The sequence below is a fragment of the Narcine bancroftii genome, chromosome 1, assembly GCF_036971445.1.
Source record: "Narcine bancroftii isolate sNarBan1 chromosome 1, sNarBan1.hap1, whole genome shotgun sequence".
NCBI lineage: Eukaryota > Metazoa > Chordata > Chondrichthyes > Torpediniformes > Narcinidae > Narcine > Narcine bancroftii.
The window spans coordinates 311278413-311350501 of NC_091469.1; positions in this window are offsets into that span (position 1 = coordinate 311278413).

Sequence of the window (72089 nt, forward strand, 5' to 3'; positions counted from 1 at the left end):
CTGATTCCCCTCCTCTGTTTCCCCATATCTAATTCCCGGCCTCTGATTCCCCAACTCTGATTCCCCGCCTCTGATTCCCCGCCTCTGTTTCCCCACCTCTGATTTCCCGCCTCTGATTCCCCATATCTGATTCCCCGCCTCTGATTCCCGACCTCTGATTCCCTGCCTCTGATTCCCCGCCTCTGATTCCCCGCCTCTGTTTCCCCATATCTGATTCCACGCCTCTGATTCCCCAACTCTGATTCCCCGCCTCTGATTCCCCAGCTCTGATTCCCCGCCTCTGATTCCCCGTGTTTGTTTCCCTGCCTCTGATTCCCCGCCTCTGATTCCCCATCTCTGATTCACAACCTTTGATTCGCCACCTCTGATTCCCCATATCTGATTCCCCACCTCTGTTTCCCCGCCTCTGATTCCCCACCTCTGTTTCCCCATATCTGATTCCCCGCCTCTGATTCCCCTACTCTGATTCCCAGCCTCTGATTCCCCGCCTCTGATTCCCCATCTCTGATTCAATGCCTTTGATTCGCCATCTCTGAATCCCCATATCTGATTCTCCGCCTCTGTTTCCCTGCCTCTGATTCCCCGCCTCTGATTCCCAATATCTCATTCCCCGCCTCTGATTCCCCATCTCTGATTCCCGGACTCTGTTTCCCCACCTCTGATTCCCGTCCTCTTATTCCCCGCTTCTGATTCTGATTCTCTGCCTCTGATTCCCCATCTCTGATTCTGCACATCTGATTCCCTGCCTCTGATTCCCCACCTCTGATTCCCCATATCTGATTCCCCGCCTCTGATTCCCGGCCTCTGATTCCCTGCATCTGATTCCCCGCCTCTGATTCCCTGCCTCTGATTCCCCACCTCTGATTCCGCATATCTGATTCCCTGCCACTCATTCCCCGCCTCTGATTCCCCGCCTCTGATTCCCTGCCTCTGATTCGCAACCTCTGATTCCCCACCTCTGATTCCCCATATCTGATTCCCCGCCTCTGTTTCCCCGCCTCTGATTCCCCGCCTCTGTTTCCCCAATATCTGAGTCCCCGCCTCTGATTCCCCAACTCTGATTCCCCGCCTCTGATTCCCCGTGTTTGATTCCCTGCCTCTGATTCCCCGCCTCTGATTCCCCATCTCTGATTCAGCGCCTTTGATTCGCCACCTCTGATTCCCAATATCTGATTCCCAGCATCTGTTTCCCCGCCTCTGATTCCCCACCTCTGATTCCCCATATCTCATTCCCCGCCTCCGATTCCCAATCTCTGATTCCCGGACTCTGATTCCCCATCTCTGATTCCGCACATCTGATTCCCTGCCTCTTATTCCCCGCCTCTGATTCCCCATATCTCATTCCCCGCCTCTGATTCCCCATCTCTGATTCCCGGACACTGATTCCCCATATCTGATTCCGCACATCTGATTCCCAACCTCTGATTCCCCATATCTGATTCCCTGCCTCTGATTCCCAACCACTGATTCCCCACCTCTGATTCCCCATATCTGATTCCCCGCCTCTGTTTCCCCGCCTCTGATTCCCCGCCTCTGTTTCCCCATATCTGATTCCCCACCTCTGATTCCCCATATCTGATTCCCCGCCTCTGTTTCCCCGCCTCTGATTTCCCGCCTCTGTTTCCCCATATCTGATTCACCGCCTCTGATTCCCCAACTCTGATTCCCCGCCTCTGATTCCCCAGCTATGATTCCCCGTCTCTCATTCCCCGTGTTTGATTCCCTGCCTCTGATTCCCCGCCTCTGATTCCCCATCTCTGATTCACCGCCTTTGATTCGCCACCTCTGATTCCCCATATCTGATTCCCCGCCTCTGTTTCCCCGCCTCTGATTCCCCGCCTCTAATTCCCCATATCTCATTCCCCGCCTCTGATTCCCGGACTCTGATTACCCACCTCTGATTCCCGGCCTCTTATTCCCGGCCTCTGATTCCCCGCCTCTAATTCCCCGCCTCTGTTTCCCCATATCTAATTCCCTGCCTCTGATTCCCCAACTCTGATTCCCTGCCTCTGATTCCTCGCCTCTGAATCCCCACCTCTTATTCCCCGCATCTGATTCCCTGCATCTGAATCCCAACCTCTGAGTCCCTGCCTCTGATTCCCAACCTCTGATTCCCCTCCTCTGATTCCCCATATCTGATTCCCCGCCTCTGTTTCCCTGCCTCTGATTCCCCGCCTCTGTTTCCCCATATCTGATTCCCCGCCTCTGATTCCCCAAGTCTGATTCCCCACCTCTGATTCCCCAGCTCTGATTCCCCACCTCTGATTCCCCGTGTCTGATTCCCAGCCTCTCATTCCCCATGTCTGATTTCCTGCCTCTGATTCCCCGCCTCTGATTCACCATCTCTGATTCAGCACCTCTGATTCCCCGCCTCTGATTCCCCATATCTGATTCCCCACCTATGTTTCCCCGCCTCTGATTCCCCGCCTCTAATTCCCCATCTCTGATTCCCGGACTCTGATTCCCCACCTCTGATTCCCCATCTCTGATTCCGCACATCCGATTCCCTGCCTCTGATTCCACGCCTCTGATTCCCCGCCTCTGATTCCCTGCCTGTGATTCCCCATCTCTGATACCGCACATCTGATTCCGTGCCTCTTATTCCCCACCTCTGATTCCCGGCCTCTGATTTCCAGCCTCTGATTCCCGGCCTCTCATTCCCGGCCTCTGATTCCCGGCCTCTGATTCCCGGCCTCTGATTCCCCGCCTCTGATTCCCCGCCTCTGATTCCCTGCCTCTGATTCCCCTTCTCTGATTCTGCACATCTGATTCCATGCCTCTGATTCCCCGCCTCTGATTCCCCGCCTCTGATTCCCTGCCTCTGACTCCCAACCTCTGATTCACCACCTCTGATTCCCCATATCTGATTCCCCGCCTCCGTTTCCCCGCCTCTGATTCCCCGCCTCTGTTTCCCCATATCTGATTCCACGCCTCTGATTCCCCAACTCTGATTCATCGCCTCTGATTCCCCAGCTCTGATTCCCCGCCTCTGATTCCCCGTGTTTGTTTCCCTGCCTCTGATTCCCCGCCTCTGATTCCCCATCTCTGATTCACAACCTTTGATTCGCCACCTCTGATTCCCCATATCTGATTCCCCGCCTCCGTTTCCCCGCCTCTGATTCCCCGCCTCTGATTCCCCATATCTCATTCCCCGCCTCTGATTCCCCATTTCTGATTCCCGGACTCAGATTCCCCACCTCTGATTCCCGGTCTCTTATTCCCGGCATCTGATTCCCGGCCTCTGATTCCCGGCCTCTGATTCTCCGCTTCTGATTCTGATTCCATGCCTCTGATACCCCATCTCTGATTCCGCACATCTGATTCCCTGCCTCTGATTCCCCACCTCTGATTCCCCATATCTGATTCCCCACCTCTGTTTCCCCGCCTCTGATGCCCCGCATGTTTCCCCATATCTGATTCCCCTCCTCTGATAACCCAACTCAGATTCCCCGCCTCTGATTCCCCAGCTCTGATACCCCGCCTCTGCTTCCCTGCCACTTATTCCCCACCTCTGATTCCCCATATCCGATTCCACGCCTCTGTTTCCCCGCCTCTGATTCCCCTCCTCTGTTTCCCCATATCTAATTCCCTGCCTCTGATTCCCCAAATCTGATTCCCCGCCTCTGATTCCCCAGCTCTGATTCCCCGCCTCTGATTCCCCGCATCTGATTCCCCATCTCTGATTCAGCGCCTTTGATTCCCCACCTCTGATTCCACATATCTCATTCCCCGCCTCTGATTCCCCATCTCTGATTCCCGGACTCTGATTCCCCATCTCTGATTCCGCACATCTGATTCCCTGCCTCTGATTCAGCGCCTCTGATTCCCCACCTCTGATTCCCCATATCTGATTCCCCACCTATGTTTCCCCGCCTCTGATTCCCCGCCTCTAATTCCCCATCTCTGATTCCCGGACTCTGATTCCCCACCTCTGATTCCCCATCTCTGATTCCGCACATCCGATTCCCTGCCTCTGATTCCGCGTCTCTGATTCCCCGCCTCTGATTCCCTGCCTGTGATTCCCCATCTCTGATTCCGCACATCTGATTCCCAACCACTGATTCCCCACCTCTGATTCCCCATATCTGATTCCCTGCCTCTGATTCCCAACCACTGATTCCCCACCTCTGATTCCCCATATCTGATTCCCCGCCTCTGTTTCCCCGCCTCTGATTCCCCGCCTCTGTTTCACCATATCTGATTCCCCACCTCTGATTCCCCATATCTGATTCCCCGCCTCTGTTTCCCCGCCTCTGATTTCCCGCCTCTGTTTCCCCATATCTGATTCACCGCCTCTGATTCCCCAACTCTGATTCCCCGCCTCTGATTCCCCAGCTATGATTCCCCGTCTCTCATTCCCCGTGTTTGATGCCCTGCCTCTGATTCCCCGCCTCTGATTCCCCATCTCTGATTCACCGCCATTGATTCGCCACCTCTGATTCCCCATATCTGATTCCCCGCCTCTGTTTCCCCGCCTCTGATTCCCCGCCTCTAATTCCCCATATCTCATTCCCCGCCTCTGATTCCCGGACTCTGATTACCCACCTCTGATTCCCGGCCTCTTATTCCCGGCCTCTGATTCCCCGCCTCTAATTCCCCGCCTCTGTTTCCCCATATTTAATTCCCTGCCTCTGATTCCCCAACTCTGATTCCCTGCCTCTGATTTCTCGCCTCTGAATCCCCACCTCTTATTCCCCGCATCTGATTCCCTGCATCTGAATCCCAACCTCTGAGTCCCTTCCTCTGATTCCCAACCTCTGATTCCCCTCCTCTGATTACCCATATCTGATTCCCCGCCTCTGTTTCCCTTCCTCTGATTCCCCGCCTCTGTTTCCCCATATCTGATTCCCCGCCTCTGATTCCCCAACTCTGATTCTCCACCTCTGATTCCCCACCTCTGATTCCCCAGCTCTGATTCCCCACCTCTGATTCCCCGTGTCTGATTCCCAGCCTCTCATTCCCCATGTCTGATTTCCTGCCTCTGATTCCCCGCCTCTGATTCACCATCTCTGATTCAGCGCCTCTGATTCCCCACCTCTGATTCCCCATATCTGATTCCCCACCTATGTTTCCCCGCCTCTGATTCCCCGCCTCTAATTCCCCATCTCTGATTCCCGGACTCTGATTCCCCACCTCTGATTCCCCATCTCTGATTCCGCACATCCGATTCCCTGCCTCTGATTCCGCGCCTCTGATTCCCTGCCTCTGATTCCCTGCCTGTGATTCCCCATCTCTGATACCGCACATCTGATTCCGTGCCTCTTATTCCCCACCTCTGATTCCCGGCCTCTGATTTCCAGCCTCTGATTCCCGGCCTCTCATTCCCGGCCTCTGATTCCCGGCCTCTGATTCCCGGCCTCTGATTCCCAGCCTCTGATTCCCCGCCTCTGATTCCCTGCCTCTGATTCCCCTTCTCTGATCCTGCACATCTGATTCCCTGCCTCTGATTCCCCGCCTCTGATTCCCCGCCTCTGATTCCCTGCCTCTGACTCCCAACCTCTGATTCCCCACCTCTGATTCCCCATATCTGATTCCCCGCCTCTGTTTCCCCGCCTCTGATTCCCCGCCTCTGTTTCCCCATATCTGATTCCACGCCTCTGATTCCCCAACTCTGATTCCCCGACTCTGATTCCCCAGCTCTGATTCCCCGCCTCTGATTCCCCGTGTTTTTTTCCCTGCCTCTGATTCCCCGCCTCTGATTCCCCATCTCTGATTCACAACCTTTGATTCGCCACCTCTGATTCCCCATTTCTGATTCCCCGCCTCTGTTTCCCCGCCTCTGATTCCCCGCCTCTGATTCCCCATATCTCATTCCCCGCCTCTGATTCCCCATTTCTGATTCCCGGACTCAGATTCCCCACCTCTGATTCCCGGCCTCTTATTCCCGGCATCTGATTCCCGGCCTCTGATTCCCGGCCTCTGATTCTCCGCTTCTGATTCTGATTCCATGCCTCTGATACCCCATCTCTGATTCCGCACATCTGATTCCCTGCCTCTGATTCCCCACCTCTGATTCCCCATATCTGATTCCACGCCTCTGTTTCCCCGCCTCTGATTCCCCTCCTCTGTTTCCCCATATCTAATACCCTGCCTCTGATTCCCCAAATCTGATTCCCCGCCTCTGATTCCCCAGCTCTGATTCCCCGCCTCTGATTCCCCGCATCTGATTCCCAGCCTCTGATTCCCCACTTCTGATTCCCTGCCTCTGATTCCCAACCTCTGATTCCCCATATCTGATTCCCCACCTCTGTTTCCCTGCCTCTGATTCCCCGCCTCTGATTCCCAATATCTCATTCCCCGCCTCTGATTCCCCATCTCTGATTCCCAGACTCTGATTCCCCACCTCTGATTCCCGGCCTCTTATTCCCCGCTTCTGATTCTGATTCTCTGCCTCTGACTCCCCATCTCTGATTCCGCACATCTTATACCCTGCCTCTGATTCCCCACCTCTGATTCCCCATATCTGATTCCCCGCCTCTGATTCCCGGCCTCTGATTCCCTGCCTCTGATTCCCCGCCTCTGATTCCCTGCCTCTGATTCCCCATCTCTGATTCCGCACATCTGATTCCCTGCCTCTCATTCCCCGCCTCTGATTCCCCGCCTCTGATTCACTGCCTCTAATTCGTAACATCTGATTCCCCACCTCTGATTCCCCATATCTGATTCCCCGCCTCTGTTTCCCCGCCTCTGATTCCCCGCCTCTGATTCCCCAACTCTGATTCCCCGCCTCTGATTCCCCGTGTTTGATTCCCTGCCTCTGATTCCCCGCCTCTGATTCCCCATCTCTGATTCAGCGCCTTTGATTCGCCACCTCTGATTCCCCATATCTGATTCAGCGCATCTGTTTCCCCGCCTCTGATTCCCCGCCTCTGATTCCCCATATCTCATTCCCCGCCTCTGATTCCCCATCTCTGATTCCCGGACTCTGATTCCCCATCTCTGATTCCGCACATCTGATTCCCTGCCTCTGATTCCCCGCCTCTGATTCCCCGCCTCTGATTACCTGCCTCTGATTCCCAACCACTGATTCCCCACCTCTGATTCCCCATATCTGATTCCCTGCCTCTGATTCCCAACCACTGATTCCCCGCCTCTGTTTTCGGCCTCTGATTCCCCGCCTCTGTTTCCCCATATCTGATTCCCCACCTCTGATTCCCCATATCTGATTCCCCGCCTCTGTTTCCCCGCCTCTGATTCCCTGCCTCTGTTTCCCAATATCTGATTCCACGCCTCTGATTCCCCAACTCTGATTCCCCGCCTCTGGTTCCCCAGCTCTGATTCCCCGCCTCTGATTCCCCGTGTTTGATTCCCTGCCTCTGATTCCCCGCCTCTGATTCACCATCTCTGATTCACAACCTTTGATTCGCCACCTCTGATTCCCCATATCTGATTCCCCGCCTCTGTTTCCCCGCCTCTGATTCCCCACCTCTGATTCCCCATATCTCATTCCCCGCCTCTGATTCCCCATCTCTGATTCCCGGACTCTGATTCCCCACCTCTGATTCCTGGCCTCTTATTCCCGGCATCTGATTCCCGGCCTCTGATTCCCGGCCTCTGATTCCCCGCTTCTGATTCTGATTCCAAGCCTCTGATTCCCCATCTCTGATTCCGCACATCTGATTCCCTGCCTCTGATTCCCCACATCTGATTCCCCATATCTGATTCCCCGCCTCTGTTTCCCCACCTCTGATCCCCCGCCTCTGTTTCCCCATATCTGATTCCCCGCCTCTGATACCCCAACTCAGATTCCCCGCCTCTTATTCCCCAGCTCTGATACCTGGCCTCTGCTTCCCTGCAACTTATTCCCCACCTCTGATTCCCCATATCTGATTCCCCGCCTCTGTTTCCCCGCTCTGATTCCCCTCCTCTGTTTCCCCATATCTAATTCCCGGCCTCTGATTCCCCAACTCTGATTCCCCGCCTCTGATTCCCCAGCTCTGATTCCCCGCCTCTGATTCCCCGCATCTGATTCCCTGCCTCTGATTCCCCACCTCTGATTCCCTGCCTCTGATTCCCAACCTCTGATTCCCCATATCTGATTCCCGGAATCTGATTCCCCACCTCTGATTCACGGCCTCTTATTCCCCGCTTCTGATTCTGATTCCCTGCCTCTGATTCCCCATCTCTGATTCCCCATATCTGATTCCCCGCCTCTGATTCCCGGCCTCTGATTCCCTGCCTCTGATTCCCCGCCTCTGATTCCCCGCCTCTGATTCACCATCTCTGATTCCGCACATCTGATTCCCTGCCTCTGATTCCCCGCCTCTGATTCCCCACCTCTGATTCCCTTCCTCTGATTCGCAACCTCTGATTCCCCACCTCTGATTCCCCATATCTGATTCCCCGCCTCTGTTTCCCCGCCTCTGATTCCCCGCCTCTGTTTCCCCATATCTGATTCCCCGCCTCTCATTCCCCAACTCTGATTCCCCGCCTCTTATTCCCCGTGTTTGATTCCCTGCCTCTGATTCCCCGCCTCTGATTCCCCATCTCTGATTCAGCGCCTTTGATTCGCCACCTCTGATTCCCCATTTCCGATTCCCCGCAACTGCTTCCCCGCCTCTGATTCCCCGCCTCTGATTCCCCATATCTCATTACCCGCCTCTGATTCCCCATCTCTGATTCCCGGACTCTGATTCCCCATCTCTGATTCCGCACATCTGATTCCCTGCCTCTGATTCCCCGCCTCTGATTCCCCGCCTCTGATTACCTGCCTCTGATTCCCAACCACTGATTCCCCACCTCTGATTCCCCATATCCGATTCCCTGCCTCTGATTCCCAACCACTGATTCCCCACCTCTGATTCCCCATATCTGATTCCCCGCCTGTGTATCCCGCCTCGTATTCCCCGCCTCTGTTTCCCCATATCTGATTCCCCACCTCTGATTCCCCATATCTGATTCCCCGCCTCTGTTTCCCCGCCTCTGATTCCCCGCCTCTGTTTCCCCATATCTGATTCCCCGCGTCTGTTCCCCGCCTCTGTTTCCCCATATCTGATTCCCCGCCTCTGATTCCCCAACTCTGATTCCCCGCCTCTGATTCCCCAGCTCTGATTCCCCGTCTCTCATTCCCCGTGTTTGATTCCCAACCTCTGATTCCCCACCTCTGATTCCCCATATCTGATTCCCCACCTCTGTTTCCCCGCCTCTGATTTCCCACCTCTGTTTCCCCATATCTGATTCCCCGCCTCTGATTCCCCAACTCTGATTCCCCGCCTCTGATTCCCAATATCTCATTCCCCGCCTCTGATTCCCCATCTCTGATTCCCGGACTCTGATTCCCCACCTCTGATTCCGCACATCTGATTCCCTGCCTCTGATTCCCCACCTCTGATTCCCCATATCTGATTCCCCGCCTCTGATTCCCGACCTCTGATTCCCTGCCTCTGATTCCCCGCCTCTGATTCCCCGCCTCTGTTTCCCCATATCTGATTCCACGCCTCTGATTCCCCAACTCTGATTCCCCGCCTCTGATTCCCCAGCTCTGATTCCCCGCCTCTGATTCCCCGTGTTTGTTTCCCTGCCTCTGATTCCCCGCCTCTGATTCCCCATCTCTGATTCACAACCTTTGATTCGCCACCTCTGATTCCCCATATCTGATTCCCCACCTCTGTTTCCCCGCCTCTGATTCCCCACCTCTGTTTCCCCATATCTGATTCCCCGCCTCTGATTCCCCATCTCTGATTCAATGCCTTTGATTCGCCATCTCTGAATCCCCATATCTGATTCTCCGCCTCTGTCTCCCTGCCTCTGATTCCCCGCCTCTGATTCCCAATATCTCATTCCCCGCCTCTGATTCCCCATCTCTGATTCCCGGACTCTGTTTCCCCACCTCTGATTCCCGTCCTCTTATTCCCCGCTTCTGATTCTCTGCCTCTGATTCCCCATCTCTGATTCCGCACATCTGATTCCCTGCCTCTGATTCCCCACCTCTGATTCCCCATATCTGATTCCCCGCCTCTGATTCCCGGCCTCTGATTCCCTGCATCTGATTCCCCGCCTCTGATTCCCTGCCTCTGATTCCCCACCTCTGATTCCGCATATCTGATTCCCTGCCACTCATTCCCCGCCTCTGATTCCCCGCCTCTGATTCCCTGCCTCTGATTCGCAACCTCTGATTCCCCACCTCTGATTCCCCATATCTGATTCCCCGCCTCTGTTTCCCCGCCTCTGATTCCCCGCCTCTGTTTCCCCAATATCTGAGTCCCCGCCTCTGATTCCCCAACTCTGATTCCCCGCCTCTGATTCCCCGTGTTTGATTCCCTGCCTCTGATTCCCCGCCTCTGATTCCCCATCTCTGATTCAGCGCCTTTGATTCGCCACCTCTGATTCCCCATATCTGATTCCCAGCATCTGTTTCCCCGCCTCTGATTCCCCACCTCTGATTCCCCATATCTCATTCCCCGCCTCTGATTCCCAATCTCTGATTCCCGGACTCTGATTCCCCATCTCTGATTCCGCACATCTGATTCCCTGCCTCTTATTCCCCGCCTCTGATTCCCCATATCTCATTCCCCGCCTCTGATTCCCCATCTCTGATTCCCGGACTCTGATTCCCCATATCTGATTCCGCACATCTGATTCCCAACCTCTGATTCCCCATATCTGATTCCCTGCCTCTGATTCCCAACCACTGATTCCCCGCCTCTGATTCCCCATATCTGATTCCCCGCCTCTGTTTCCCCGCCTCTGATTCCCCGCCTCTGTTTCCCCATATCTGATTCCCCACCTCTGATTCCCCATATCTGATTCCCCGCCTCTGTTTCCCCGCCTCTGATTTCCCGCCTCTGTTTCCCCATATCTGATTCACCGCCTCTGATTCCCCAACTCTGATTCCCCGCCTCTGATTCCCCAGCTATGATTCCCCGTCTCTCATTCCCCGTGTTTGATTCCCTGCCTCTGATTCCCCGCCTCTGATTCCCCATCTCTGATTCACCGCCTTTGATTCGCTACCTCTGATTCCCCATATCTGATTCCCCGCCTCTGTTTCCCCGCCTCTGATTCCCCGCCTCTAATTCCCCATATCTCATTCCCCGCCTCTGATTCCCGGACTCTGATTACCCACCTCTGATTCCCGGCCTCTTATTCCCGGCCTCTGATTCCCCGCCTCTAATTCCCCGCCTCTGTTTCCCCATATCTAATTCCCTGCCTCTGATTCCCCAACTCTGATTCCCTGCCTCTGATTCCTCGCCTCTGAATCCCCACCTCTTATTCCCCGCATCTGATTCCCTGCATCTGAATCCCAACCTCTGAGTCCCTGCCTCTGATTCCCAACCTCTGATTCCCCTCCTCTGATTCCCCATATCTGATTCCCCGCCTCTGTTTCCCTGCCTCTGATTCCCCGCCTCTGTTTCCCCATATCTGATTCCCCGCCTCTGATTCCCCAACTCTGATTCCCCACCTCTGATTCCCCAGCTCTGATTCCCCACCTCTGATTCCCCGTGTCTGATTCCCGGCCTCTGATTCCCGGCCTCTGATTCCCCGCTTCTGATTCTGATTCCAAGCCTCTGATTCCCCATCTCTGATTCCGCACATCTGATTCCCTGCCTCTGATTCCCCACATCTGATTCCCCATATCTGATTCCCCGCCTCTGTTTCCCCACCTCTGATCCCCCGCCTCTGTTTCCCCATATCTGATTCCCCGCCTCTGATACCCCAACTCAGATTCCCCGCCTCTTATTCCCCAGCTCTGATACCTGGCCTCTGCTTCCCTGCAACTTATTCCCCACCTCTGATTCCCCATATCTGATTCCCCGCCTCTGTTTCCCCGCTCTGATTCCCCTCCTCTGTTTCCCCATATCTAATTCCCGGCCTCTGATTCCCCAACTCTGATTCCCCGCCTCTGATTCCCCAGCTCTGATTCCCCGCCTCTGATTCCCCGCATCTGATTCCCTGCCTCTGATTCCCCACCTCTGATTCCCTGCCTCTGATTCCCAACCTCTGATTCCCCATATCTGATTCCCGGAATCTGATTCCCCACCTCTGATTCACGGCCTCTTATTCCCCGCTTCTGATTCTGATTCTCTGCCTCTGATTCCCCATCTCTGATTCCGTACATCTGATTCCCTGCCTCTGATTCCCCACCTCTGATTCCCCATATCTGATTCCCCGCCTCTGATTCCCGGCCTCTGATTCCCTGCCTCTGATTCCCCGCCTCTGATTCCCCGCCTCTGATTCACCATCTCTGATTCCGCACATCTTATTCCCTGCCTCTGATTCCCCGCCTCTGATTCCCCACCTCTGATTCCCTTCCTCTGATTCGCAACCTCTGATTCCCGACCTCTGATTCCCCATATCTGATTCCCCGCCTCTGTTTCCCCGCCTCTGATTCCCCGCCTCTGTTTCCCCATATCTGATTCCCCGCCTCTCATTCCCCAACTCTGATTCCCCGCCTCTGATTCCCCGTGTTTGATTCCCTGCCTCTGATTCCCCGCCTCTGATTCCCCATCTCTGATTCAGCGCCTTTGATTCGCCACCTCTGATTCCCCATTTCTGATTCCCCGCAACTGCTTCCCCGCCTCTGATTCCCCGCCTCTGATTCCCCATATCTCATTACCCGCCTCTGATTCCCCATCTCTGATTCCCGGACTCTGATTCCCCATCTCTGATTCCGCACATCTGATTCCCTGCCTCTGATTCCCCGCCTCTGATTCCCCGCCTCTGATTACCTGCCTCTGATTCCCAACCACTGATTCCCCACCTCTGATTCCCCATATCCGATTCCCTGCCTCTGATTCCCAACCACTGATTCCCCACCTCTGATTCCCCATATCTGATTCCCCGCCTGTGTATCCCGCCTCGTATTCCCCGCCTCTGTTTCCCCATATCTGATTCCCCACCTCTGATTCCCCATATCTGATTCCCCGCCTCTGTTTCCCCGCCTCTGATTCCCCGCCTCTGTTTCCCCATATCTGATTCCCCGCCTCTGTTCCCCGCCTCTGTTTCCCCATATCTGATTCCCCGCCTCTGATTCCCCAACTCTGATTCCCCGCCTCTGATTCCCCAGCTATGATTCCCCGTCTCTCATTCCCCGTGTTTGATTCCCAACCTCTGATTCCCCACCTCTGATTCCCCATATCTGATTCCCCACCTCTGTTTCCCCGCCTCTGATTTCCCACCTCTGTTTCCCCATATCTGATTCCCCGCCTCTGATTCCCCAACTCTGATTCCCCGCCTCTGATTCCCAATATCTCATTCCCCGCCTCTGATTCCCCATCTCTGATTCCCGGACTCTGATTCCCCACCTCTGATTCCGCACATCTGATTCCCTGCCTCTGATTCCCCACCTCTGATTCCCCATATCTGATTCCCCGCCTCTGATTCCCGACCTCTGATTCCCTGCCTCTGATTCCCCGCCTCTGATTCCCCGCCTCTGTTTCCCCATATCTGATTCCACGCCTCTGATTCCCCAACTCTGATTCCCCGCCTCTGATTCCCCAGCTCTGATTCCCCGCCTCTGATTCCCCGTGTTTGTTTCCCTGCCTCTGATTCCCCGCCTCTGATTCCCCATCTCTGATTCACAACCTTTGATTCGCCACCTCTGATTCCCCATATCTGATTCCCCACCTCTGTTTCCCCGCCTCTGATTCCCCACCTCTGTTTCCCCATATCTGATTCCCCGCCTCTGATTCCCCTACTCTGATTCCCAGCCTCTGATTCCCCGCCTCTGATTCCCCATCTCTGATTCAATGCCTTTGATTCGCCATCTCTGAATCCCCATATCTGATTCTCCGCCTCTGTTTCCCTGCCTCTGATTCCCCGCCTCTGATTCCCAATATCTCATTCCCCGCCTCTGATTCCCCATCTCTGATTCCCGGACTCTGTTTCCCCACCTCTGATTCCCGTCCTCTTATTCCCCGCTTCTGATTCTGATTCTCTGCCTCTGATTCCCCATCTCTGATTCTGCACATCTGATTCCCTGCCTCTGATTCCCCACCTCTGATTCCCCATATCTGATTCCCCGCCTCTGATTCCCGGCCTCTGATTCCCTGCATCTGATTCCCCGCCTCTGATTCCCTGCCTCTGATTCCCCACCTCTGATTCCGCATATCTGATTCCCTGCCACTCATTCCCCGCCTCTGATTCCCCGCCTCTGATTCCCTGCCTCTGATTCGCAACCTCTGATTCCCCACCTCTGATTCCCCATATCTGATTCCCCGCCTCTGTTTCCCCGCCTCTGATTCCCCGCCTCTGTTTCCCCAATATCTGAGTCCCCGCCTCTGATTCCCCAACTCTGATTCCCCGCCTCTGATTCCCCGTGTTTGATTCCCTGCCTCTGATTCCCCGCCTCTGATTCCCCATCTCTGATTCAGCGCCTTTGATTCGCCACCTCTGATTCCCAATATCTGATTCCCAGCATCTGTTTCCCCGCCTCTGATTCCCCACCTCTGATTCCCCATATCTCATTCCCCGCCTCCGATTCCCAATCTCTGATTCCCGGACTCTGATTCCCCATCTCTGATTCCGCACATCTGATTCCCTGCCTCTTATTCCCCGCCTCTGATTCCCCATATCTCATTCCCCGCCTCTGATTCCCCATCTCTGATTCCCGGACACTGATTCCCCATATCTGATTCCGCACATCTGATTCCCAACCTCTGATTCCCCATATCTGATTCCCTGCCTCTGATTCCCAACCACTGATTCCCCACCTCTGATTCCCCATATCTGATTCCCCGCCTCTGTTTCCCCGCCTCTGATTCCCCGCCTCTGTTTCCCCATATCTGATTCCCCACCTCTGATTCCCCATATCTGATTCCCCGCCTCTGTTTCCCCGCCTCTGATTTCCCGCCTCTGTTTCCCCATATCTGATTCACCGCCTCTGATTCCCCAACTCTGATTCCCCGCCTCTGATTCCCCAGCTATGATTCCCCGTCTCTCATTCCCCGTGTTTGATTCCCTGCCTCTGATTCCCCGCCTCTGATTCCCCATCTCTGATTCACCGCCTTTGATTCGCCACCTCTGATTCCCCATATCTGATTCCCCGCCTCTGTTTCCCCGCCTCTGATTCCCCGCCTCTAATTCCCCATATCTCATTCCCCGCCTCTGATTCCCGGACTCTGATTACCCACCTCTGATTCCCGGCCTCTTATTGCCGGCCTCTGATTCCCCGCCTCTAATTCCCCGCCTCTGTTTCCCCATATCTAATTCCCTGCCTCTGATTCCCCAACTCTGATTCCCTGCCTCTGATTCCTCGCCTCTGAATCCCCACCTCTTATTCCCCGCATCTGATTCCCTGCATCTGAATCCCAACCTCTGAGTCCCTGCCTCTGATTCCCAACCTCTGATTCCCCTCCTCTGATTCCCCATATCTGATTCCCCGCCTCTGTTTCCCTGCCTCTGATTCCCCGCCTCTGTTTCCCCATATCTGATTCCCCGCCTCTGATTCCCCAAGTCTGATTCCCCACCTCTGATTCCCCAGCTCTGATTCCCCACCTCTGATTCCCCGTGTCTGATTCCCAGCCTCTCATTCCCCATGTCTGATTTCCTGCCTCTGATTCCCCGCCTCTGATTCACCATCTCTGATTCAGCACCTCTGATTCCCCGCCTCTGATTCCCCATATCTGATTCCCCACCTATGTTTCCCCGCCTCTGATTCCCCGCCTCTAATTCCCCATCTCTGATTCCCGGACTCTGATTCCCCACCTCTGATTCCCCATCTCTGATTCCGCACATCCGATTCCCTGCCTCTGATTCCACGCCTCTGATTCCCCGCCTCTGATTCCCTGCCTGTGATTCCCCATCTCTGATACCGCACATCTGATTCCGTGCCTCTTATTCCCCACCTCTGATTCCCGGCCTCTGATTTCCAGCCTCTGATTCCCGGCCTCTCATTCCCGGCCTCTGATTCCCGGCCTCTGATTCCCGGCCTCTGATTCCCCGCCTCTGATTCCCCGCCTCTGATTCCCTGCCTCTGATTCCCCTTCTCTGATTCTGCACATCTGATTCCATGCCTCTGATTCCCCGCCTCTGATTCCCCGCCTCTGATTCCCTGCCTCTGACTCCCAACCTCTGATTCACCACCTCTGATTCCCCATATCTGATTCCCCGCCTCCGTTTCCCCGCCTCTGATTCCCCGCCTCTGTTTCCCCATATCTGATTCCACGCCTCTGATTCCCCAACTCTGATTCATCGCCTCTGATTCCCCAGCTCTGATTCCCCGCCTCTGATTCCCCGTGTTTGTTTCCCTGCCTCTGATTCCCCGCCTCTGATTCCCCATCTCTGATTCACAACCTTTGATTCGCCACCTCTGATTCCCCATATCTGATTCCCCGCCTCCGTTTCCCCGCCTCTGATTCCCCGCCTCTGATTCCCCATATCTCATTCCCCGCCTCTGATTCCCCATTTCTGATTCCCGGACTCAGATTCCCCACCTCTGATTCCCGGTCTCTTATTCCCGGCATCTGATTCCCGGCCTCTGATTCCCGGCCTCTGATTCTCCGCTTCTGATTCTGATTCCATGCCTCTGATACCCCATCTCTGATTCCGCACATCTGATTCCCTGCCTCTGATTCCCCACCTCTGATTCCCCATATCTGATTCCCCACCTCTGTTTCCCCGCCTCTGATGCCCCGCATGTTTCCCCATATCTGATTCCCCTCCTCTGATAACCCAACTCAGATTCCCCGCCTCTGATTCCCCAGCTCTGATACCCCGCCTCTGCTTCCCTGCCACTTATTCCCCACCTCTGATTCCCCATATCCGATTCCACGCCTCTGTTTCCCCGCCTCTGATTCCCCTCCTCTGTTTCCCCATATCTAATTCCCTGCCTCTGATTCCCCAAATCTGATTCCCCGCCTCTGATTCCCCAGCTCTGATTCCCCGCCTCTGATTCCCCGCATCTGATTCCCCATCTCTGATTCAGCGCCTTTGATTCCCCACCTCTGATTCCACATATCTCATTCCCCGCCTCTGATTCCCCATCTCTGATTCCCGGACTCTGATTCCCCATCTCTGATTCCGCACATCTGATTCCCTGCCTCTGATTCAGCGCCTCTGATTCCCCACCTCTGATTCCCCATATCTGATTCCCCACCTATGTTTCCCCGCCTCTGATTCCCCGCCTCTAATTCCCCATCTCTGATTCCCGGACTCTGATTCCCCACCTCTGATTCCCCATCTCTGATTCCGCACATCCGATTCCCTGCCTCTGATTCCGCGTCTCTGATTCCCCGCCTCTGATTCCCTGCCTGTGATTCCCCATCTCTGATACCGCACATCTGATTCCGTGCCTCTTATTCCCCACCTCTGGTTCCCGGCCTCTGATTTCCAGCCTCTGATTCCCGGCCTCTCATTCCCGGCCTCTGATTCCCGGCCTCTGATTCCCGGCCTCTGATTCCCCGCCTCTGATTCCCCGCCTCTGATTCCCTGCCTCTGATTCCCCTTCTCTGATTCTGCACATCTGATTCCCTGCCTCTGATTCCCCGCCTCTGATTCCCCGCCTCTGATTCCCTGCCTCTGACTCCCAACCTCTGATTCCCCACATCTGATTCCCCATATCTGATTCCCCGCCTCTGTTTCCCGGCCTCTGATTCCCCGCCTCTGTTTCCCCATATCTGATTCCACGCCTCTGATTCCCCAACTCTGATTCCCCGACTCTGATTCCCCAGCTCTGATTCCCCGCCTCTGATTCCCCGTGTTTGTTTCCCTGCCTCTGATTCCCCGCCTCTGATTCCCCATCTCTGATTCACAACCTTTGATTCGCCACCTCTGATTCCCCATATCTGATTCCCCGCCTCTGTTTCCCCGCCTCTGATTCCCCGCCTCTGATTCCCCATATCTCATTCCCCGCCTCTGATTCCCCATTTCTGATTCCCGGACTCAGATTCCCCACCTCTGATTCCCGGCCTCTTATTCCCGGCATCTGATTCCCGGCCTCTGATTCCCGGCCTCTGATTCTCCGCTTCTGATTCTGATTCCATGCCTCTGATACCCCATCTCTGATTCCGCACATCTGATTCCCTGCCTCTGATTCCCCACCTCTGATTCTCCATATCTGATTCCCCGCCTCTGTTTCCCCGCCTCTGATGCCCCGCATGTTTCCCCATATCTGATTCCCCTCCTCTGATAACCCAACTCAGATTCCCCGCCTCTGATTCCCCAGCTCTGATACCCCGCCTCTGCTTCCCTGCCACTTATTCCCCACCTCTGATTCCCCATATCTGATTCAACGCCTCTGTTTCCCCGCCTCTGATTCCCCTCCTCTGTTTCCCCATATCTAATACCCTGCCTCTGATTCCCCAAATCTGATTCCCCGCCTCTGATTCCCCAGCTCTGATTCCCCGCCTCTGATTCCCCGCATCTGATTCCCAGCCTCTGATTCCCCACTTCTGATTCCCTGCCTCTGATTCCCAACTTCTGATTCCCCATATCTGATTCCCCGCCTCTGTTTCCCTGCCTCTGATTCCCCGCCTCTGATTCCCAATATCTCATTCCCCGCCTCTGATTCCCCATCTCTGATTCCCGGACTCTGATTCCCCACCTCTGATTCACGGCCTCTTATTCCCCGCTTCTGATTCTGATTCTCTGCCTCTGACTCCCCATCTCTGATTCCGCACATCTGATACCCTGCCTCTGATTCCCCACCTCTGATTCCCCATATCTGATTCCCCGCCTCTGATTCCCGGCCTCTGATTCCCTGCCTCTGATTCCCCGCCTCTGATTCCCTGCCTCTGATTCCCCATCTCTGATTCCGCACATCTGATTCCCTGCCTCTCATTCCCCGCCTCTGATTCCCCGCCTCTGATTCACTGCCTCTGATTCGTAACATCTGATTCCCCACCTCTGATTCCCCATATCTGATACCCCGCCTCTGTTTCCCCGCCTCTGATTCCCCGCCTCTGATTCCCCAACTCTGATTCCCCGCCTCTGATTCCCCGTGTTTGATTCCCTGCCTCTGATTCCCCGCCTCTGATTCCCCATCTCTGATTCAGCGCCTTTGATTCGCCACCTCTGATTCCCCATATCTGATTCACCGCATCTGTTTCCCCGCCTCTGATTCCCCGCCTCTGATTCCCCATATCTCATTCCCCGCCTCTGATTCCCCATCTCTGATTCCCGGACTCTGATTCCCCATCTCTGATTCCGCACATCTGATTCCCTGCCTCTGATTCCCCGCCTCTGATTCCCCGCCTCTGATTACCTGCCTCTGATTCCCAACCACTGATTCCCCACCTCTTATTCCCCATATCTGATTCCCTGCCTCTGATTCCCAACCACTGATTCCCCGCCTCTGTTTTCCGCCTCTGATTCCCCGCCTCTGTTTCCCCATATCTGATTCCCCACCTCTGATTCCCCATATCTGATTCCCCGCCTCTGTCTCCCCGCCTCTGATTCCCTGCCTCTGTTTCCCCATATCTGATTCCACGCCTCTGATTCCCCAACTCTGATTCCCCGCCTCTGGTTCCCCAGCTCTGATTCCCCGCCTCTGATTCCCCGTGTTTGATTCCCTGCCTCTGATTCCCCGCCTCTGATTCACCATCTCTGATTCACAACCTTTGATTCGCCACCTCTGATTCCCCATATCTGATTCCCCGCCTCTGTTTCCCCGCCTCTGATTCCCCACCTCTGATTCCCCATATCTCATTCCCCGCCTCTGATTCCCCATCTCTGATTCCCGGACTCTGATTCCCCACCTCTGATTCCTGGCCTCTTATTCCCGGCATCTGATTCCCGGCCTCTGATTCCCGGCCTCTGATTCCCCGCTTCTGATTCTGATTCCAAGCCTCTGATTCCCCATCTCTGATTCCGCACATCTGATTCCCTGCCTCTGATTCCCCACATCTGATTCCCCATATCTGATTCCCCGCCTCTGTTTCCCCACCTCTGATTCCCGCCTCTGTTTCCCCATATCTGATTCCCCGCCTCTGATACCCCAACTCAGATTCCCCGCCTCTTATTCCCCAGCTCTGATACCTGGCCTCTGCTTCCCTGCAACTTATTCCCCACCTCTGATTCCCCATATCTGATTCCCCGCCTCTGTTTCCCCGCTCTGATTCCCCTCCTCTGTTTCCCCATATCTAATTCCCGGCCTCTGATTCCCCAACTCTGATTCCCCGCCTCTGATTCCCCAGCTCTGATTCCCCGCCTCTGATTCCCCGCATCTGATTCCCTGCCTCTGATTCCCCACCTCTGATTCCCTGCCTCTGATTCCCAACCTCTGATTCCCCATATCTGATTCCCTGCCTCTGTTTCCCTGCTTCTGATTCCCTGCCTCTGATTCCCAACTTCTGATTCCCCATATCTGATTCCCCGCCTCTGTTTCCCTGCCTCTGATTCCCCGCCTCTGATTCCCAATATCTCATTCCCCGCCTCTGATTCCCCAGCTCTGATTCCCCACCTCTGATTCCCCGTGTCTGATTCCCAGCCTCTCATTCCCCATGTCTGATTTCCTGCCTCTGATTCCCCGCCTCTGATTCACCATCTCTGATTCAGCACCTCTGATTCCCCACCTCTGATTCCCCATATCTGATTCCCCACCTAGGTTTCCCCGCCTCTGATTCCCCGCCTCTAATTCCCCATCTCTGATTCCCGGACTCTGATTCCCCACCTCTGATTCCCCATCTCTGATTCCGCACATCCGATTCCCTGCCTCTGATTCCGCGCCTCTGATTCCCCGCCTCTGATTCCCTGCCTGTGATTCCCCATATCTGATTCAACGCCTCTGTTTCCCCGCCTCTAATTCCCCTCCTCTGTTTCCCCATATCTAATACCCTGCCTCTGATTCCCCAAATCTGATTCCCCGCCTCTGATTCCCCAGCTCTGATTCCCCGCCTCTGATTCCCCGCATCTGATTCCCAGCCTCTGATTCCCCACTTCTGATTCCCTGCCTCTGATTCCCAACTTCTGATTCCCCATATCTGATTCCCCGCCTCTGTTTCCCTGCCTCTGATTCCCCGCCTCTGATTCCCAATATCTCATTCCCCGCCTCTGATTCCCCATCTCTGATTCCCGGACTCTGATTCCCCACCTCTGATTCACGGCCTCTTATTCCCCGCTTCTGATTCTGATTCTCTGCCTCTGACTCCCCATCTCTGATTCCGCACATCTGATACCCTGCCTCTGATTCCCCACCTCTGATTCCCCATATCTGATTCCCCGCCTCTGATTCCCGGCCTCTGATTCCCTGCCTCTGATTCCCCGCCTCTGATTCCCTGCCTCTGATTCCCCATCTCTGATTCCGCACATCTGATTCCCTGCCTCTCATTCCCCGCCTCTGATTCCCCGCCTCTGATTCACTGCCTCTGATTCGTAACATCTGATTCCCCACCTCTGATTCCCCATATCTGATACCCCGCCTCTGTTTCCCCGCCTCTGATTCCCCGCCTCTGATTCCCCAACTCTGATTCCCAGCCTCTGATTCCCCGTGTTTGATTCCCTGCCTCTGATTCCCCGCCTCTGATTCCCCATCTCTGATTCAGCGCCTTTGATTCGCCACCTCTGATTCCCCATATCTGATTCACCGCATCTGTTTCCCCGCCTCTGATTCCCCGCCTCTGATTCCCCATATCTCATTCCCCGCCTCTGATTCCCCATCTCTGATTCCCGGACTCTGATTCCCCATCTCTGATTCCGCACATCTGATTCCCTGCCTCTGATTCCCCGCCTCTGATTCCCCGCCTCTGATTACCTGCCTCTGATTCCCAACCACTGATTCCCCACCTCTTATTCCCCATATCTGATTCCCTGCCTCTGATTCCCAACCACTGATTCCCCGCCTCTGTTTTCCGCCTCTGATTCCCCGCCTCTGTTTCCCCATATCTGATTCCCCACCTCTGATTCCCCATATCTGATTCCCCGCCTCTGTTTCCCCGCCTCTGATTCCCTGCCTCTGTTTCCCCATATCTGATTCCACGCCTCTGATTCCCCAACTCTGATTCCCCGCCTCTGGTTCCCCAGCTCTGATTCCCCGCCTCTGATTCCCCGTGTTTGATTCCCTGCCTCTGATTCCCCGCCTCTGATTCACCATCTCTGATTCACAACCTTTGATTCGCCACCTCTGATTCCCCATATCTGATTCCCCGCCTCTGTTTCCCCGCCTCTGATTCCCCACCTCTGATTCCCCATATCTCATTCCCCGCCTCTGATTCCCCATCTCTGATTCCCGGACTCTGATTCCCCACCTCTGATTCCTGGCCTCTTATTCCCGGCATCTGATTCCCGGCCTCTGATTCCCGGCCTCTGATTCCCCGCTTCTGATTACCTGCCTCTGATTCCCAACCACTGATTCCCCAAATCTGATTCCCCGCCTCTGATTCCCCAGCTCTGATTCCACGCCTCTGATTCCCCGCATCTGATTCCCAGCCTCTGATTCCCCACTTCTGATTCCCTGCCTCTGATTCCCAACTTCTGATTCCCCATATCTGATTCCCCGCCTCTGTTTCCCTGCCTCTGATTCCCCGCCTCTGATTCCCAATATCTCATTCCCCGCCTCTGATTCCCCATCTCTGATTCCCGGACTCTGATTCCCCACCTCTGATTCACGGCCTCTTATTCCCCGCTTCTGATTCTGATTCTCTGCCTCTGACTCCCCATCTCTGATTCCGCACATCTGATACCCTGCCTCTGATTCCCCACCTCTGATTCCCCATATCTGATTCCCCGCCTCTGATTCCCGGCCGCTGATTCCCTGCCTCTGATTCCCCGCCTCTGATTCCCTGCCTCTGATTCCCCATCTCTGATTCCGCACATCTGATTCCCTGCCTCTCATTCCCCGCCTCTGATTCCCCGCCTCTGATTCACTGCCTCTGATTCGTAACATCTGATTCCCCACCTCTGATTCCCCATATCTGATACCCCGCCTCTGTTTCCCCGCCTCTGATTCCCCGCCTCTGATTCCCCAACTCTGATTCCCAGCCTCTGATTCCCCGTGTTTGATTCCCTGCCTCTGATTCCCCGCCTCTGATTCCCCATCTCTGATTCAGCGCCTTTGATTCGCCACCTCTGATTCCCCATATCTGATTCACCGCATCTGTTTCCCCGCCTCTGATTCCCCGCCTCTGATTCCCCATATCTCATTCCCCGCCTCTGATTCCCCATCTCTGATTCCCGGACTCTGATTCCCCATCTCTGATTCCGCACATCTGATTCCCTGCCTCTGATTCCCCGCCTCTGATTCCCCGCCTCTGATTACCTGCCTCTGATTCCCAACCACTGATTCCCCACCTCTTATTCCCCATATCTGATTCCCTGCCTCTGAATCCCAACCACTGATTCCCCGCCTCTGTTTTCCGCCTCTGATTCCCCGCCTCTGTTTCCCCATATCTGATTCCCCACCTCTGATTCCCCATATCTGATTCCCCGCCTCTGTTACCCCGCCTCTGATTCCCTGCCTCTGTTTCCCCATATCTGATTCCACGCCTCTGATTCCCCAACTCTGATTCCCCGCCTCTGGTTCCCCAGCTCTGATTCCCCGCCTCTGATTCCCCGTGTTTGATTCCCTGCCTCTGATTCCCCGCCTCTGATTCACCATCTCTGATTCACAACCTTTGATTCGCCACCTCTGATTCCCCATATCTGATTCCCCACCTCTGTTTCCCCGCCTCTGATTCCCCACCTCTGATTCCCCATATCTCATTCCCCGCCTCTGATTCCCCATCTCTGATTCCCGGACTCTGATTCCCCACCTCTGATTACTGGCCTCTTATTCCCGGCATCTGATTCCCGGCCTCTGATTCCCGGCCTCTGATTCCCCGCTTCTGATTCTGATTCCAAGCCTCTGATTCCCCATCTCTGATTCCGCACATCTGATTCCCTGCCTCTGATTCCCCACATCTGATTCCCCATATCTGATTCCCCGCCTCTGTTTCCCCACCTCTGATTCCCGCCTCTGTTTCCCCATATCTGATTCCCCGCCTCTGATACCCCAACTCAGATTCCCCGCCTCTTATTCCCCAGCTCTGATACCTGGCCTCTGCTTCCCTGCAACTTATTCCCCACCTCTGATTCCCCATATCTGATTCCCCGCCTCTGTTTCCCCGCTCTGATTCCCCTCCTCTGTTTCCCCATATCTAATTCCCGGCCTCTGATTCCCCAACTCTGATTCCCCGCCTCTGATTCCCCAGCTCTGATTCCCCGCCTCTGATTCCCCGCATCTGATTCCCTGCCTCTGATTCCCCACCTCTGATTCCCTGCCTCTGATTCCCAACCTCTGATTCCCCATATCTGATTCCCCGCCTCTGTTTCCCTGCTTCTGATTCCCCACCTCTGATTCCCAATATCTCATTCCCTGCCTCTGATTCCCCATCTCTGATTCCCGGAATCTGATTCCCCACCTCTGATTCCCGGCCTCTTGTTCCCCGCTTCGGATTCTGATTCTCTGCCTCTGATTCCACATCTCTGATTCCGTACATCTGATTCCCTGCCTCTGATTCCCCACCTCTGATTCCCCATATCTGATTCCCCGCCTCTGATTCCCGGCCTCTGATTCCCTGCCTCTGATTCCCCGCCTCTGATTCCCCGCCTCTGATTCACCATCTCTGATTCCGCACATCTGATACCCTGCCTCTGATTCCCCGCCTCTGACTCCCCACAACTGCTTCCCCGCCTCTGATTCCCCATCTCTGATTCCGCATATCTGATTCCCTGCCACTCATTCCCCGCCTCTGATTCCCCGCCTCTGTTTCCCCGCCTCTGATTCCCCGCCTCTGTTTCCCCAATATCTGAGTCCCCGCCTCTGATTCCCCAACTCTGATTCCCCACCTCTGATTCCCTGTGTTTGATTCCCTGCCTCTGATTCCCCACCTCTGATTCCCCATCTCTGATTCAGCGCCTTTGATTCGCCACCTCTGATTCCCCATATCTGATTCCCGGCCTCTGATTCCCTGCCTCTGATTCCCCGCCTCTGATTCCCTTCCTCTGATTCCCAATCTCTGATTCCGCATATCTGATTCCCTGCCACTCATTCCCCGCCTCTGATTCCCCGCCTCTGTTTCCCCGCCTCTGATTCCCTGCCTCTGTTTCCCCAATATCTGAGTCCCCGCCTCTGATTCCCCAACTCTGATTCCCCACCTCTGATTCCCTGTGTTTGATTCCCTGCCTCTGATTCCCCGCCTCTGATTCCCCATCTCTGATTCAGCGCCTTTGATTCGCCACCTCTGATTCCCCATATCTGATTCCCCGCCTCTGTTTCCCCGCCTCTGATTCCCCGCCTCTGATTCCCCATATCTCATTCCCCGCCTCTGATTCCCCATTTCTGATTCCCGGACTCAGATTCCCCACCTCTGATTCCCGGCCTCTTATTCCCGGCATCTGATTCCCGGCCTCTGATTCCCGGCCTCTGATTCTCCGCTTCTGATTCTGATTCCATGCCTCTGATACCCCATCTCTGATTCCGCACATCTGATTCCCTGCCTCTGATTCCCCACCTCTAATTCCCCATATCTGATTCCCCGCCTCTGTTTCCCCGCCTCTGATGCCCCGCATGTTTCCCCATATCTGATTCCCCTCCTCTGATAACCCAACTCAGATTCCCCGCCTCTGATTCCCCAGCTCTGATACCCCGCCTCTGCTTCCCTGCCACTTATTCCCCACCTCTGATTCCCCATATCTGATTCCACGCCTCTGTTTCCCCGCCTCTGATTCCCCTCCTCTGTTTCCCCATATCTAATTCCCTGCCTCTGATTCCCCAAATCTGATTCCCCGCCTCTGATTCCCCAGCTCTGATTCCCCGCCTGTGATTCCCCGCATCTGATTCCCCATCTCTGATTCAGCGCCTTTGATTCGCCACCTCTGATTCCCCATATCTGATTCCCAGCATCTGTTTCCCCGCCTCTGATTCCCCACCTCTGATTCCCCATATCTCTTTTCCCGCCTCTGATTCCCCATCTCTGATTCCCGGACTCTGATTCCCCATCTCTGATTCCGCACATCTGATTCCCTGCCTCTGAATCCCCGCCTCTGATTCCCCATATCTCATTCCCTGCCTCTGATTCCCCATCTCTGATTCCCGGACTCTGATTCCCCATATCTGATTCCGCACATCTGATTCCCAACCTCTGATTCCCCATATCTGATTCCCTGCCTCTGATTCCCAACCACTGATCCCCCACCTCTGATTCCCCATATCTGATTCCCCGCCTCTGTTTCCCCGCCTCTGATTCCCCGCCTCTGTTTCCCCATATCTGATTCCCCACCTCTGATTCCCCATATCTGATTCCCCGCCTCTGTTTCCCCGCCTCTGATTTCCCGCCTCTGTTTCCCCATATCTGATTCACCGCCTCTGATTCCCCAACTCTGATTCCCCGCCTCTGATTCCCCAGCTATGATTCCCCGTCTCTCATTCCCCGTGTTTGATTCCCTGCCTCTGATTCCCCGCCTCTGATTCCCCATCTCTGATTCACCGCCTTTGATTCGCCACCTCTGATTCCCCATATCTGATTCCCCGCCTCTGTTTCCCCGCCTCTGATTCCCCGCCTCTAATTCCCCATATCTCATTCCCCGCCTCTGATTCCCGGACTCTGATTACCCACCTCTGATTCCCGGCCTCTTATTCCCGGCCTCTGATTCCCCGCCGCTAATTCCCCGCCTCTGTTTCCCCATATCTAATTCCCTGCCTCTGATTCCCCAACTCTGATTCCCTGCCTCTGATTCCTCGCCTCTGAATCCCCACCTCTTATTCCCCGCATCTGATTCCCTGCATCTGAATCCCAACCTCTGAGTCCCTGCCTCTGATTCCCAACCTCTGATTCCCCTCCTCTGATTCCCCATATCTGATTCCCCGCCTCTGTTTCCCTGCCTCTGATTCCCCACCTCTGTTTCCCCATATCTGATTCCCCGCCTCTGATTCCCCAACTCTGATACCCCACCTCTGATTCCCCAGCTCTGATTCCCCACCTCTGATTCCCCGTGTCTGATTCCCAGCCTCTCATTCCCCATGTCTGATTTCCTGCCTCTGATTCCCCGCCTCTGATTCACCATCTCTGATTCAGCACCTCTGATTCCCCACCTCTGATTCCCCATATCTGATTCCCCACCTAGGTTTCCCGCCTCTGATTCCCCGCCTCTAATTCCCCATCTCTGATTCCCGGACTCTGATTCCCCACCTCTGATTCCCCATCTCTGATTCCGCACATCCGATTCCCTGCCTCTGATTCCGCGCCTCTGATTCCCCGCCTCTGATTCCCTGCCTGTGATTCCCCATCTCTGATACCGCACATCTGATTCCGTGCCTCTTATTCCCCACCTCTGATTCCCGGCCTCTGATTTCCAGCCTCTGATTCCCGGCCTCTCATTCCCGGCGTCTGATTCCCGGCCTCTGATTCAGCGCCTTTGATTCGCCACCTCTGATTCCCCATATCTGATTCCCCGCCTCTGATTCCCCGCCTCTGATTCCCCATCTCTGATTCAACGCCTTTGATTCGCCATCTCTGATTCCCCATATCTGATTCTCCGCCTCTGTTTCCCTGCCTCTGATTCCCCGCCTCTGATTCCCAATATCTCATTCCCCGCCTCTGATTCCCCATCTCTGATTCCCGGACTCTGTTTCCCCACCTCTGATTCCCGTCCACTTATTCCCCGCTTCTGATTCTGATTCTCTGCCTCTGATTCCCCATCTCTGATTCCGCACATCTGATTCCCTGCCTCTGATTCCCCACCTCTGATTCCCCATATCTGATTCCCCGCCTATGATTCCCGGCCTCTGATTCCCTGCCTCTGATTCCCCGCCTCTGATTCCCTTCCTCTGATTCCCCATCTCTGATTCCGCATATCTGATTCCCTGCCACTCATTCCCCGCCTCTGATTCCCCGCCTCTGATTCCCTGCCTCTGATTCGCAACCTCTGATTCCCCACCTCTGATTCCCTATATCTGATTCCCCGCCTCTGTTTCCCCGCCTCTGATTCCCCGCCTCTGTTTCCCCAATATCTGAGTCCCCGCCTCTGATTCCCCAACTCTGATTCCCCACCTCTGATTCCCTGTGTTTGATTCCCTGCCTCTGATTCCCCGCCTCTGATTCCCCATCTCTGATTCAGCGCCTTTGATTCGCCACCTCTGATTCCCCATATCTGATTCCCCGCCTCTGTTTCCCCGCCTCTGATTCCCCGCCTCTGATTCCCCATATCTCATTCCCCGCCTCTGATTTCCCATTTGTGATTCCCGGACTCAGATTCCCCACCTCTGATTCCCGGCCTCTTATTCCCGGCATCTGATTCCCGGCCTCTGATTCCCGGCCTCTGATTCTCCGCTTCTGATTCTGATTCCATGCCTCTGATACCCCATCTCTGATTCCGCACATCTGATTCCCTGCCTCTGATTCCCCACCTCTGATTCCCCATATCTGATTCCCCGCCTCTGTTTCCCCGCCTCTGATGCCCCGCATGTTTCCCCATATCTGATTCCCCTCCTCTGATAACCCAACACAGATTCCCCGCCTCTGATTCCCCAGCTCTGATACCCCGCCTCTGCTTCCCTGCCACTTATTCCCCACCTCTGATTCCCCATATCTGATTCCACGCCTCTGTTTCCCCGCCTCTGATTCCCCTCCTCTGTTTCCCCATATCTAATTCCCTGCCTCTGATTCCCCAAATCTGATTCCCCGCCTCTGATTCCCCAGCTCTGATTCCCCGCCTCTGATTCCCCGCATCTGATTCCCCATCTCTGATTCAGCGCCTTTGATTCGCCACCTCTGATTCCCCATATCTGATTCCCAGCATCTGTTTCCCCGCCTCTGATTCCCCACCTCTGATTCCCCATATCTCTTTCCCCGCCTCTGATTCCCCATCTCTGATTCCCGGACTCTGATTACCCATCTCTGATTCCGCACATCTGATTCCCTGCCTCTGATTCCCCGCCTCTGATTCCCCATATCTCATTCCCCGCCTCTGATTCCCCATCTCTGATTCCCGGACTCTGATTCCCCATATCTGATTCCGCACATCTGATTCCCAACCTCTGATTCCCCATATCTGATTCCCTGCCTCTGATTCCCAACCACTGATTCCCCACCTCTGATTCCCCATATCTGATTCCCCGCCTCTGTTTCCCCGCCTCTGATTCCCCGCCTCTGTTTCCCCATATCTGATTCCCCACCTCTGATTCCCCATATCTGATTCCCCACCTCTGTTTCCCCGCCTCTGATTTCCCGCCTCTGTTTCCCCATATCTGATTCACCGCCTCTGATTCCCCAACTCTGATTCCCCGCCTCTGATTCCCCAGCTATGATTCCCCGTCTCTCATTCCCCGTGTTTGATTCCCTGCCTCTGATTCCCCGCCTCTGATTCCCCATCTCTGATTCACCGCCTTTGATTCGCCACCTCTGATTCCCCATATCTGATTCCCCGCCTCTGTTTCCCCGCCTCTGATTCCCCGCCTCTAATTCCCCATATCTCATTCCCCGCCTCTGATTCCCGGACTCTGATTACCCACCTCTGATTCCCGGCCTCTTATTCCCGGCCTCTGATTCCCCGCCTCTAATTCCCCGCCTCTGTTTCCCCATATCTAATTCCCTGCCTCTGATTCCCCAACTCTGATTCCCTGCCTCTGATGCCTCGCCTCTGAATCCCCACCTCTTATTCCCCGCATCTGATTCCCTGCATCTGAATCCCAACCTCTGAGTCCCTGCCTCTGATTCCCAACCTCTGATTCCCCTCCTCTGATTCCACATATCTGATTCCCCGCCTCTGTTTCCCTGCCTCTGATTCCCCGCCTCTGTTTCCCCATATCTGACTCCCCGCCTCTGATTCCCCAACTCTGATTCCCCACCTCTGATTCCCCAGCTCTGATTCCCCACCTCTGATTCCCCGTGTCTGATTCCCAGCCTCTCATTCCCCATGTCTGATTTCCTGCCTCTGATTCCCCGCCTCTGATTCACCATCTCTGATTCAGCACCTCTGATTCCCCACCTCTGATTCCCCATATCTGATTCCCCACCTAGGTTTCCCCGCCTCTGATTCCCCGCCTCTAATTCCCCATCTCTGATTCCCGGCCTCTGATTCCCGGCCTCTGATTCCCCGCCTCTGATTCCCCGCCTCTGATTCCCTGCCTCTGATTCCCCTTCTCTGATCCTGCACATCTGATTCCCTGCCTCTGATTCCCCGCCTCTGATTCCCCGCCTCTGATTCCCTGCCTCTGACTCCCAACCTCTGATTCCCCACCTCTGATTCCCCATATCTGATTCCCCGCCTCTGTTTCCCCGCCTCTGATTCCCCGCCTCTGTTTCCCCATATCTGATTCCACGCCTCTGATTCCCCAACTCTGATTCCCCGACTCTGATTCCCCAGCTCTGATTCCCCGCCTCTGATTCCCCGTGTTTGTTTCCCTGCCTCTGATTCCCCGCCTCTGATTCCCCATCTCTGATTCACAACCTTTGATTCGCCACCTCTGATTCCCCATTTCTGATTCCCCGCCTCTGTTTCCCCGCCTCTGATTCCCCGCCTCTGATTCCCCATCTCTCATTTCCCGCCTCTGATTCCCCATTTCTGATTCCCGGACTCAGATTCCCCACCTCTGATTCCCGGCCTCTTATTCCCGGCATCTGATTCCCGGCCTCTGATTCCCGGCCTCTGATTCTCCGCTTCTGATTCTGATTCCATGCCTCTGATACCCCATCTCTGATTCCGCACATCTGATTCCCTGCCTCTGATTCCCCACCTCTGATTCCCCATATCTGATTCCACGCCTCTGTTTCCCCGCCTCTGATTCCCCTCCTCTGTTTCCCCATATCTAATACCCTGCCTCTGATTCCCCAAATCTGATTCCCCGCCTCTGATTCCCCAGCTCTGATTCCCCGCCTCTGATTCCCCGCATCTGATTCCCAGCCTCTGATTCCCCACTTCTGATTCCCTGCCTCTGATTCCCAACCTCTGATTCCCCATATCTGATTCCCCGCCTCTGTTTCCCTGCCTCTGATTCCCCGCCTCTGATTCCCAATATCTCATTCCCCGCCTCTGATTCCCCATCTCTGATTCCCAGACTCTGATTCCCCACCTCTGATTCCCGGCCTCTTATTCCCCGCTTCTGATTCTGATTCTCTGCCTCTGACACCCCATCTCTGATTCCGCACATCTGATACCCTGCCTCTGATTCCCCACCTCTGATTCCCCATATCTGATTCCCCGCCTCTGATTCCCGGCCTCTGATTCCCTGCCTCTGATTCCCCGCCTCTGATTCCCTGCCTCTGATTCCCCATCTCTGATTCCGCACATCTGATTCCCTGCCTCTCATTCCCCGCCTCTGATTCCCCGCCTCTGATTCACTGCCTCTGATTCGTAACATCTGATTCCCCACCTCTGATTCCCCATATCTGATTCCCCGCCTCTGTTTCCCCGCCTCTGATTCCCCGCCTCTGATTCCCCAACTCTGATTCCCCGCCTCTGATTCAGCGCCTTTGATTCGCCACCTCTGATTCCCCATATCTGATTCCCGGCCTCTGATTCCCTGCCTCTGATTCCCCGCCTCTGATTCCCTTCCTCTGATTCCCCATCTCTGATTCCGCATATCTGATTCCCTGCCACTCATTTCCCGCCTCTGATTCCCCGCCTCTGTTTCCCCGCCTCTGATTCCCTGCCTCTGTTACCCCAATATCTGAGTCCCCGCCTCTGATTCCCCAACTCTGATTCCCCACCTCTGATTCCCTGTGTTTGATTCCCTGCCTCTGATTCCCCGCCTCTGATTCCCCATCTCTGATTCAGCGCCTTTGATTCGCCACCTCTGATTCCCCATATCTGATTCCCCGCCTCTGTTTCCCCGCCTCTGATTCCCCGCCTCTGATTCCCCATATCTCATTCCCCGCCTCTGATTCCCCATTTCTGATTCCCGGACTCAGATTCCCCACCTCTGATTCCCGGCCTCTTATTCCCGGCATCTGATTCCCGGCCTCTGATTCCCGGCCTCTGATTCTCCGCTTCTGATTCTGATTCCATGCCTCTGATACCCCATCTCTGATTCCGCACATCTGATTCCCTGCCTCTGATTCCCCACCTCTAATTCCCCATATCTGATTCCCCGCCTCTGTTTCCCCGCCTCTGATGCCCCGCATGTTTCCCCATATCTGATTCCCCTCCTCTGATAACCCAACTCAGATTCCCCGCCTCTGATTCCCCAGCTCTGATACCCCGCCTCTGCTTCCCTGCCACTTATTCCCCACCTCTGATTCCCCATATCTGATTCCACGCCTCTGTTTCCCCGCCTCTGATTCCCCTCCTCTGTTTCCCCATATCTAATTCCCTGCCTCTGATTCCCCAAATCTGATTCCCCGCCTCTGATTCCCCAGCTCTGATTCCCCGCCTCTGATTCCCCGCATCTGATTCCCCATCTCTGATTCAGCACCTTTGATTCGCCACCTCTGATTCCCCATATCTGATTCCCAGCATCTGTTTCCCCGCCTCTGATTCCCCACCTCTGATTCCCCATATCTCTTTTCCCGCCTCTGATTCCCCATCTCTGATTCCCGGACTCTGATTCCCCATCTCTGATTCCGCACATCTGATTCCCTGCCTCTGAATCCCCGCCTCTGATTCCCCATATCTCATTCCCCGCCTCTGATTCCCCATCTCTGATTCCCGGACTCTGATTCCCCATATCTGATTCCGCACATCTGATTCCCAACCTCTGATTCCCCATATCTGATTCCCTGCCTCTGATTCCCAACCACTGATTCCCCACCTCTGATTCCCCATATCTGATTCCCCGCCTCTGTTTCCCCGCCTCTGATTCCCCGCCTCTGTTTCCCCATATCTGATTCCCCACCTCTGATTCCCCATATCTGATTCCCCGCCTCTGTTTCCCCGCCTCTGATTTCCCGCCTCTGTTTCCCCATATCTGATTCACCGCCTCTGATTCCCCAACTCTGATTCCCCGCCTCTGATTCCCCAGCTATGATTCCCCGTCTCTCATTCCCCGTGTTTGATTCCCTGCCTCTGATTCCCCGCCTCTGATTCCCCATCTCTGATTCACCGCCTTTGATTCGCCACCTCTGATTCCCCATATCTGATTCCCCGCCTCTGTTTCCCCGCCTCTGATTCCCCGCCTCTAATTCCCCATATCTCATTCCCCGCCTCTGATTCCCGGACTCTGATTACCCACCTCTGATTCCCGGCCTCTTATTCCCGGCCTCTGATTCCCCGCCTCTAATTCCCCGCCTCTGTTTCCCCATATCTAATTCCCTGCCTCTGATTCCCCAACTCTGATTCCCTGCCTCTGATTCCTCGCCTCTGAATCCCCACCTTTTATTCCCCGCATCTGATTCCCTGCATCTGAATCCCAACCTCTGAGTCCCTGCCTCTGATTCCCAACCTCTGATTCCCCTCCTCTGATTCCCCATATCTGATTCCCCGCCTCTGTTTCCCTGCCTCTGATTCCCCACCTCTGTTTCCCCATATCTGATTCCCCGCCTCTGATTCCCCAACTCTGATACCCCACCTCTGATTCCCCAGCTCTGATTCCCCACCTCTGATTCCCCGTGTCTGATTCCCAGCCTCTCATTCCCCATGTCTGATTTCCTGCCTCTGATTCCCCGCCTCTGATTCACCATCTCTGATTCAGCACCTCTGATTCCCCACCTCTGATTCCCCATATCTGATTCCCCACCTAGGTTTCCCCGCCTCTGATTCCCCGCCTCTAATTCCCCATCTCTGATTCCCGGACTCTGATTCCCCACCTCTGATTCCCCATCTCTGATTCCGCACATCCGATTCCCTGCCTCTGATTCCGCGCCTCTGATTCCCCGCCTCTGATTCCCTGCCTGTGATTCCCCATCTCTGATACCGCACATCTGATTCCGTGCCTCTTATTCCCCACCTCTGATTCCCGGCCTCTGATTTCCAGCCTCTGATTCCCGGCCTCTCATTCCCGGCCTCTGATTCCCGGCCTCTGATTCAGCGCCTTTGATTCGCCACCTCTGATTCCCCATATCTGATTCCCCGCCTCTGATTCCCCGCCTCTGATTCCCCATCTCTGATTCAACGCCTTTGATTCGCCATCTCTGATTCCCCATATCTGATTCTCCGCCTCTGTTTCCCTGCCTCTGATTCCCCGCCTCTGATTCCCAATATCTCATTCCCCGCCTCTGATTCCCCATCTCTGATTCCCGGACTCTGTTTCCCCACCTCTGATTCCCGTCCACTTATTCCCCGCTTCTGATTCTGATTCTCTGCCTCTGATTCCCCATCTCTGATTCCGCACATCTGATTCCCTGCCTCTGATTCCCCACCTCTGATTCCCCATATCTGATTCCCCGCCTATGATTCCCGGCCTCTGATTCCCTGCCTCTGATTCCCCGCCTCTGATTCCCTTCCTCTGATTCCCCATCTCTGATTCCGCATATCTGATTCCCTGCCACTCATTCCCCGCCTCTGATTCCCCGCCTCTGATTCCCTGCCTCTGATTCGCAACCTCTGATTCCCCACCTCTGATTCCCTATATCTGATTCCCCGCCTCTGTTTCCCCGCCTCTGATTCCCCGCCTCTGTTTCCCCAATATCTGAGTCCCCGCCTCTGATTCCCCAACTCTGATTCCCCACCTCTGATTCCCTGTGTTTGATTCCCTGCCTCTGATTCCCCGCCTCTGATTCCCCATCTCTGATTCAGCGCCTTTGATTCGCCACCTCTGATTCCCCATATCTGATTCCCCGCCTCTGTTTCCCCGCCTCTGATTCCCCGCCTCTGATTCCCCATATCTCATTCCCCGCCTCTGATTTCCCATTTGTGATTCCCGGACTCAGATTCCCCACCTCTGATTCCCGGCCTCTTATTCCCGGCATCTGATTCCCGGCCTCTGATTCCCGGCCTCTGATTCTCCGCTTCTGATTCTGATTCCATGCCTCTGATACCCCATCTCTGATTCCGCACATCTGATTCCCTGCCTCTGATTCCCCACCTCTGATTCCCCATATCTGATTCCCCACCTCTGTTTCCCCGCCTCTGATGCCCCGCATGTTTCCCCATATCTGATTCCCCTCCTCTGATAACCCAACTCAGATTCCCCGCCTCTGATTCCCCAGCTCTGATACCCCGCCTCTGCTTCCCTGCCACTTATTCCCCACCTCTGATTCCCCATATCTGATTCCACGCCTCTGTTTCCCCGCCTCTGATTCCCCTCCTCTGTTTCCCCATATCTAATTCCCTGCCTCTGATTCCCCAAATCTGATTCCCCGCCTCTGATTCCCCAGCTCTGATTCCCCGCCTCTGATTCCCCGCATCTGATTCCCCATCTCTGATTCAGCGCCTTTGATTCGCCACCTCTGATTCCCCATATCTGATTCCCAGCATCTGTTTCCCCGCCTCTGATTCCCCACCTCTGATTCCCCATATCTCTTTCCCCGCCTCTGATTCCCCATCTCTGATTCCCGGACTCTGATTCCCCATCTCTGATTCCGCACATCTGATTCCCTGCCTCTGATTCCCCGCCTCTGATTCCCCATATCTCATTCCCCGCCTCTGATTCCCCATCTCTGATTCCCGGACTCTGATTCCCCATATCTGATTCCGCACATCTGATTCCCAACCTCTGATTCCCCATATCTGATTCCCTGCCTCTGATTCCCAACCACTGATTCCCCACCTCTGATTCCCCATATCTGATTCCCCGCCTCTGTTTCCCCGCCTCTGATTCCCCGCCTCTGTTTCCCCATATCTGATTCCCCACCTCTGATTCCCCATATCTGATTCCCCGCCTCTGTTTCCCCGCCTCTGATTTCCCGCCTCTGTTTCCCCATATCTGATTCACCGCCTCTGATTCCCCAACTCTGATTCCCCGCCTCTGATTCCCCAGCTATGATTCCCCGTCTCTCATTCCCCGTGTTTGATTCCCTGCCTCTGATTCCCCGCCTCTGATTCCCCATCTCTGATTCACCGCCTTTGATTCGCCACCTCTGATTCCCCATATCTGATTCCCCGCCTCTGTTTCCCCGCCTCTGATTCCCCGCCTCTAATTCCCCATATCTCATTCCCCGCCTCTGATTCCCGGACTCTGATTACCCACCTCTGATTCCCGGCCTCTTATTCCCGGCCTCTGATTCCCCGCCTCTAATTCCCCGCCTCTGTTTCCCCATATCTAATTCCCTGCCTCTGATTCCCCAACTCTGATTCCCTGCCTCTGATGCCTCGCCTCTGAATCCCCACCTCTTATTCCCCGCATCTGATTCCCTGCATCTGAATCCCAACCTCTGAGTCCCTGCCTCTGATTCCCAACCTCTGATTCCCCTCCTCTGATTCCACATATCTGATTCCCCGCCTCTGTTTCCCTGCCTCTGATTCCCCGCCTCTGTTTCCCCATATCTGACTCCCCGCCTCTGATTCCCCAACTCTGATTCCCCACCTCTGATTCCCCAGCTCTGATTCCCCACCTCTGATTCCCCGTGTCTGATTCCCAGCCTCTCATTCCCCATGTCTGATTTCCTGCCTCTGATTCCCCGCCTCTGATTCACCATCTCTGATTCAGCACCTCTGATTCCCCACCTCTGATTCCCCATATCTGATTCCCCACCTAGGTTTCCCCGCCTCTGATTCCCCGCCTCTAATTCCCCATCTCTGATTCCCGGCCTCTGATTCCCGGCCTCTGATTCCCCGCCTCTGATTCCCCGCCTCTGATTCCCTGCCTCTGATTCCCCTTCTCTGATCCTGCACATCTGATTCCCTGCCTCTGATTCCCCGCCTCTGATTCCCCGCCTCTGATTCCCTGCCTCTGACTCCCAACCTCTGATTCCCCACCTCTGATTCCCCATATCTGATTCCCCGCCTCTGTTTCCCCGCCTCTGATTCCCCGCCTCTGTTTCCCCATATCTGATTCCACGCCTCTGATTCCCCAACTCTGATTCCCCGACTCTGATTCCCCAGCTCTGATTCCCCGCCTCTGATTCCCCGTGATTGTTTCCCTGCCTCTGATTCCCCGCCTCTGATTCCCCATCTCTGATTCACAACCTTTGATTCGCCACCTCTGATTCCCCATTTCTGATTCCCCGCCTCTGTTTCCCCGCCTCTGATTCCCCGCCTCTGATTCCCCATATCTCATTTCCCGCCTCTGATTCCCCATTTCTGATTCCCGGACTCAGATTCCCCACCTCTGATTCCCGGCCTCTTATTCCCGGCATCTGATTCCCGGCCTCTGATTCCCGGCCTCTGATTCTCCGCTTCTGATTCTGATTCCATGCCTCTGATACCCCATCTCTGATTCCGCACATCTGATTCCCTGCCTCTGATTCCCCACCTCTGATTCCCCATATCTGATTCCACGCCTCTGTTTCCCCGCCTCTGATTCCCCTCCTCTGTTTCCCCATATCTAATACCCTGCCTCTGATTCCCCAAATCTGATTCCCCACCTCTGATTCCCCAGCTCTGATTCCCCGCCTCTGATTCCCCGCATCTGATTCCCAGCCTCTGATTCCCCACTTCTGATTCCCTGCCTCTGATTCCCAACCTCTGATTCCCCATATCTGATTCCCCGCCTCTGTTTCCCTGCCTCTGATTCCCCGCCTCTGATTCCCAATATCTCATTCCCCACCTCTGATTCCCCATCTCTGATTCCCAGACTCTGATTCCCCACCTCTGATTCCCGGCCTCTTATTCCCCGCTTCTGATTCTGATTCTCTGCCTCTGACTCCCCATCTCTGATTCCGCACATCTGATACCCTGCCTCTGATTCCCCACCTCTGATTCCCCATATCTGATTCCCCGCCTCTGATTCCCGGCCTCTGATTCCCTGCCTCTGATTCCCCGCCTCTGATTCCCTGCCTCTGATTCCCCATCTCTGATTCCGCACATCTGATTCCCTGCCTCTCATTCCCCGCCTCTGATTCCCCGCCTCTGATTCACTGCCTCTGATTCGTAACATCTGATTCCCCACCTCTGATTCCCCATATCTGATTCCCCGCCTCTGTTTCCCCGCCTCTGATTCCCCGCCTCTGATTCCCCAACTCTGATTCCCCGCCTCTGATTCCCCGTGTTTGATTCCCTGCCTCTGATTCCCCGCCTCTGATTCCCCATCTCTGATTCAGCGCCTTTGATTCGCCACCTCTGATTCCCCATATCTGATTCAGCGCATCTGTTTCCCCGCCTCTGATTCCCCGCCTCTGATTCCCCATATCTCATTCCCCGCCTCTGATTCCCCATCTCTGATTCCCGGACTCTGATTCCCCATCTCTGATTCCGCACATCTGATTCCCTGCCTCTGATTCCCCGCCTCTGATTCCCCGCCTCTGATTACCTGCCTCTGATTCCCAACCACTGATTCCCCACCTCTGATTCCCCATATCTGATTCCCTGCCTCTGATTCCCAACCACTGATTCCCCGCCTCTGTTTTCCGCCTCTGATTCCCCGCCTCTGTTTCCCCATATCTGATTCCCCACCTCTGATTCCCCATATCTGATTCCCCGCCTCTGTTTCCCCGCCTCTGATTCCCTGCCTCTGTTTCCCAATATCTGATTCCACGCCTCTGATTCCCCAACTCTGATTCCCCGCCTCTGGTTCCCCAGCTCTGATTCCCCGCCTCTGATTCCCCGTGTTTGATTCCCTGCCTCTGATTCCCCGCCTCTGATTCACCATCTCTGATTCACAACCTTTGATTCGCCACCTCTGATTCCCCATATCTGATTCCCCGCCTCTGTTTCCCCGCCTCTGATTCCCCACCTCTGATTCCCCATATCTCATTCCCCGCCTCTGATTCCCCATCTCTGATTCCCGGACTCTGATTCCCCACCTCTGATTCCTGGCCTCTTATTCCCGGCATCTGATTCCCGGCCTCTGATTCCCGGCCTCTGATTCCCCGCTTCTGATTCTGATTCCAAGCCTCTGATTCCCCATCTCTGATTCCGCACATCTGATTCCCTGCCTCTGATTCCCCACATCTGATTCCCCATATCTGATTCCCCGCCTCTGTTTCCCCACCTCTGATCCCCCGCCTCTGTTTCCCCATATCTGATTCCCCGCCTCTGATACCCCAACTCTGATTCCCCGCCTCTGATTCCCCAGCTCTGATTACCCGCCTCTGATTCCCCGCATCTGATTCCCTGCCTCTGATTCCCCACCTCTGATTCCCCTTCTCTGATCCTGCACATCTGATTCCCTGCCTCTGCTTCCCCGCCTCTGATTCCCCGCCTCTGATTCCCTGCCTCTGACTCCCAACCTCTGATTCCCCACCTCTGATTCCCCATATCTGATTCCCCGCCTCTGTTTCCCCGCCTCTGATTCCCCGCCTCTGTTTCCCCATATCTGATTCCACGCCTCTGATTCCCCAACTCTGATTCCCCGACTCTGATTCCCCAGCTCTGATTCCCCGCCTCTGATTCCCCGTGTTTGTTTCCCTGCCTCTGATTCCCCGCCTCTGATTCCCCATCTCTGATTCACAACCTTTGATTCGCCACCTCTGATTCCCCATTTCTGATTCCCCGCCTCTGTTTCCCCGCCTCTGATTCCCCGCCTCTGATTCCCCATATCTCATTTCCCGCCTCTGATTCCCCATTTCTGATTCCCGGACTCAGATTCCCCACCTCTGATTCCCGGCCTCTTATTCCCGGCATCTGATTCCCGGCCTCTGATTCCCGGCCTCTGATTCTCCGCTTCTGATTCTGATTCCATGCCTCTGATACCCCAACTCTGATTCCCCGCCTCTGATTCCCCAGCTCTGATTACCCGCCTCTGATTCCCTGCCTCTGATTCCCCACATCTGATTCCCCATATCTGATTCCCCGCCTCTGTTTCCCCACCTCTGATCCCCCGCCTCTGTTTCCCCATATCTGATTCCCCGCCTCTGATACCCCAACTCAGATTCCCCGCCTCTTATTCCCCAGCTCTGATACCTGGCCTCTGCTTCCCTGCAACTTATTCCCCACCTCTGATTCCCCATATCTGATTCCCCGCCTCTGTTTCCCCGCTCTTATTCCCCTCCTCTGTTTCCCCATATCTAATTCCCGGCCTCTGATTCCCCAACTCTGATTCCCCGCCTCTGATTCCCCAGCTCTGATTACCCGCCTCTGATTCCCCGCATCTGATTCCCTGCCTCTGATTCCCCACCTCTGATTCCCTGCCTCTGATTCCCAACCTCTGATTCCCCATATCTGATTCCCGGAATCTGATTCCCCACCTCTGATTCACGGCCTCTTATTCCCCGCTTCTGATTCTGATTCTCTGCCTCTGATTCCCCATCTCTGATTCCGTACATCTGATTCCCTGCCTCTGATTCCCCACCTCTGATGCCCCATATCTGATTCCCCGCCTCTGATTCCCGGCCTCTGATTCCCTGCCTCTGATTCCCCGCCTCTGATTCCCCGCCTCTGATTCACCATCTCTGATTCCGCACATCTGATTCCCTGCCTCTGATTCCCCGCCTCTGATTCCCCACCTCTGATTCCCTTCCTCTGATTCGCAACCTCTGATTCCCCACCTCTGATTCCCCATATCTGATTCCCCGCCTCTGTTTCCCCGCCTCTGATTCCCCGCCTCTGTTTCCCCATATCTGATTCCCCGCCTCTCATTCCCCAACTCTGATTCCCCGCCTCTGATTCCCCGTGTTTGATTCCCTGCCTCTGATTCCCCGCCTCTGATTCCCCATCTCTGATTCAGCGCCTTTGATTCGCCACCTCTGATTCCCCATTTCTGATTCCCCGCAACTGCTTCCCCGCCTCTGATTCCCCACCTCTGATTCCCCATATCTCATTACCCGCCTCTGATTCCCCATCTCTGATTCCCGGACTCTGATTCCCCATCTCTGATTCCGCACATCTGATTCCCTGCCTCTGATTCCCCGCCTCTGATTCCCCGCCTCTGATACCTGCCTCTGATTCCCAAGCACTGATTCCCCACCTCTGATTCCCCATATCCGATTCCCTGCCTCTGATTCCCAACCACTGATTCCCCACCTCTGATTCCCCATATCTGATTCCCCGCCTGTGTATCCCGCCTCGTATTCCCCGCCTCTGTTTCCCCATATCTGATTCCCCACCTCTGATTCCCCATATCTGATTCCCCGCCTCTGTTTCCCCGCCTCTGATTCCCCGCCTCTGTTTCCCCATATCTGATTCCCCGCCTCTGTTCCCCGCCTCTGTTTCCCCATATCTGATTCCCCGCCTCTGATTCCCCAACTCTGATTCCACGCCTCTGATTCCCCAGCTATGATTCCCCGTCTCTCATTCCCCGTGTTTGATTCCCAACCTCTGATTCCCCACCTCTGATTCCCCATATCTGATTCCCCACCTCTGTTTCCCCGCCTCTGATTTCCCACCTCTGTTTCCCCATATCTGATTCCCCGCCTCTGATTCCCCAACTCTGATTCCCCGCCTCTGATTCCCAATATCTCATTCCCCGCCTCTGATTCCCCATCTCTGATTCCCGGACTCTGATTCCCCACCTCTGATTCCGCACATCTGATTCCCTGCCTCTGATTCCCCACCTCTGATTCCCCATATCTGATTCCCCGCCTCTGATTCCCGACCTCTGATTCCCTGCCTCTGATTCCCCGCCTCTGATTCCCCGCCTCTGTTTCCCCATATCTGATTCCACGCCTCTGATTCCCCAACTCTGATTCCCCGCCTCTGATTCCCCAGCTCTGATTCCCCGCCTCTGATTCCCCGTGTTTGTTTCCCTGCCTCTGATTCCCCGCCTCTGATTCCCCATCTCTGATTCACAACCTTTGATTCGCCACCTCTGATTCCCCATATCTGATTCCCCACCTCTGTTTCCCCGCCTCTGATTCCCCACCTCTGTTTCCCCATATCTGATTCCCCGCCTCTGATTCCCCAACTCTGATTCCCAGCCTCTGATTCCCCGCCTCTGATTCCCCATCTCTGATTCAATGCCTTTGATTCGCCATCTCTGATTCCCCATATCTGATTCTCCGCCTCTGTTTCCCTGCCTCTGATTCCCCGCCTCTGATTCCCAATATCTCATTCCCCGCCTCTGATTCCCCATCTCTGATTCCTGGACTCTGTTTCCCCACCTCTGATTCCCGTCCTCTTATTCCCCGCTTCTGATTCTGATTCTCTGCCTCTGATTCCCCATCTCTGATTCCGCACATCTGATTCCCTGCCTCTGATTCCCCACCTCTGATTCCCCATATCTGATTCCCCGCCTCTGATTCCCGGCCTCTGATTCCCTGCCTCTGATTCCCCGCCTCTGATTCCCTGCCTCTGATTCCCCACCTCTGATTCCGCATATCTGATTCCCTGCCACTCATTCCCCGCCTCTGATTCCCCGCCTCTGATCACCTGCCTCTGATTCGCAACCTCTGATTCCCCACCTCTGATTCCCCATATCTGATTCCCCGCCTCTGTTTCCCCGCCTCTGATTCCCCGCCTCTGTTTCCCCAATATCTGAGTCCCCGCCTCTGATTCCCCAACTCTGATTCCCCGCCTCTGATTCCCCGTGTTTGATTCCCTGCCTCTGATTCCCCGCCTCTGATTCCCCATCTCTGATTCAGCGCCTTTGATTCGCCACCTCTGATTCCCCATATCTGATTCCCAGCATCTGTTTCCCCGCCTCTGATTCCCCACCTCTGATTCCCCATATCTCATTCCCCGCCTCTGATTCCCAATCTCTGATTCCCGGACTCTGATTCCCCATCTCTGATTCCGCACATCTGATTCCCTGCCTCTTATTCCCCGCCTCTGATTCCCCATATCTCATTCCCCGCCTCTGATTCCCCATCTCTGATTCCCGGACTCTGATTCCCCATATCTGATTCCGCACATCTGATTCCCAACCTCTGATTCCCCATATCTGATTCCCTGCCTCTGATTCCCAACCACTGATTCCCCACCTCTGATTCCCCATATCTGATTCCCCGCCTCTGTTTCCCCGCCTCTGATTCCCCGCCTCTGTTTCCCCATATCTGATTCCCCACCTCTGATTCCCCATATCTGATTCCCCGCCTCTGTTTCCCCGCCTCTGATTTCCCGCCTCTGTTTCCCCATATCTGATTCACCGCCTCTGATTCCCCAACTCTGATTCCCCGCCTCTGATTCCCCAGCTATGATTCCCCGTCTCTCATTCCCCGTGTTTGATTCCCTGCCTCTGATTCCCCGCCTCTGATTCCCCATCTCTGATTCACCGCCTTTGATTCGCCACCTCTGATTCCCCATATCTGATTCCCCGCCTCTGTTTCCCCGCCTCTGATTCCCCGCCTCTAATTCCCCATATCTCATTCCCCGCCTCTGATTCCCGGACTCTGATTACCCACCTCTGATTCCTGGCCTCTTATTCCCGGCCTCTGATTCCCCGCCTCTAATTCCCCGCCTCTGTTTCCCCATATCTAATTCCCTGCCTCTGATTCCCCAACTCTGATTCCCTGCCTCTGATTCCTCGCCTCTGAATCCCCACCTCTTATTCCCCGCATCTGATTCCCTGCATCTGAATCCCAACCTCTGAGTCCCTGCCTCTGATTCCCAACCTCTGATTCCCCTCCTCTGATTCCCCATATCTGATTCCCCGCCTCTGTTTCCCTGCCTCTGATTCCCCGCCTCTGTTTCCCCATATCTGATTCCCCGCCTCTGATTCCCCAACTCTGATTCCCCACCTCTGATTCCCCAGCTCTGATTCCCCACCTCTGATTCCCCGTGTCTGATTCCCAGCCTCTCATTCCCCATGTCTGATTTCCTGCCTCTGATTCCCCGCCTCTGATTCACCATCTCTGATTCAGCACCTCTGATTCCCCACCTCTGATTCCCCATATCTGATTCCCCACCTATGTTTCCCCGCCTCTGATTCCCCGCCTCTAATTCCCCATCTCTGATTCCCGGACTCTGATTCCCCACCACTGATTCCCCATCTCTGATTCCGCACATCCGATTCCCTGCCTCTGATTCCACGCCTCTGATTCCCCGCCTCTGATTCCCTGCCTGTGATTCCCCATCTCTGATACCGCACATCTGATTCCGTGCCTCTTATTCCCCACCTCTGATTCCCGGCCTCTGATTTCCAGCCTCTGATTCCCGGCCTCTCATTCCCGGCCTCTGATTCCCGGCCTCTGATTCCCGGCCTCTGATACCCCGCCTCTGATTCCCCGCCTCTGATTCCCTGCCTCTGATTCCCCTTCTCTGATTCTGCACATCTGATTCCATGCCTCTGATTCCCCGCCTCTGATTCCCCGCCTCTGATTCCCTGCCTCTGACTCCCAACCTCTGATTCCCCACCTCTGATTCCCCATATCTGATTCCCCGCCTCCGTTTCCCCGCCTCTGATTCCCCGCCTCTGTTTCCCCATATCCGATTCCACGCCTCTGATTCCCCAACTCTGATTCCCCGCCTCTGATTCCCCAGCTCTGATTCCCCACCTCTGATTCCCCGTGTTTGTTTCCCTGCCTCTGATTCCCCGCCTCTGATTCCCCATCTCTGATTCACAACCTTTGATTCGCCACCTCTGATTCCCCATATCTGATTCCCTGCCTCTGATTCCGCGCCTCTGATTCCCCGCCTCTGATTCCCTGCCTGTGATTCCCCATCTCTGATACCGCACATCTGATTCCGTGCCTCTTATTCCCCACCTCTGATTCCCGGCCTCTGATTTCCAGCCTCTGATTCCCGGCCTCTCATTCCCGGCCTCTGATTCCCTGCCTGTGATTCCCCATCTCTGATACCGCACATCTGATTCCCTGCCTCTGATTCCCCACCTCTGATTCCCCATATCTGATTCCCCGCCTCTGTTTCCCCGCCTCTGATGCCCCGCATGTTTCCCCATATCTGATTCCCCTCCTCTGATAACCCAACTCAGATTCCCCGCCTCTGATTCCCCAGCTCTGATACCCCGCCTCTGCTTCCCTGCCACTTATTCCCCACCTCTGATTCCCCATATCTGATTCCACGCCTCTGTTTCCCCGCCTCTGATTCCCCTCCTCTGTTTCCCCATATCTAATTCCCTGCCTCTGATTCCCCAAATCTGATTCCCCGCCTCTGATTCCCCAGCTCTGATTCCCCGCCTCTGATTCCCCGCATCTGATTCCCCATCTCTGATTCAGCGCCTTTGATTCGCCACCTCTGATTCCCCATATCTGATTCCCAGCATCTGTTTCCCCACCTCTGATTCCCCACCTCTGATTCCCCATATCTCTTTCCCCGCCTCTGATTCCCCATCTCTGATTCCCGGACTCTGATTCCCCATCTCTGATTCCGCACATCTGATTCCCTGCCTCTGATTCCCCGCCTCTGATTCCCCATATCTCATTCCCCGCCTCTGATTCCCCATCTCTGATTCCCGGACTCTGATTCCCCATATCTGATTCCGCACATCTGATTCCCAACCTCTGATTCCCCATATCTGATTCCCTGCCTCTGATTCCCAACCACTGATTCCCCACCTCTGATTCCCCATATCTGATTCCCCGCCTCTGTTTCCCCGCCTCTGATTCCCCGCCTCTGTTTCCCCATATCTGATTCCCCACCTCTGATTCCCCATATCTGATTCCCCGCCTCTGTTTCCCCGCCTCTGATTTCCCGCCTCTGTTTCCCCATATCTGATTCACCGCCTCTGATTCCCCAACTCTGATTCCCCGCCTCTGATTCCCCAGCTATGATTCCCCGTCTCTCATTCCCCGTGTTTGATTCCCTGCCTCTGATTCCCCGCCTCTGATTCCCCATCTCTGATTCACCGCCTTTGATTCGCCACCTCTGATTCCCCATATCTGATTCCCCGCCTCTGTTTCCCCGCCTCTGATTCCCCGCCTCTAATTCCCCATATCTCATTCCCCGCCTCTGATTCCCGGACTCTGATTACCCACCTCTGATTCCCGGCCTCTTATTCCCGGCCTCTGATTCCCCGCCTCTAATTCCCCGCCTCTGTTTCCCCATATCTAATTCCCTGCCTCTGATTCCCCAACTCTGATTCCCTGCCTCTGATGCCTCGCCTCTGAATCCCCACCTCTTATTCCCCGCATCTGATTCCCTGCATCTGAATCCCAACCTCTGAGTCCCTGCCTCTGATTCCCAACCTCTGATTCCCCTCCTCTGATTCCACATATCTGATTCCCCGCCTCTGTTTCCCTGCCTCTGATTCCCCGCCTCTGTTTCCCCATATCTGACTCCCCGCCTCTGATTCCCCAACTCTGATTCCCCACCTCTGATTCCCCAGCTCTGATTCCCCACCTCTGATTCCCCGTGTCTGATTCCCAGCCTCTCATTCCCCATGTCTGATTTCCTGCCTCTGATTCCCCGCCTCTGATTCACCATCTCTGATTCAGCACCTCTGATTCCCCACCTCTGATTCCCCATATCTGATTCCCCACCTAGGTTTCCCCGCCTCTGATTCCCCGCCTCTAATTCCCCATCTCTGATTCCCGGCCTCTGATTCCCGGCCTCTGATTCCCCGCCTCTGATTCCCCGCCTCTGATTCCCTGCCTCTGATTCCCCTTCTCTGATCCTGCACATCTGATTCCCTGCCTCTGATTCCCCGCCTCTGATTCCCCGCCTCTGATTCCCTGCCTCTGACTCCCAACCTCTGATTCCCCACCTCTGATTCCCCATATCTGATTCCCCGCCTCTGTTTCCCCGCCTCTGATTCCCCGCCTCTGTTTCCCCATATCTGATTCCACGCCTCTGATTCCCCAACTCTGATTCCCCGACTCTGATTCCGCAGCTCTGATTCCCCGCCTCTGATTCCCCGTGTTTGTTTCCCTGCCTCTGATTCCCCGCCTCTGATTCCCCATCTCTGATTCACAACCTTTGATTCGCCACCTCTGATTCCCCATTTCTGATTCCCCGCCTCTGTTTCCCCGCCTCTGATTCCCCGCCTCTGATTCCCCATATCTCATTTCCCGCCTCTGATTCCCCATTTCTGATTCCCGGACTCAGATTCCCCACCTCTGATTCCCGGCCTCTTATTCCCGGCATCTGATTCCCGGCCTCTGATTCCCGGCCTCTGATTCTCCGCTTCTGATTCTGATTCCATGCCTCTGATACCCCATCTCTGATTCCGCACATCTGATTCCCTGCCTCTGATTCCCCACCTCTGATTCCCCATATCTGATTCCACGCCTCTGTTTGCCCGCCTCTGATTCCCCTCCTCTGTTTCCCCATATCTAATACCCTGCCTCTGATTCCCCAAATCTGATTCCCCGCCTCCGATTCCCCAGCTCTGATTCCCCGCCTCTGATTCCCCGCATCTGATTCCCAGCCTCTGATTCCCCACTTCTGATTCCCTGCCTCTGATTCCCAACCTCTGATTCCCCATATTTGATTCCCCGCCTCTGTTTCCCTGCCTCTGATTCCCCGCCTCTGATTCCCAATATCTCATTCCCCGCCTCTGATTCCCCATCTCTGATTCCCAGACTCTGATTCCCCACCTCTGATTCCCGGCCTCTTATTCCCCGCTTCTGATTCTGATTCTCTGCCTCTGACTCCCCATCTCTGATTCCGCACATCTGATACCCTGCCTCTGATTCCCCACCTCTGATTCCCCATATCTGATTCCCCGCCTCTGATTCCCGGCCTCTGATTCCCTGCCTCTGATTCCCCGCCTCTGATTCCCTGCCTCTGATTCCCCATCTCTGATTCCGCACATCTGATTCCCTGCCTCTCATTCCCCGCCTCTGATTCCCCGCCTCTGATTCACTGCCTCTGATTCGTAACATCTGATTCCCCACCTCTGATTCCCCATATCTGATTCCCCGCCTCTGTTTCCCCGCCTCTGATTCCCCGCCTCTGATTCCCCAACTCTGATTCCCCGCCTCTGATTCCCCGTGTTTGATTCCCTGCCTCTGATTCCCCGCCTCTGATTCCCCATCTCTGATTCAGCGCCTTTGATTCGCCACCTCTGATTCCCCATATCTGATTCAGCGCATCTGTTTCCCCGCCTCTGATTCCCCGCCTCTGATTCCCCATATCTCATTCCCCGCCTCTGATTCCCCATCTCTGATTCCCGGACTCTGATTCCCCATCTCTGATTCCGCACATCTGATTCCCTGCCTCTGATTCCCCGCCTCTGATTCCCCGCCTCTGATTACCTGCCTCTGATTCCCAACCACTGATTCCCCACCTCTGATTCCCCATATCTGATTCCCTGCCTCTGATTCCCAACCACTGATTCCCCGCCTCTGTTTTCCGCCTCTGATTCCCCGCCTCTGTTTCCCCATATCTGATTCCCCACCTCTGATTCCCCATATCTGATTCCCCGCCTCTGTTTCCCCGCCTCTGATTCCCTGCCTCTGTTTCCCAATATCTGATTCCACGCCTCTGATTCCCCAACTCTGATTCCCCGCCTCTGGTTCCCCAGCTCTGATTCCCCGCCTCTGATTCCCCGTGTTTGATTCCCTGCCTCTGATTCCCCGCCTCTGATTCACCATCTCTGATTCACAACCTTTGATTCGCCACCTCTGATTCCCCATATCTGATTCCCCGCCTCTGTTTCCCCGCCTCTGATTCCCCACCTCTGATTCCCCATATCTCATTCCCCGCCTCTGATTCCCCATCTCTGATTCCCGGACTCTGATTCCCCACCTCTGATTCCTGGCCTCTTATTCCCGGCATCTGATTCCCGGCCTCTGATTCCCGGCCTCTGATTCCCCGCTTCTGATTCTGATTCCAAGCCTCTGATTCCCCATCTCTGATTCCGCACATCTGATTCCCTGCCTCTGATTCCCCACATCTGATTCCCCATATCTGATTCCCCGCCTCTGTTTCCCCACCTCTGATCCCCCGCCTCTGTTTCCCCATATCTGATTCCCCGCCTCTGATACCCCAACTCAGATTCCCCGCCTCTTATTCCCCAGCTCTGATACCTGGCCTCTGCTTCCCTGCAACTTATTCCCCACCTCTGATTCCCCATATCTGATTCCCCGCCTCTGTTTCCCCGCTCTGATTCCCCTCCTCTGTTTCCCCATATCTAATTCCCGGCCTCTGATTCCCCAACTCTGATTCCCCGCCTCTGATTCCCCAGCTCTGATTACCCGCCTCTGATTCCCCGCATCTGATTCCCTGCCTCTGATTCCCCACCTCTGATTCCCTGCCTCTGATTCCCAACCTCTGATTCCCCATATCTGATTCCCGGAATCTGATTCCCCACCTCTGATTCACGGCCTCTTATTCCCCGCTTCTGATTCTGATTCTCTGCCTCTGATTCCCCATCTCTGATTCCGTACATCTGATTCCCTGCCTCTGATTCCCCACCTCTGATTCCCCATATCTGATTCCCCGCCTCTGATTCCCGGCCTCTGATTCCCTGCCTCTGATTCCCCGCCTCTGATTCCCCGCCTCTGATTCACCATCTCTGATTCCGCACATCTGATTCCCTGCCTCTGATTCCCCGCCTCTGATTCCCCACCTCTGATTCCCTTCCTCTGATTCGCAACCTCTGATTCCCCACCTCTGATTCCCCATATCTGATTCCCCGCCTCTGTTTCCCCGCCTCTGATTCCCCGCCTCTGTTTCCCCTTATCTGATTCCCCGCCTCTCATTCCCCAACTCTGATTCCCCGCCTCTGATTCCCCGTGTTTGATTCCCTGCCTCTGATTCCCCGCCTCTGATTCCCCATCTCTGATTCAGCGCCTTTGATTCGCCACCTCTGATTCCCCATTTCTGATTCCCCGCAACTGCTTCCCCGCCTCTGATTCCCCACCTCTGATTCCCCATATCTCATTACCCGCCTCTGATTCCCCATCTCTGATTCCCGGACTCTGATTCCCCATCTCTGATTCCGCACATCTGATTCCCTGCCTCTGATTCCCCGCCTCTGATTCCCCGCCTCTGATACCTGCCTCTGATTCCCAAGCACTGATTCCCCACCTCTGATTCCCCATATCCGATTCCCTGCCTCTGATTCCCAACCACTGATTCCCCACCTCTGATTCCCCATATCTGATTCCCCGCCTGTGTATCCCGCCTCGTATTCCCCGCCTCTGTTTCCCCATATCTGATTCCCCACCTCTGATTCCCCATATCTGATTCCCCGCCTCTGTTTCCCCGCCTCTGATTCCCCGCCTCTGTTTCCCCATATCTGATTCCCCGCCTCTGTTCCCCGCCTCTGTTTCCCCATATCTGACTCCCCGCCTCTGATTCCCCAACTCTGATTCCCCACCTCTGATTCCCCAGCTCTGATTCCCCACCTCTGATTCCCCGTGTCTGATTCCCAGCCTCTCATTCCCCATGTCTGATTTCCTGCCTCTGATTCCCCGCCTCTGATTCACCATCTCTGATTCAGCACCTCTGATTCCCCACCTCTGATTCCCCATATCTGATTCCCCACCTAGGTTTCCCCGCCTCTGATTCCCCGCCTCTAATTCCCCATCTCTGATTCCCGGCCTCTGATTCCCGGCCTCTGATTCCCCGCCTCTGATTCCCCGCCTCTGATTCCCTGCCTCTGATTCCCCTTCTCTGATCCTGCACATCTGATTCCCTGCCTCTGATTCCCCGCCTCTGATTCCCCGCCTCTGATTCCCTGCCTCTGACTCCCAACCTCTGATTCCCCACCTCTGATTCCCCATATCTGATTCCCCGCCTCTGTTTCCCCGCCTCTGATTCCCCGCCTCTGTTTCCCCATATCTGATTCCACGCCTCTGATTCCCCAACTCTGATTCCCCGACTCTGATTCCGCAGCTCTGATTCCCCGCCTCTGATTCCCCGTGTTTGTTTCCCTGCCTCTGATTCCCCGCCTCTGATTCCCCATCTCTGATTCACAACCTTTGATTCGCCACCTCTGATTCCCCATTTCTGATTCCCCGCCTCTGTTTCTCCGCCTCTGATTCGCCGCCTCTGATTCCCCATATCTCATTTCCCGCCTCTGATTCCCCATTTCTGATTCCCGGACTCAGATTCCCCACCTCTGATTCCCGGCCTCTTATTCCCGGCATCTGATTCCCGGCCTCTGATTCCCGGCCTCTGATTCTCCGCTTCTGATTCTGATTCCATGCCTCTGATACCCCATCTCTGATTCCGCACATCTGATTCCCTGCCTCTGATTCCCCACCTCTGATTCCCCATATCTGATTCCACGCCTCTGTTTGCCCGCCTCTGATTCCCCTCCTCTGTTTCCCCATATCTAATACCCTGCCTCTGATTCCCCAAATCTGATTCCCCGCCTCTGATTCCCCAGCTCTGATTCCCCGCCTCTGATTCCCCGCATCTGATTCCCAGCCTCTGATTCCCCACTTCTGATTCCCTGCCTCTGATTCCCAACCTCTGATTCCCCATATTTGATTCCCCGCCTCTGTTTCCCTGCCTCTGATTCCCCGCCTCTGATTCCCAATATCTCATTCCCCGCCTCTGATTCCCCATCTCTGATTCCCAGACTCTGATTCCCCACCTCTGATTCCCGGCCTCTTATTCCCCGCTTCTGATTCTGATTCTCTGCCTCTGACTCCCCATCTCTGATTCCGCACATCTGATACCCTGCCTCTGATTCCCCACCTCTGATTCCCCATATCTGATTCCCCGCCTCTGATTCCCGGCCTCTGATTCCCTGCCTCTGATTCCCCGCCTCTGATTCCCTGCCTCTGATTCCCCATCTCTGATTCCGCACATCTGATTCCCTGCCTCTCATTCCCCGCCTCTGATTCCCCGCCTCTGATTCACTGCCTCTGATTCGTAACATCTGATTCCCCACCTCTGATTCCCCATATCTGATTCCCCGCCTCTGTTTCCCCGCCTCTGATTCCCCGCCTCTGATTCCCCAACTCTGATTCCCCGCCTCTGATTCCCCGTGTTTGATTCCCTGCCTCTGATTCCCCGCCTCTGATTCCCCATCTCTGATTCAGCGCCTTTGATTCGCCACCTCTGATTCCCCATATCTGATTCAGCGCATCTGTTTCCCCGCCTCTGATTCCCCGCCTCTGATTCCCCATATCTCATTCCCCGCCTCTGATTCCCCATCTCTGATTCCCGGACTCTGATTCCCCATCTCTGATTCCGCACATCTGATTCCCTGCCTCTGATTCCCCGCCTCTGATTCCCCGCCTCTGATTACCTGCCTCTGATTCCCAACCACTGATTCCCCACCTCTGATTCCCCATATCTGATTCCCTGCCTCTGATTCCCAACCACTGATTCCCCGCCTCTGTTTTCCGCCTCTGATTCCCCGCCTCTGTTTCCCCATATCTGATTCCCCACCTCTGATTCCCCATATCTGATTCCCCGCCTCTGTTTCCCCGCCTCTGATTCCCTGCCTCTGTTTCCCAATATCTGATTCCACGCCTCTGATTCCCCAACTCTGATTCCCCGCCTCTGGTTCCCCAGCTCTGATTCCCCGCCTCTGATTCCCCGTGTTTGATTCCCTGCCTCTGATTCCCCGCCTCTGATTCACCATCTCTGATTCACAACCTTTGATTCGCCACCTCTGATTCCCCATATCTGATTCCCCGCCTCTGTTTCCCCGCCTCTGATTCCCCACCTCTGATTCCCCATATCTCATTCCCCGCCTCTGATTCCCCATCTCTGATTCCCGGACTCTGATTCCCCACCTCTGATTCCTGGCCTCTTATTCCCGGCATCTGATTCCCGGCCTCTGATTCCCGGCCTCTGATTCCCCGCTTCTGATTCTGATTCCAAGCCTCTGATTCCCCATCTCTGATTCCGCACATCTGATTCCCTGCCTCTGATTCCCCACATCTGATTCCCCATATCTGATTCCCCGCCTCTGTTTCCCCACCTCTGATCCCCCGCCTCTGTTTCCCCATATCTGATTCCCCGCCTCTGATACCCCAACTCAGATTCCCCGCCTCTTATTCCCCAGCTCTGATACCTGGCCTCTGCTTCCCTGCAACTTATTCCCCACCTCTGATTCCCCATATCTGATTCCCCGCCTCTGTTTCCCCGCTCTGATTCCCCTCCTCTGTTTCCCCATATCTAATTCCCGGCCTCTGATTCCCCAACTCTGATTCCCCGCCTCTGATTCCCCAGCTCTGATTACCCGCCTCTGATTCCCCGCATCTGATTCCCTGCCTCTGATTCCCCACCTCTGATTCCCTGCCTCTGATTCCCAACCTCTGATTCCCCATATCTGATTCCCGGAATCTGATTCCCCACCTCTGATTCACGGCCTCTTATTCCCCGCTTCTGATTCTGATTCTCTGCCTCTGATTCCCCATCTCTGATTCCGTACATCTGATTCCCTGCCTCTGATTCCCCACCTCTGATTCCCCATATCTGATTCCCCGCCTCTGATTCCCGGCCTCTGATTCCCTGCCTCTGATTCCCCGCCTCTGATTCCCCGCCTCTGATTCACCATCTCTGATTCCGCACATCTGATTCCCTGCCTCTGATTCCCCGCCTCTGATTCCCCACCTCTGATTCCCTTCCTCTGATTCGCAACCTCTGATTCCCCACCTCTGATTCCCCATATCTGATTCCCCGCCTCTGTTTCCCCGCCTCTGATTCCCCGCCTCTGTTTCCCCTTATCTGATTCCCCGCCTCTCATTCCCCAACTCTGATTCCCCGCCTCTGATTCCCCGTGTTTGATTCCCTGCCTCTGATTCCCCGCCTCTGATTCCCCATCTCTGATTCAGCGCCTTTGATTCGCCACCTCTGATTCCCCATTTCTGATTCCCCGCAACTGCTTCCCCGCCTCTGATTCCCCACCTCTGATTCCCCATATCTCATTACCCGCCTCTGATTCCCCATCTCTGATTCCCGGACTCTGATTCCCCATCTCTGATTCCGCACATCTGATTCCCTGCCTCTGATTCCCCGCCTCTGATTCCCCGCCTCTGATACCTGCCTCTGATTCCCAAGCACTGATTCCCCACCTCTGATTCCCCATATCCGATTCCCTGCCTCTGATTCCCAACCACTGATTCCCCACCTCTGATTCCCCATATCTGATTCCCCGCCTGTGTATCCCGCCTCGTATTCCCCGCCTCTGTTTCCCCATATCTGATTCCCCACCTCTGATTCCCCATATCTGATTCCCCGCCTCTGTTTCCCCGCCTCTGATTCCCCGCCTCTGTTTCCCCATATCTGATTCCCCGCCTCTGTTCCCCGCCTCTGTTTCCCCATATCTGATTCCCCGCCTCTGATTCCCCAACTCTGATTCCACGCCTCTGATTCCCCAGCTATGATTCCCCGTCTCTCATTCCCCGTGTTTGATTCCCAACCTCTGATTCCCCACCTCTGATTCCCCATATCTGATTCCCCACCTCTGTTTCCCCGCCTCTGATTTCCCACCTCTGTTTCCCCATATCTGATTCCCCGCCTCTGATTCCCCAACTCTGATTCCCCGCCTCTGATTCCCAATATCTCATTCCCCGCCTCTGATTCCCCATCTCTGATTCCCGGACTCTGATTCCCCACCTCTGATTCCGCACATCTGATTCCCTGCCTCTGATTCCCCACCTCTGATTCCCCATATCTGATTCCCCGCCTCTGATTCCCGACCTCTGATTCCCTGCCTCTGATTCCCCGCCTCTGATTCCCCGCCTCTGTTTCCCCATATCTGATTCCACGCCTCTGATTCCCCAACTCTGATTCCCCGCCTCTGATTCCCCAGCTCTGATTCCCCGCCTCTGATTCCCCGTGTTTGTTTCCCTGCCTCTGATTCCCCGCCTCTGATTCCCCATCTCTGATTCACAACCTTTGATTCGCCACCTCTGATTCCCCATATCTGATTCCCCACCTCTGTTTCCCCGCCTCTGATTCCCCACCTCTGTTTCCCCATATCTGATTCCCCGCCTCTGATTCCCCAACTCTGATTCCCAGCCTCTGATTCCCCGCCTCTGATTCCCCATCTCTGATTCAATGCCTTTGATTCGCCATCTCTGATTCCCCATATCTGATTCTCCGCCTCTGTTTCCCTGCCTCTGATTCCCCGCCTCTGATTCCCAATATCTCATTCCCCGCCTCTGATTCCCCATCTCTGATTCCTGGACTCTGTTTCCCCACCTCTGATTCCCGTCCTCTTATTCCCCGCTTCTGATTCTGATTCTCTGCCTCTGATTCCCCATCTCTGATTCCGCACATCTGATTCCCTGCCTCTGATTCCCCACCTCTGATTCCCCATATCTGATTCCCCGCCTCTGATTCCCGGCCTCTGATTCCCTGCCTCTGATTCCCCGCCTCTGATTCCCTGCCTCTGATTCCCCACCTCTGATTCCGCATATCTGATTCCCTGCCACTCATTCCCCGCCTCTGATTCCCCGCCTCTGATTCCCTGCCTCTGATTCGCAACCTCTGATTCCCCACCTCTGATTCCCCATATCTGATTCCCCGCCTCTGTTTCCCCGCCTCTGATTCCCCGCCTCTGTTTCCCCAATATCTGAGTCCCCGCCTCTGATTCCCCAACTCTGATTCCCCGCCTCTGATTCCCCGTGTTTGATTCCCTGCCTCTGATTCCCCGCCTCTGATTCCCCATCTCTGATTCAGCGCCTTTGATTCGCCACCTCTGATTCCCCATATCTGATTCCCAGCATCTGTTTCCCCGCCTCTGATTCCCCACCTCTGATTCCCCATATCTCATTCCCCGCCTCTGATTCCCAATCTCTGATTCCCGGACTCTGATTCCCCATCTCTGATTCCGCACATCTGATTCCCTGCCTCTTATTCCCCGCCTCTGATTCCCCATATCTCATTCCCCGCCTCTGATTCCCCATCTCTGATTCCCGGACTCTGATTCCCCATATCTGATTCCGCACATCTGATTCCCAACCTCTGATTCCCCATATCTGATTCCCTGCCTCTGATTCCCAACCACTGATTCCCCACCTCTGATTCCCCATATCTGATTCCCCGCCTCTGTTTCCCCGCCTCTGATTCCCCGCCTCTGTTTCCCCATATCTGATTCCCCACCTCTGATTCCCCATATCTGATTCCCCGCCTCTGTTTCCCCGCCTCTGATTTCCCGCCTCTGTTTCCCCATATCTGATTCACCGCCTCTGATTCCCCAACTCTGATTCCCCGCCTCTGATTCCCCAGCTATGATTCCCCGTCTCTCATTCCCCGTGTTTGATTCCCTGCCTCTGATTCCCCGCCTCTGATTCCCCATCTCTGATTCACCGCCTTTGATTCGCCACCTCTGATTCCCCATATCTGATTCCCCGCCTCTGTTTCCCCGCCTCTGATTCCCCGCCTCTAATTCCCCATATCTCATTCCCCGCCTCTGATTCCCGGACTCTGATTACCCACCTCTGATTCCCGGCCTCTTATTCCCGGCCTCTGATTCCCCGCCTCTAATTCCCCGCCTCTGTTTCCCCATATCTAATTCCCTGCCTCTGATTCCCCAACTCTGATTCCCTGCCTCTGATTCCTCGCCTCTGAATCCCCACCTCTTATTCCCCGCATCTGATTCCCTGCATCTGAATCCCAACCTCTGAGTCCCTGCCTCTGATTCCCAACCTCTGATTCCCCTCCTCTGATTCCCCATATCTGATTCCCCGCCTCTGTTTCCCTGCCTCTGATTCCCCGCCTCTGTTTCCCCATATCTGATTCCCCGCCTCTGATTCCCCAACTCTGATTCCCCACCTCTGATTCCCCAGCTCTGATTCCCCACCTCTGATTCCCCGTGTCTGATTCCCAGCCTCTCATTCCCCATGTCTGATTTCCTGCCTCTGATTCCCCGCCTCTGATTCACCATCTCTGCTTCAGCACCTCTGATTCCCCACCTCTGATTCCCCATATCTGATTCCCCACCTATGTTTCCCCGCCTCTGATTCCCCGCCTCTAATTCCCCATCTCTGATTCCCGGACTCTGATTCCCCACCTCTGATTCCCCATCTCTGATTCCGCACATCCGATTCCCTGCCTCTGATTCCACGCCTCTGATTCCCCGCCTCTGATTCCCTGCCTGTGATTCCCCATCTCTGATACCGCACATCTGATTGCGTGCCTCTTATTCCCCACCTCTGATTCCCGGCCTCTGATTTCCAGCCTCTGATTCCCGGCCTCTCATTCCCGGCCTCTGATTCCCGGCCTCTGATTCCCGGCCTCTGATACCCCGCCTCTGATTCCCCGCCTCTGATTCCCTGCCTCTGATTCCCCTTCTCTGATTCTGCACATCTGATTCCATGCCTCTGATTCCCCGCCTCTGATTCCCCGCCTCTGATTCCCTGCCTCTGACTCCCAACCTCTGATTCCCCACCTCTGATTCCCCATATCTGATTCCCCGCCTCCGTTTCCCCGCCTCTGATTCCCCGCCTCTGTTTCCCCATATCCGATTCCACGCCTCTGATTCCCCAACTCTGATTCCCCGCCTCTGATTCCCCAGCTCTGATTCCCCGCCTCTGATTCCCCGTGTTTGTTTCCCTGCCTCTGATTCCCCGCCTCTGATTCCCCATCTCTGATTCACAACCTTTGATTCGCCACCTCTGATTCCCCATATCTGATTCCCTGCCTCTGATTCCGCGCCTCTGATTCCCCGCCTCTGATTCCCTGCCTGTGATTCCCCATCTCTGATACCGCACATCTGATTCCGTGCCTCTTATTCCCCACCTCTGATTCCCGGCCTCTGATTTCCAGCCTCTGATTCCCGGCCTCTCATTCCCGGCCTCTGATTCCCGGCCTCTGATTCAGCGCCTTTGATTCGCCACCTCTGATTCCCCATATCTGATTCCCCGCCTCTGATTCCCCGCCTCTGATTCCCCATCTCTGATTCAACGCCTTTGATTCGCCATCTCTGATTCCCCATATCTGATTCTCCGCCTCTGTTTCCCTGCCTCTGATTCCCCGCCTCTGATTCCCAATATCTCATTCCCCGCCTCTGATTCCCCATCTCTGATTCCCGGACTCTGTTTCCCCACCTCTGATTCCCGTCCACTTATTCCCCGCTTCTGATTCTGATTCTCTGCCTCTGATTCCCCATCTCTGATTCCGCACATCTGATTCCCTGCCTCTGATTCCCCACCTCTGATTCCCCATATCTGATTCCCCGCCTATGATTCCCGGCCTCTGATTCCCTGCCTCTGATTCCCCGCCTCTGATTCCCTTCCTCTGATTCCCCATCTCTGATTCCGCATATCTGATTCCCTGCCACTCATTCCCCGCCTCTGATGCCCCGCCTCTGATTCCCTGCCTCTGATTCGCAACCTCTGATTCCCCACCTCTGATTCCCTATATCTGATTCCCCGCCTCTGTTTCCCCGCCTCTGATTCCCCGCCTCTGTTTCCCCAATATCTGAGTCCCCGCCTCTGATTCCCCAACTCTGATTCCCCACCTCTGATTCCCTGTGTTTGATTCCCTGCCTCTGATTCCCCGCCTCTGATTCCCCATCTCTGATTCAGCGCCTTTGATTCGCCACCTCTGATTCCCCATATCTGATTCCCCGCCTCTGATTCCCCGCCTCTGATTCCCCATATCTCATTCCCCGCCTCTGATTTCCCATTTGTGATTCCCGGACTCAGATTCCCCACCTCTGATTCCCGGCCTCTTATTCGCGGCATCTGATTCCCGGCCTCTGATTCCCGGCCTCTGATTCTCCACTTCTGATTCTGATTCCATGCCTCTGATACCCCATCTCTGATTCCGCACATCTGATTCCCTGCCTCTGATTCCCCACCTCTGATTCCCCATATCTGATTCCCCGCCTCTGTTTCCCCGCCTCTGATGCCCCGCATGTTTCCCCATATCTGATTCCCCTCCTCTGATAACCCAACTCAGATTCCCCGCCTCTGATTCCCCAGCTCTGATACCCCGCCTCTGCTTCCCTGCCACTTATTCCCCACCTCTGATTCCCCATATCTGATTCCACGCCTCTGTTTCCCCGCCTCTGATTCCCCTCCTCTGTTTCCCCATATCTAATTCCCTGCCTCTGATTCCCCAAATCTGATTCCCCGCCTCTGATTCCCCAGCTCTGATTCCCCGCCTCTGATTCCCCGCATCTGATTCCCCATCTCTGATTCAGCGCCTTTGATTCGCCACCTCTGATTCCCCATATCTGATTCCCAGCATCTGTTTCCCCACCTCTGATTCCCCACCTCTGATTCCCCATATCTCTTTCCCCGCCTCTGATTCCCCATCTCTGATTCCCGGACTCTGATTCCCCATCTCTGATTCCGCACATCTGATTCCCTGCCTCTGATTCCCCGCCTCTGATTCCCCATATCTCATTCCCCGCCTCTGATTCCCCATCTCTGATTCCCGGACTCTGATTCCCCATATCTGATTCCGCACATCTGATTCCCAACCTCTGATTCCCCATATCTGATTCCCTGCCTCTGATTCCCAACCACTGATTCCCCACCTCTGATTCCCCATATCTGATTCCCCGCCTCTGTTTCCCCGCCTCTGATTCCCCGCCTCTGTTTCCCCATATCTGATTCCCCACCTCTGATTCCCCATATCTGATTCCCCGCCTCTGTTTCCCCGCCTCTGATTTCCCGCCTCTGTTTCCCCATATCTGATTCACCGCCTCTGATTCCCCAACTCTGATTCCCCGCCTCTGATTCCCCAGCTATGATTCCCCGTCTCTCATTCCCCGTGTTTGATTCCCTGCCTCTGATTCCCCACCTCTGATTCCCCATCTCTGATTCACCGCCTTTGATTCGCCACCTCTGATTCCCCATATCTGATTCCCCGCCTCTGTTTCCCCGCCTCTGATTCCCCGCCTCTAATTCCCCATATCTCATTCCCCGCCTCTGATTCCCGGACTCTGATTACCCACCTCTGATTCCCGGCCTCTTATTCCCGGCCTCTGATTCCCCGCCTCTAATTCCCCGCCTCTGTTTCCCCATATCTAATTCCCTGCCTCTGATTCCCCAACTCTGATTCCCTGCCTCTGATGCCTCGCCTCTGAATCCCCACCTCTTATTCCCCGCATCTGATTCCCTGCATCTGAATCCCAACCTCTGAGTCCCTGCCTCTGATTCCCAACCTCTGATTCCCCTCCTCTGATTCCACATATCTGATTCCCCGCCTCTGTTTCCCTGCCTCTGATTCCCCGCCTCTGTTTCCCCATATCTGACTCCCCGCCTCTGATTCCCCAACTCTGATTCCCCACCTCTGATTCCCCAGCTCTGATTCCCCACCTCTGATTCCCCGTGTCTGATTCCCAGCCTCTCATTCCCCATGTCTGATTTCCTGCCTCTGATTCCCCGCCTCTGATTCACCATCTCTGATTCAGCACCTCTGATTCCCCACCTCTGATTCCCCATATCTGATTCCCCACCTAGGTTTCCCCGCCTCTGATTCCCCGCCTCTAATTCCCCATCTCTGATTCCCGGCCTCTGATTCCCGGCCTCTGATTCCCCGCCTCTGATTCCCCGCCTCTGATTCCCTGCCTCTGATTCCCCTTCTCTGATCCTGCACATCTGATTCCCTGCCTCTGATTCCCCGCCTCTGATTCCCCGCCTCTGATTCCCTGCCTCTGACTCCCAACCTCTGATTCCCCACCTCTGATTCCCCATATCTGATTCCCCGCCTCTGTTTCCCCGCCTCTGATTCCCCGCCTCTGTTTCCCCATATCTGATTCCACGCCTCTGATTCCCCAACTCTGATTCCCCGACTCTGATTCCCCAGCTCTGATTCCCCGCCTCTGATTCCCCGTGTTTGTTTCCCTGCCTCTGATTCCCCGCCTCTGATTCCCCATCTCTGATTCACAACCTTTGATTCGCCACCTCTGATTCCCCATTTCTGATTCCCCGCCTCTGTTTCCCCGCCTCTGATTCCCCGCCTCTGATTCCCCATCTCTCATTTCCCGCCTCTGATTCCCCATTTCTGATTCCCGGACTCAGATTCCCCACCTCTGATTCCCGGCCTCTTATTCCCGGCATCTGATTCCCGGCCTCTGATTCCCGGCCTCTGATTCTCCGCTTCTGATTCTGATTCCATGCCTCTGATACCCCATCTCTGATTCCGCACATCTGATTCCCTGCCTCTGATTCCCCACCTCTGATTCCCCATATCTGATTCCACGCCTCTGTTTCCCCGCCTCTGATTCCCCTCCTCTGTTTCCCCATATCTAATACCCTGCCTCTGATTCCCCAAATCTGATTCCCCGCCTCTGATTCCCCAGCTCTGATTCCCCGCCTCTGATTCCCCGCATCTGATTCCCAGCCTCTGATTCCCCACTTCTGATTCCCTGCCTCTGATTCCCAACCTCTGATTCCCCATATCTGATTCCCCGCCTCTGTTTCCCTGCCTCTGATTCCCCGCCTCTGATTCCCAATATCTCATTCCCCGCCTCTGATTCCCCATCTCTGATTCCCAGACTCTGATTCCCCACCTCTGATTCCCGGCCTCTTATTCCCCGCTTCTGATTCTGATTCTCTGCCTCTGACTCCCCATCTCTGATTCCGCACATCTGATACCCTGCCTCTGATTCCCCACCTCTGATTCCCCATATCTGATTCCCCGCCTCTGATTCCCGGCCTCTGATTCCCTGCCTCTGATTCCCCGCCTCTGATTCCCTGCCTCTGATTCCCCATCTCTGATTCCGCACATCTGATTCCCTGCCTCTCATTCCCCGCCTCTGATTCCCCGCCTCTGATTCACTGCCTCTGATTCGTAACATCTGATTCCCCACCTCTGATTCCCCATATCTGATTCCCCGCCTCTGTTTCCCCGCCTCTGATTCCCCGCCTCTGATTCCCCAACTCTGATTCCCCGCCTCTGATTCCCCGTGTTTGATTCCCTGCCTCTGATTCCCCGCCTCTGATTCCCCATCTCTGATTCAGCGCCTTTGATTCGCCACCTCTGATTCCCCATATCTGATTCCCGGCCTCTGATTCCCTGCCTCTGATTCCCCGCCTCTGATTCCCTTCCTCTGATTCCCCATCTCTGATTCCGCATATCTGATTCCCTGCCACTCATTCCCCGCCTCTGATTCCCCGCCTCTGTTTCCCCGCCTCTGATTCCCTGCCTCTGTTTCCCCAATATCTGAGTCCCCGCCTCTGATTCCCCAACTCTGATTCCCCACCTCTGATTCCCTGTGTTTGATTCCCTGCCTCTGATTCCCCGCCTCTGATTCCCCATCTCTGATTCAGCGCCTTTGATTCGCCACCTCTGATTCCCCATATCTGATTCCCCGCCTCTGTTTCCCCGCCTCTGATTCCCCGCCTCTGATTCCCCATATCTCATTCCCCGCCTCTGATTCCCCATTTCTGATTCCCGGACTCAGATTCCCCACCTCTGATTCCCGGCCTCTTATTCCCGGCATCTGATTCCCGGCCTCTGATTCCCGGCCTCTGATTCTCCGCTTCTGATTCTGATTCCATGCCTCTGATACCCCATCTCTGATTCCGCACATCTGATTCCCTGCCTCTGATTCCCCACCTCTAATTCCCCATATCTGATTCCCCGCCTCTGTTTCCCCGCCTCTGATGCCCCGCATGTTTCCCCATATCTGATTCCCCTCCTCTGATAACCCAACTCAGATTCCCCGCCTCTGATTCCCCAGCTCTGATACCCCGCCTCTGCTTCCCTGCCACTTATTCCCCACCTCTGATTCCCCATATCTGATTCCACGCCTCTGTTTCCCCGCCTCTGATTCCCCTCCTCTGTTTCCCCATATCTAATTCCCTGCCTCTGATTCCCCAAATCTGATTCCCCGCCTCTGATTCCCCAGCTCTGATTCCCCGCCTCTGATTCCCCGCATCTGATTCCCCATCTCTGATTCAGCGCCTTTGATTCGCCACCTCTGATTCCCCATATCTGATTCCCAGCATCTGTTTCCCCGCCTCTGATTCCCCACCTCTGATTCCCCATATCTCTTTTCCCGCCTCTGATTCCCCATCTCTGATTCCCGGACTCTGATTCCCCATCTCTGATTCCGCACATCTGATTCCCTGCCTCTGAATCCCCGCCTCTGATTCCCCATATCTCATTCCCCGCCTCTGATTCCCCATCTCTGATTCCCGGACTCTGATTCCCCATATCTGATTCCGCACATCTGATTCCCAACCTCTGATTCCCCATATCTGATTCCCTGCCTCTGATTCCCAACCACTGATTCCCCACCTCTGATTCCCCATATCTGATTCCCCGCCTCTGTTTCCCCGCCTCTGATTCCCCGCCTCTGTTTCCCCATATCTGATTCCCCACCTCTGATTCCCCATATCTGATTCCCCGCCTCTGTTTCCCCGTGTCTGATTCCCAGCCTCTCATTCCCCATGTCTGATTTCCTGCCTCTGATTCCCCGCCTCTGATTCACCATCTCTGATTCAGCACCTCTGATTCCCCACCTCTGATTCCCCATATCTGATTCCCCACCTATGTTTCCCCGCCTCTGATTCCCCGCCTCTAATTCCCCATCTCTGATTCCCGGACTCTGATTCCCCACCTCTGATTCCCCATCTCTGATTCCGCACATCCGATTCCCTGCCTCTGATTCCACGCCTCTGATTCCCCGCCTCTGATTCCCTGCCTGTGATTCCCCATCTCTGATACCGCACATCTGATTCCGTGCCTCTTATTCCCCACCTCTGATTCCCGGCCTCTGATTTCCAGCCTCTGATTCCCGGCCTCTCATTCCCGGCCTCTGATTCCCGGCCTCTGATTCCCGGCCTCTGATACCCCGCCTCTGATTCCCCGCCTCTGATTCCCTGCCTCTGATTCCCCTTCTCTGATTCTGCACATCTGATTCCATGCCTCTGATTCCCCGCCTCTGATTCCCCGCCTCTGATTCCCTGCCTCTGACTCCCAACCTCTGATTCCCCACCTCTGATTCCCCATATCTGATTCCCCGCCTCCGTTTCCCCGCCTCTGATTCCCCGCCTCTGTTTCCCCATATCCGATTCCACGCCTCTGATTCCCCAACTCTGATTCCCCGCCTCTGATTCCCCAGCTCTGATTCCCCACCTCTGATTCCCCGTGTTTGTTTCCCTGCCTCTGATTCCCCGCCTCTGATTCCCCATCTCTGATTCACAACCTTTGATTCGCCACCTCTGATTCCCCATATCTGATTCCCTGCCTCTGATTCCGCGCCTCTGATTCCCCGCCTCTGATTCCCTGCCTGTGATTCCCCATCTCTGATACCGCACATCTGATTCCGTGCCTCTTATTCCCCACCTCTGATTCCCGGCCTCTGATTTCCAGCCTCTGATTCCCGGCCTCTCATTCCCGGCCTCTGATTCCCTGCCTGTGATTCCCCATCTCTGATACCGCACATCTGATTCCCTGCCTCTGATTCCCCACCTCTGATTCCCCATATCTGATTCCCCGCCTCTGTTTCCCCGCCTCTGATGCCCCGCATGTTTCCCCATATCTGATTCCCCTCCTCTGATAACCCAACTCAGATTCCCCGCCTCTGATTCCCCAGCTCTGATACCCCGCCTCTGCTTCCCTGCCACTTATTCCCCACCTCTGATTCCCCATATCTGATTCCACGCCTCTGTTTCCCCGCCTCTGATTCCCCTCCTCTGTTTCCCCATATCTAATTCCCTGCCTCTGATTCCCCAAATCTGATTCCCCGCCTCTGATTCCCCAGCTCTGATTCCCCGCCTCTGATTCCCCGCATCTGATTCCCCATCTCTGATTCAGCGCCTTTGATTCGCCACCTCTGATTCCCCATATCTGATTCCCAGCATCTGTTTCCCCACCTCTGATTCCCCACCTCTGATTCCCCATATCTCTTTCCCCGCCTCTGATTCCCCATCTCTGATTCCCGGACTCTGATTCCCCATCTCTGATTCCGCACATCTGATTCCCTGCCTCTGATTCCCCGCCTCTGATTCCCCATATCTCATTCCCCGCCTCTGATTCCCCATCTCTGATTCCCGGACTCTGATTCCCCATATCTGATTCCGCACATCTGATTCCCAACCTCTGATTCCCCATATCTGATTCCCTGCCTCTGATTCCCAACCACTGATTCCCCACCTCTGATTCCCCATATCTGATTCCCCGCCTCTGTTTCCCCGCCTCTGATTCCCCGCCTCTGTTTCCCCATATCTGATTCCCCACCTCTGATTCCCCATATCTGATTCCCCGCCTCTGTTTCCCCGCCTCTGATTTCCCGCCTCTGTTTCCCCATATCTGATTCACCGCCTCTGATTCCCCAACTCTGATTCCCCGCCTCTGATTCCCCAGCTATGATTCCCCGTCTCTCATTCCCCGTGTTTGATTCCCTGCCTCTGATTCCCCGCCTCTGATTCCCCATCTCTGATTCACCGCCTTTGATTCGCCACCTCTGATTCCCCATATCTGATTCCCCGCCTCTGTTTCCCCGCCTCTGATTCCCCGCCTCTAATTCCCCATATCTCATTCCCCGCCTCTGATTCCCGGACTCTGATTACCCACCTCTGATTCCCGGCCTCTTATTCCCGGCCTCTGATTCCCCGCCTCTAATTCCCCGCCTCTGTTTCCCCATATCTAATTCCCTGCCTCTGATTCCCCAACTCTGATTCCCTGCCTCTGATGCCTCGCCTCTGAATCCCCACCTCTTATTCCCCGCATCTGATTCCCTGCATCTGAATCCCAACCTCTGAGTCCCTGCCTCTGATTCCCAACCTCTGATTCCCCTCCTCTGATTCCACATATCTGATTCCCCGCCTCTGTTTCCCTGCCTCTGATTCCCCGCCTCTGTTTCCCCATATCTGACTCCCCGCCTCTGATTCCCCAACTCTGATTCCCCACCTCTGATTCCCCAGCTCTGATTCCCCACCTCTGATTCCCCGTGTCTGATTCCCAGCCTCTCATTCCCCATGTCTGATTTCCTGCCTCTGATTCCCCGCCTCTGATTCACCATCTCTGATTCAGCACCTCTGATTCCCCACCTCTGATTCCCCATATCTGATTCCCCACCTAGGTTTCCCCGCCTCTGATTCCCCGCCTCTAATTCCCCATCTCTGATTCCCGGCCTCTGATTCCCGGCCTCTGATTCCCCGCCTCTGATTCCCCGCCTCTGATTCCCTGCCTCTGATTCCCCTTCTCTGATCCTGCACATCTGATTCCCTGCCTCTGATTCCCCGCCTCTGATTCCCCGCCTCTGATTCCCTGCCTCTGACTCCCAACCTCTGATTCCCCACCTCTGATTCCCCATATCTGATTCCCCGCCTCTGTTTCCCCGCCTCTGATTCCCCGCCTCTGTTTCCCCATATCTGATTCCACGCCTCTGATTCCCCAACTCTGATTCCCCGACTCTGATTCCGCAGCTCTGATTCCCCGCCTCTGATTCCCCGTGTTTGTTTCCCTGCCTCTGATTCCCCGCCTCTGATTCCCCATCTCTGATTCACAACCTTTGATTCGCCACCTCTGATTCCCCATTTCTGATTCCCCGCCTCTGTTTCCCCGCCTCTGATTCCCCGCCTCTGATTCCCCATATCTCATTTCCCGCCTCTGATTCCCCATTTCTGATTCCCGGACTCAGATTCCCCACCTCTGATTCCCGGCCTCTTATTCCCGGCATCTGATTCCCGGCCTCTGATTCCCGGCCTCTGATTCTCCGCTTCTGATTCTGATTCCATGCCTCTGATACCCCATCTCTGATTCCGCACATCTGATTCCCTGCCTCTGATTCCCCACCTCTGATTCCCCATATCTGATTCCACGCCTCTGTTTGCCCGCCTCTGATTCCCCTCCTCTGTTTCCCCATATCTAATACCCTGCCTCTGATTCCCCAAATCTGATTCCCCGCCTCTGATTCCCCAGCTCTGATTCCCCGCCTCTGATTCCCCGCATCTGATTCCCAGCCTCTGATTCCCCACTTCTGATTCCCTGCCTCTGATTCCCAACCTCTGATTCCCCATATTTGATTCCCCGCCTCTGTTTCCCTGCCTCTGATTCCCCGCCTCTGATTCCCAATATCTCATTCCCCGCCTCTGATTCCCCATCTCTGATTCCCAGACTCTGATTCCCCACCTCTGATTCCCGGCCTCTTATTCCCCGCTTCTGATTCTGATTCTCTGCCTCTGACTCCCCATCTCTGATTCCGCACATCTGATACACTGCCTCTGATTCCCCACCTCTGATTCCCCATATCTGATTCCCCGCCTCTGATTCCCGGCCTCTGATTCCCTGCCTCTGATTCCCCGCCTCTGATTCCCTGCCTCTGATTCCCCATCTCTGATTCCGCACATCTGATTCCCTGCCTCTCATTCCCCGCCTCTGATTCCCCGCCTCTGATTCACTGCCTCTGATTCGTAACATCTGATTCCCCACCTCTGATTCCCCATATCTGATTCCCCGCCTCTGTTTCCCCGCCTCTGATTCCCCGCCTCTGATTCCCCAACTCTGATTCCCCGCCTCTGATTCCCCGTGTTTGATTCCCTGCCTCTGATTCCCCGCCTCTGATTCCCCATCTCTGATTCAGCGCCTTTGATTCGCCACCTCTGATTCCCCATATCTGATTCAGCGCATCTGTTTCCCCGCCTCTGATTCCCCGCCTCTGATTCCCCATATCTCATTCCCCGCCTCTGATTCCCCATCTCTGATTCCCGGACTCTGATTCCCCATCTCTGATTCCGCACATCTGATTCCCTGCCTCTGATTCCCCGCCTCTGATTCCCCGCCTCTGATTACCTGCCTCTGATTCCCAACCACTGATTCCCCACCTCTGATTCCCCATATCTGATTCCCTGCCTCTGATTCCCAACCACTGATTCCCCGCCTCTGTTTTCCGCCTCTGATTCCCCGCCTCTGTTTCCCCATATCTGATTCCCCACCTCTGATTCCCCATATCTGATTCCCCGCCTCTGTTTCCCCGCCTCTGATTCCCTGCCTCTGTTTCCCAATATCTGATTCCACGCCTCTGATTCCCCAACTCTGATTCCCCGCCTCTGGTTCCCCAGCTCTGATTCCCCGCCTCTGATTCCCCGTGTTTGATTCCCTGCCTCTGATTCCCCGCCTCTGATTCACCATCTCTGATTCACAACCTTTGATTCGCCACCTCTGATTCCCCATATCTGATTTCCCGCCTCTGTTTCCCCGCCTCTGATTCCCCACCTCTGATTCCCCATATCTCATTCCCCGCCTCTGATTCCCCATCTCTGATTCCCGGACTCTGATTCCCCACCTCTGATTCCTGGCCTCTTATTCCCGGCATCTGATTCCCGGCCTCTGATTCCCGGCCTCTGATTCCCCGCTTCTGATTCTGATTCCAAGCCTCTGATTCCCCATCTCTGATTCCGCACATCTGATTCCCTGCCTCTGATTCCCCACATCTGATTCCCCATATCTGATTCCCCGCCTCTGTTTCCCCACCTCTGATCCCCCGCCTCTGTTTCCCCATATCTGATTCCCCGCCTCTGATACCCCAACTCAGATTCCCCGCCTCTTATTCCCCAGCTCTGATACCTGGCCTCTGCTTCCCTGCAACTTATTCCCCACCTCTGATTCCCCATATCTGATTCCCCGCCTCTGTTTCCCCGCTCTGATTCCCCTCCTCTGTTTCCCCATATCTAATTCCCGGCCTCTGATTCCCCAACTCTGATTCCCCGCCTCTGATTCCCCAGCTCTGATTACCCGCCTCTGATTCCCCGCATCTGATTCCCTGCCTCTGATTCCCCACCTCTGATTCCCTGCCTCTGATTCCCAACCTCTGATTCCCCATATCTGATTCCCGGAATCTGATTCCCCACCTCTGATTCACGGCCTCTTATTCCCCGCTTCTGATTCTGATTCTCTGCCTCTGATTCCCCATCTCTGATTCCGTACATCTGATTCCCTGCCTCTGATTCCCCACCTCTGATTCCCCATATCTGATTCCCCGCCTCTGATTCCCGGCCTCTGATTCCCTGCCTCTGATTCCCCGCCTCTGATTCCCCGCCTCTGATTCACCATCTCTGATTCCGCACATCTGATTCCCTGCCTCTGATTCCCCGCCTCTGATTCCCCACCTCTGATTCCCTTCCTCTGATTCGCAACCTCTGATTCCCCACCTCTGATTCCCCATATCTGATTCCCCGCCTCTGTTTCCCCGCCTCTGATTCCCCGCCTCTGTTTCCCCATATCTGATTCCCCGCCTCTCATTCCCCAACTCTGATTCCCCGCCTCTGATTCCCCGTGTTTGATTCCCTGCCTCTGATTCCCCGCCTCTGATTCCCCATCTCTGATTCAGCGCCTTTGATTCGCCACCTCTGATTCCCCATTTCTGATTCCCCGCAACTGCTTCCCCGCCTCTGATTCCCCACCTCTGATTCCCCATATCTCATTACCCGCCTCTGATTCCCCATCTCTGATTCCCGGACTCTGATTCCCCATCTCTGATTCCGCACATCTGATTCCCTGCCTCTGATTCCCCGCCTCTGATTCCCCGCCTCTGATACCTGCCTCTGATTCCCAAGCACTGATTCCCCACCTCTGATTCCCCATATCCGATTCCCTGCCTCTGATTCCCAACCACTGATTCCCCACCTCTGATTCCCCATATCTGATTCCCCGCCTGTGTATCCCGCCTCGTATTCCCCGCCTCTGTTTCCCCATATCTGATTCCCCACCTCTGATTCCCCATATCTGATTCCCCGCCTCTGTTTCCCCGCCTCTGATTCCCCGCCTCTGTTTCCCCATATCTGATTCCCCGCCTCTGTTCCCCGCCTCTGTTTCCCCATATCTGATTCCCCGCCTCTGATTCCCCAACTCTGATTCCACGCCTCTGATTCCCCAGCTATGATTCCCCGTCTCTCATTCCCCGTGTTTGATTCCCAACCTCTGATTCCCCACCTCTGATTCCCCATATCTGATTCCCCACCTCTGTTTCCCCGCCTCTGATTTCCCACCTCTGTTTCCCCATATCTGATTCCCCGCCTCTGATTCCCCAACTCTGATTCCCCGCCTCTGATTCCCAATATCTCATTCCCCGCCTCTGATTCCCCATCTCTGATTCCCGGACTCTGATTCCCCACCTCTGATTCCGCACATCTGATTCCCTGCCTCTGATTCCCCACCTCTGATTCCCCATATCTGATTCCCCGCCTCTGATTCCCGACCTCTGATTCCCTGCCTCTGATTCCCCGCCTCTGATTCCCCGCCTCTGTTTCCCCATATCTGATTCCACGCCTCTGATTCCCCAACTCTGATTCCCCGCCTCTGATTCCCCAGCTCTGATTCCCCGCCTCTGATTCCCCGTGTTTGTTTCCCTGCCTCTGATTCCCCGCCTCTGATTCCCCATCTCTGATTCACAACCTTTGATTCGCCACCTCTGATTCCCCATATCTGATTCCCCACCTCTGTTTCCCCGCCTCTGATTCCCCACCTCTGTTTCCCCATATCTGATTCCCCGCCTCTGATTCCCCAACTCTGATTCCCAGCCTCTGATTCCCCGCCTCTGATTCCCCATCTCTGATTCAATGCCTTTGATTCGCCATCTCTGATTCCCCATATCTGATTCTCCGCCTCTGTTTCCCTGCCTCTGATTCCCCGCCTCTGATTCCCAATATCTCATTCCCCGCCTCTGATTCCCCATCTCTGATTCCTGGACTCTGTTTCCCCACCTCTGATTCCCGTCCTCTTATTCCCCGCTTCTGATTCTGATTCTCTGCCTCTGATTCCCCATCTCTGATTCCGCACATCTGATTCCCTGCCTCTGATTCCCCACCTCTGATTCCCCATATCTGATTCCCCGCCTCTGATTCCCGGCCTCTGATTCCCTGCCTCTGATTCCCCGCCTCTGATTCCCTGCCTCTGATTCCCCACCTCTGATTCCGCATATCTGATTCCCTGCCACTCATTCCCCGCCTCTGATTCCCCGCCTCTGATTCCCTGCCTCTGATTCGCAACCTCTGATTCCCCACCTCTGATTCCCCATATCTGATTCCCCGCCTCTGTTTCCCCGCCTCTGATTCCCCGCCTCTGTTTCCCCAATATCTGAGTCCCCGCCTCTGATTCCCCAACTCTGATTCCCCGCCTCTGATTCCCCGTGTTTGATTCCCTGCCTCTGATTCCCCGCCTCTGATTCCCCATCTCTGATTCAGCGCCTTTGATTCGCCACCTCTGATTCCCCATATCTGATTCCCAGCATCTGTTTCCCCGCCTCTGATTCCCCACCTCTGATTCCCCATATCTCATTCCCCGCCTCTGATTCCCAATCTCTGATTCCCGGACTCTGATTCCCCATCTCTGATTCCGCACATCTGATTCCCTGCCTCTTATTCCCCGCCTCTGATTCCCCATATCTCATTCCCCGCCTCTGATTCCCCATCTCTGATTCCCGGACTCTGATTCCCCATATCTGATTCCGCACATCTGATTCCCAACCTCTGATTCCCCATATCTGATTCCCTGCCTCTGATTCCCAACCACTGATTCCCCACCTCTGATTCCCCATATCTGATTCCCCGCCTCTGTTTCCCCGCCTCTGATTCCCCGCCTCTGTTTCCCCATATCTGATTCCCCACCTCTGATTCCCCATATCTGATTCCCCGCCTCTGTTTCCCCGCCTCTGATTTCCCGCCTCTGTTTCCCCATATCTGATTCACCGCCTCTGATTCCCCAACTCTGATTCCCCGCCTCTGATTCCCCAGCTATGATTCCCCGTCTCTCATTCCCCGTGTTTGATTCCCTGCCTCTGATTCCCCGCCTCTGATTCCCCATCTCTGATTCACCGCCTTTGATTCGCCACCTCTGATTCCCCATATCTGATTCCCCGCCTCTGTTTCCCCGCCTCTGATTCCCCGCCTCTAATTCCCCATATCTCATTCCCCGCCTCTGATTCCCGGACTCTGATTACCCACCTCTGATTCCCGGCCTCTTATTCCCGGCCTCTGATTCCCCGCCTCTAATTCCCCGCCTCTGTTTCCCCATATCTAATTCCCTGCCTCTGATTCCCCAACTCTGATTCCCTGCCTCTGATTCCTCGCCTCTGAATCCCCACCTCTTATTCCCCGCATCTGATTCCCTGCATCTGAATCCCAACCTCTGAGTCCCTGCCTCTGATTCCCAACCTCTGATTCCCCTCCTCTGATTCCCCATATCTGATTCCCCGCCTCTGTTTCCCTGCCTCTGATTCCCCGCCTCTGTTTCCCCATATCTGATTCCCCGCCTCTGATTCCCCAACTCTGATTCCCCACCTCTGATTCCCCAGCTCTGATTCCCCACCTCTGATTCCCCGTGTCTGATTCCCAGCCTCTCATTCCCCATGTCTGATTTCCTGCCTCTGATTCCCCGCCTCTGATTCACCATCTCTGATTCAGCACCTCTGATTCCCCACATCTGATTCCCCATATCTGATTCCCCACCTATGTTTCCCCGCCTCTGATTCCCCGCCTCTAATTCCCCATCTCTGATTCCCGGACTCTGATTCCCCACCTCTGATTCCCCATCTCTGATTCCGCACATCCGATTCCCTGCCTCTGATTCCACGCCTCTGATTCCCCGCCTCTGATTCCCTGCGTGTGATTCCCCATCTCTGATACCGCACATCTGATTGCGTGCCTCTTATTCCCCACCTCTGATTCCCGGCC